Source organism: Calypte anna, chromosome 7, assembly GCF_003957555.1.
Source record: "Calypte anna isolate BGI_N300 chromosome 7, bCalAnn1_v1.p, whole genome shotgun sequence".
In the NCBI taxonomy this organism is placed as follows: domain Eukaryota; kingdom Metazoa; phylum Chordata; class Aves; order Apodiformes; family Trochilidae; genus Calypte; species Calypte anna.
The window spans coordinates 4,342,555-4,414,643 of NC_044253.1; the positions used below are offsets into that span (position 1 = coordinate 4,342,555).

Below are 72,089 nucleotides of genomic sequence, written 5' to 3' on the forward strand. Positions count from 1 at the left end.
AATAGGGAAAAACCATGTAAAACTGGTACTTACGTTGCAGTTTTATTCCAACAAAATACAATATAGCCTTCTTTTACCTTTTGGAAATAATTATTTGAATTTCTACATATGACTATAAAAGCAAGGAACTTCCAAGTTTATCTTCACAGCTAAACAAGAGAGTAGTTCAGAAAAGTTGAAGTGAGGTTTGGTGAAGTTAATTCAATCAAACTCTTCAAAGAGACCCCAAACGCTTCTGTAAAAGTCAATATTTTTATGTGCAGTGTTACTAAAAGACAAAATATTATTAAGCAGTTATCAGTAGTCTGTTATCTTTTGAATCCTGGGCTGTATAGGAACCAATAAGTACTTTACCTGCTCTACTAGGATCACTTTCCTCACCCAGAGACACAAGGAATGGTTTTCACAGTTCCTGAATTTAATGCAGAGGGCAAACTGTGAGCTCAAAATTCACCATTTCTCTCTCTGTAACTCCCAAAAGGGCACCTCCAAGCCTGATGTCTCTGTGCTATTTGGTAAGAGATTTTGCGGCTCTTACTCTTCCTGAGATTACCAAGGTCCAGCTGACATCAAAACAGAGTATTTTATAGTATGTCTTAGTGTCATACCTGGAATTATATGAAGCTTGACTGACTTTATAGGCAAAGGGAAGACACAAGTGCTTCAAAGGCACTGGCAGTGATAAAACCCTTTCTAACACTGTGGACCATCACAGTTTTATATTGTGTTTTTTTCATCAAGTCACTTTATGGAAAAGGGTCCTTTTCTGTGATGCTGTCACTTGACAGATGGAAGAAGCTGTGCTGCAGCTGCAAGTGTAAAAATAAAACTACAGCCACTGAAATACAGATGCCTGGGTCTGCAATACAGTGACACAGCCTCAGCTAAACCAAAGAGCAATGATGTCAACACAATCAAAGCCCCTTGACTGAGCCAGAGCTTTCCCACTGACTAGGACTCCTGTGCTATTCTTTATAACAATATTTTACTTTAAGAAGCTGTTCTTACTCTTCACAGGTGCTAAAAATTCCAGCAAATTCTTTCTTTGCATTTCATTCAGCTTTCCCCTACCCATTCAAAGCAATGAAATAGGTGTGGCTGCAGCAAGAATTTTAATACTACCTATTTTTTAGGAATTTTAGAGCACAGACAGAGAGTGAGTGGCCTTGGATTTCCCTGTGTAGCAGGAGATGTCCAGAGTGGGAAAATTCCAACCATTAAAGATGCCCTTGAGCCAAAATGGATTGTAGTCCTCAATTCTTCCTCCAAATCCTTTCTCACCCTTGAAATGGAACAAAAAGAAGCACTACAAGAAGATACTTTGTGTTTCATGCCAAAAATCAGACACAATGAGCATCATAACAGAGGAAATGTTACTTGCTTCTTTAAGAATTTTTTTGGCAGAAAGCTTCTGATTTAGGAATGAGTTCTCATTTATGCCAAAGAGCTATTTATGTCTTAAAACAACTACAGGTGAAGTGTTGGTTAAATTTAAGCAGTTTTTCTTCATTGCTTTTAGCTGGTCTAGTGCAAATCTCTGTTAAAATTTGGGCCAAACTCTAAGTTAAGAATGTGTTATTTGGTTGGGGTTTAAACAGTTCATTGTCCCTAATCCAAATTAAGCCTTGTTAAAACTGCACAAACTGAAAATTGTTCTCAGCTTTCTCAAGCATATCATGTCCAAGATGACTACCTAGAGAAAGATAAAGTTTTGGTTTAGCCAACTGTATCACACCAAAGAAAGTATCTACAATGTACATTCATTCTTCAATTAAACCATTAATTAAACTAGACTTTCAAAATGTTGGGCTCTTTGAAAAGTCCAGTATGCAGCAGTTAACAGTTTTAAACAACTAATTGTTCAACTTCTACTTTTCAAGTACACCATGTACTTTAAATAGAATTGATAAATTAAAAATGTAAATTGGACTGTATCTTTTAACTGTTGGTGATTTGTCTATTTTCCACTTTTTATTATGCATCATTTTTATAATAAAGAAGGGATTTTTTTCCCATTCCTGGTCTAGTTGATAGCAATTCTTCCATGCTTCTCAAAGTTAATGTAATAAAACTACATAAAATGTTTAAGAAAAGCCCCATTAAAACATACAAAGCATACTAATTCATGAAGTCAAAGTCAAAGCAGAGTGGAAATATGAGCTTTAATAAAACTATGTCTGTTGTAAATAACTATTCAAGCACAGTCATTTTTTTGCAAATTGCATGAGATATAGCTCAGTCTACTCAAAGCAAAGAATCGCTCAGCAGGATAAATGCATCTTAGTCAGAAATAGATTAAAAGATACAGCTGAGCCATCAATAAGAACCAGATAGCACAGCATTGTTTGCTGTTTGTTTTGAAGATGTAATTGCAGATCCCAGGATTTCAATAAATCTGTGCACATCATGGAAAGAATTGTAGAGAGGAACTGGGGCAATGCGAAGAGAGTTTGGTTCTCGCATGTCACACTGCAAAAGAGAAAGGGAGTGCTTAGGAAATTCAGGTCACTTCACATTTATCTGTCAGGCTGTATTTTAAATGTCATCCTTGTCTTCAAGGGTGAATGACTGGGCTGACAAGGAGACACATGTGAAAACTTTGGGACTCCCAAAAAACTACTGTGAGGAGCACTATTGTGAAGAATATAGCAAGAAGAGAAGCGTGGACCTAAAAAAGGCTGCAAGGCTCAGGATGGGCAGGACTTTGAGGTGCTCTAAACCAGCTATGTAACCCCAAAATTCACCTTAGTGCCTCTAGCAACCCACAGCTGAATAGGCAGACAGGTGATATAAAAACCACCATAAAACAGAAACATGCCAGTATGATACAGTGTCTTCTACTACAGGTACAAGTACTGTTACAGGGCTTGCACTGTATTTCTCTCTCTCCTCTCTGACTTCGAACAATTTGCTGACTATTATAATCTCTTAGATTTGAAGCATATTAATGTCTGGAAGGCAAGCCAGCACTTTAAGGCCCTGTGCTCTCTTAAAAGCAACAGTTCGTGGAATTCCCTGGCAGCACCAAACCAGGAGTGTTTTCAGCCTAGAAGAGCTGCTCTTTGGGGACACATGTCACCACCAGAAATAAAACCCATATATCATTTATATAGCATTACACTATCAGCTTCACCTCCCAGCACTTCTACATCACCAAATGTATAGCCTTAAATTTACCTTTATTCCTTCTTAGCTGTGCTAACCAGTAATTGTGCCCCTTTTACTGGAGCATGTGTCCACCTTGACATCTTGCAAAGGGTTTGGGCATTTGAGGATCAGGGAAAGGGCTGGTAGAGTTTCAGAGCTCCATGGCACCCTTGGGCTGTGGCATTGGTGTCTGCCAACCCCCCTGGGTTGGCACAGACCTCCTCTTGGTGGTCCCTGCCCTGATGCCTAGACCCACTGCAGGGGAGCAGCACAACACTGAAAAGGCAAAACATTGCCTTTTGGACAGTTCTGTTGCATTTCTGGTTTTGGAGTGATTTGTTGCTGTTTGTTATGTGTTTTCATCTTTTTTGCCTATCTTTCCTGTTCAGGCCCTCAGCCATATATAGCACCCAATATAGCAGCTCTAGGTCTTAGTAGTGACTACTGGGTGCTACTCACAGAATTACTGGAAATAAATCAAGAGAGAAAGGACAATCTACAGAATAACAAATGATTCAAAAAATAAAACTACTAATTAGATTTGTAAAATAACTCCACTTATTAGACTGAAGGTGGCTGGTAAGCAATTTTCACCATTCCCAGTCTTTTTTGACCTTAGATGAGCCTATGTTTGCACAAAAGCCAAATTCTTACTCTGTTATGGTATGAGTTCACAAAATAGAGCATAGAAAGATGAAGTTTGATTTACTTACAGCTACTCCTCTTTTCTCCAGCTCTTTAAACAAAGATTTGATTGAAAGGGAAAAAAATACAGTGAGTTGGCATCCTCTTTCCTCAATTCGAGATGGTGTGATTATTTTCACAAAGGGCTTCTCTGGATTTGATTTATCCTCACTGTAGTAATGTTTTATCAGGTATTCCAAGTAACCGGTGAGTAGAATGGATTTCCTCCTCAGTGCTTTCATTGTAGTTTGACCAAAAACCTGTAATGGTTTTCAGTCATTATACTGTTAACGTGCTGAAAATAAAAAGGAAGTAAAGAAGACAAAAAGGAGAGCAGATTTCTCTGTACATTACCACTGGAATCAAGTGGTAATGTCAGATAGACACAAATATGGCAGGATTGGGCTTTTGAAAACACAGGATAATGTAATTATTTCAGATACTGAAAGGCATTTCTCTCTACTGTTAAAGTTTTACATACATTGGTATCTGCATAACTGATTTGCACACAAAAAGAGTCTGCTAAGAGATCATTCATTTGCATATCTGAAAAGGATCCATAAATTCTCCACACACACAAGAGGGCTGCGTGAAATTCAAAATCACATTCTAGGGTTTTTTTGTAGGTACCTCAAGTAACAAAAGCCAAGAGTCAAGACTGAAACATCACAACTGATCTAAAATTCTTGTCTCTGAAAACATGAAGCTTGTACTAACATTTTTACTTGAATGTTCTAAGTCCTGGGCAGGCAGGTTTGCAGGCTCTGCCTCTGCTACTTCAAAATTAAAAATATTTACTTGATTCAGGTTTAAGAGCTCTATGCTTTTACACAGCTACAAGGAAGGATGAGCTGCAAAAACTCATGAAACATGCAAATGTGATGGCATGGGCTACCTTGCCATGTGGACAAGAACAAACAATGTTGGGTTTCCAGCAGCATCTGAAAATCACTCTTGTAGAATAGTCCATGCTGCTCTCACAACCAGTAGATGCTGCAGAAAACCAAAAGCATCTCGTGTTTCTTCTGCAAAACAGAATATGGCTGCTGCAAGCCAGCACAGAGCCAGTGCAGTCATAAAAATTAACCTGACAGGGACCAGAGCCACCAGCAGTCAGTACTTGTAGAGGTCCACAAAAATCTAGAGGTGCTTCCCTCCCTATAGAGGCAAGCAGAGGGTACACAGGACTATTGAGCACATTACTGGAGGGGAAAATGGAGCCCTGCCTCCTGTTCTGCTGGGCTGTGCAGCAGTATGAGGGATGGATCTCCTTAGGCTGCATGCAAAAATCTGTTTGCTCGAGCTATGTGCAAGGAATATTTGGTCTCCTGGGTGAAATTGTGGGAAAAGATCTTTTAAATGTGGCTGTCGAGCGCTCCCCTTTTTTCCATAAAAGGGAGCAGCCACCACCATAACAGTCACTTTAAGCATTATTGAGGAATAACATGCATTAACACTTGCAGTTTTCATTGTTTCCATTGGAAACACTGCCTTCTGCTTAATGTGTCCCAGTGAAGGTGGCATGCAATTTCACAAGCCATCTCTTGCCAGACATGAAAACTATTTTGTTTCCCACTGTATTAGAGCAATTAGCACTGGGAAATCCTGGCTGTGCCAAAAGGTAATGCAGGCACGGAAAGGGGAGGCGATGGAAACTGCTCAGCCCTCATTGTTCCAGGCTCCCTGCAGTGGGCTAAATGACAGCAACCCACACAAACTGAAGCACTGACAATCTGGGTCATAGCAGAATAGCTTTCAGCTTATCTCCAAGGTCACATAAAGTTTAAAAAAATATATTGGATGTTTAAGGACTCACTAAATAAATTGTCGGGCAGAACAAGAAGAATCGCCGTGCCCTTTGCAGTCCTTCAGCATTGCATGGAAGCTGGAGAGAGTACAACTGGCAATTTTCTTAATTTGTTTGCTTAAGATACTGTTTTTTCAGTAAATAAAGAAGAGGGACATACAGCTTATGGACACTGCTCTTTGTTCCAGCATCAGCCTTTACGCTGGCATTAACTGAATGCTAGCAGAAATAAAAGTCTCCCATTTATGCTGATGGCAAAACCTTGTTAACCAAGGCTGGCTTGAAAAGCAGCTTGGGAAAAAATGTAATGTAGTAGCATATGTAGCATATAGCAGGGAAATCTATGTAAACCCATCCCATTCAGCCAGCAAGAGTTGGGGTTCTGCATTTCAGGAATGAGCCATCCAACTGCGAAGTGTTGCTATTGCTCAATATGAAACACATGGTGTTTAGAGGGCAGCCACATGCCTTCAGATAGAGCTGAATTGTCCTCACTAAGGTGGACCAGAGGGCTTTCGGCACATGGGTTACCCCTGCCTGGCCAGAAAGGGATTAATTTTGGATGGAACAAATGCCCCTTTCACAGCAGCAATCTCAGGGATATAGAGGTGGGGCAGAGATGGAGCTTTGCTACATTGGCCACCAAAAATACTAAGGAAGAGATGAAGCAAAACCCATTCTGGAACTACTCCACACTCATTGATTCCCCTTTTAGGAAACATTCACAGACAGCTTCTGTCTTTTCTGTTTGTTACTGTTTTGCTTGTCTGAACTACAGCAAATGACAGGTTCCTTGAGCCACTACTTCAATGTAGACTCCAGAACACCAAGTGGCCACATCCATTGTCCTTCCTAAAGGAGCCAAGTCTGTTTTGCCCAGGGAAATATAAGTAGAAGCCACTCTGGATACAATTTTTTTGAGTTACATGATTCCTTCCTAGGAAGATCTGCAACAGCATCCTTTCCATGAGGCAACCCCTGAATGTCTCAATGGGGAAAACCACCCTTTGCCTGGAGCTCCTAAGAACCAGGACAAGCACAGTGCCAGCAGGAAGTGCAAACCTCAGCAAAGTTTGTGAGAATACTGAAGGGATGAGCATATTTATTAAAAGCTTTGGTCTCTCACGGGTGTGGGCTATTTTGTTTGTTTTTTATTCTCCCCCCCTTTCTTTGCTTTTAGCTATTCTGCAATTTATTTTTTAAAAGGGAGACAGCCATAATCTGCATAACATTCATTTAATATTTTTATACCCTTAAATTCTGTCTCAAAGTAAAGCAATTACTTACCTCTAAACTAGCTTGCAGAGCACAGACCAGTAAAATTGGAGGATTCGATAACCGAAATCCATTAATTCCTTCACTTAGCTGCAATTCTGGAAAATGAATAAGTCATATTAGTGTTTTTGATTTCTTCCTTTTAATGAATTGGACCTTATCTTGAAGCCTGTCCTCATGCCATAAAATATTTCCCTAATGCAGGAACCAGTCATTAAAAGGGAATAGTAATCTTTTCACAGCCAACACTTTTAACTTAGAGAGATGCCCAATTTTATCCCACGGACGACTTCATCAGCGGCTTCATGGGAACTAGAGAACTGCAATTAATTTGTTTAAATGGTGTGTGTTAAAACCACCTTTACACTTGAATCTCTTTTCACACTGGCACAAACCACAGAAATTCCAAGTCAGCAGAGCCACGCTCCTGCCGTGCTGCCAGGGAGCAGGGAATCATGTTCCTCAACTTTATTAAAGTGACGAGACACGTGGGAGGCCGTGGCCACAGCTGTAGCTGCAGGCCAGGCAGAGAAGCTGCCTTGACTTTAGGGCTGTGAAATTTCACAAAATCTGTTTAATAAGTCTGTATAGCCAGCCTGTAGGTTCCATGTCACCGTTTATATTTCATGCTCCAGCACCAGAGCAAGAGGAAATGCTCTTCACGCACTGGCTAATTTTCTAATGAGCATTGCCCAACTTCTACCCTATAAACCGCCCGTGGAAATGAACAAACAATATTTTCCTTCTTCAAACAGTATTTCAAGGTAATTTGTGTCTCCTGCTGGCTTTCCATAGTGCCACACTCTTGCACTTGGTCAGAAAACAAAGAGCAGACTGAGGCTATTAGGGAGGAGTTCTCCAGCCAAAGTCACATCGATAGGCGTTGCTGCAGAAAATTAAAAATATATTAAAACCAAAACAACCCCTCCAGCCAAAAACTCCTTTTCTCCTCCTCATTATATTCTCTCTGCCACACTAAAATGAAGCTGAACAGGCTGGCCAGGAGATCTGGAAAAGAGTCCTCCTTTCCTATTAGGACAATGTACATTTACTTCTTCAGCGCAGGTTTGCTTTTGTCTTAAAACCCATCCTAGTGCAAGGGATTTGGAGAAGCTGAAACATTAGTGGTATTTCATGACTTATGTCAGGTTACCTTACCTTTATTTATGTAATTTCTCACTAATACCACTGGAACTAATCCTAAAGGATGGTATTACCCAAGTGAATCATAGCAGATCCTCGCTCCTCAGAGACTTATTCACTGATTAATTCACTGAGTTACTTCAAAACCTTCATCCATATTCTACAGCTGCATTTTGAAGGCATTTCAGTAAAATATCTAGAAGCAGACAGTCAGACCCATATGCCCAGAGATGAATTCCCACATTTATTTCGTTCACTCCATTGCATTTTGGACAGGTTTAGCTTAATACCTTTAGCATAAGTGAGGAAATGCAAAGTTCTATCCCTTCTACTCAAACTACTATGAAAAGGGAAGCTGATTTTAGACAAAGATATCAAATGAGGCAAAATTGGAAGTGTAAAAGTACATACTGTTTTCCATCAAGAATCGTGTTTTGAAGTCGTGACCCCACCAGCCAATTAGCCTAAGATTTGTAAAGAAAATAAATTAATAGCAATCTTGGCATTACATATTTTAATTTAGGGGAGAGTAAAGAAATATATAAATTAGATTAAGAAATATGTACATTTCTAATAATAGAGTGTACTTCTAACAGTGACATAAAAATACAATAAATTGTATAAATAGCTATCACTAAAAACTTAATATCTCTATTTGGGTATTTCATTTTAACTATTAATGATAAAATGTGCCACATCTTTCAATTAGCTATTGATTTCTAACAACATCCATTTTGTCTGATTTCATTTCATGAAAAACAAAATAGAACAGAAATATTTTCACTGTTTTCTTTCAAGACATTAAAATCAACCTTAATTTAATGAGTACTGAAAGATAAACTGTGCTATAAAATCTGACTTAGTTTCACTAAGCAAAGGAGTTGGTTATGGGCAGAGAGATAAAAGGACCACAGAAAGATTGTGCAGGCATTTCCTTTTCCTTACTGTGGGAAAGCAGTGTTAATTCTCAGTAGCATTTTTGAACAGAGTTTATTATGATAAAATCTTTCTTTAAAGTAAAAGAAGAAAAGAACCAAAAGAAGAAAACAGTTTAATCCAAAAATCAGATTTTTTTAGATAATGTCCAGAAGAAAAAAAAAAATATTAATTACTCTGAAAATTATTTATCCAAGCTTTTAAATTGGATGACATTCCATGATTCACATTTGCATATTTGATGAAAAAATATACTCAAGGATAAAAAATATATACAATATACAATATAAACAATTTTACAGAGCAGCAGCCAACCTTCCAAAATCAAGGAGTCTCTTCCCACTTCCCTTAGGTTCCATGCTTCCTAACTCCATAGTTTGCATTATCAGTGACTAATAAGAGTAACTAATAATATAATTTAAGTACATTAAATTTCCTATGTGTCAATGCTACTACAATATTAATCAACACCTTAGAAGTCAGGAAGGACCCTGTGGGTTCCAAGACTGAATATGTTGGACATCACTTTTTCCAAGGCTTTGCTCAGTTGTCTGTGTGTTTGGTACCAGAGTTTTTAGTAGGGAAGCCTGGGAAGTATTGAAAATGTGTAATAGCAAGAAAAAAGCTCTAAGTAAAACTCATGATATATCTGCCTTCCTAAAAGTTAAAAAAAAAAAAAAGGAAAAAAAAATTATTGACCTTCTCTAAAGCAGGAACATTTCTTTGCAGTATGCTTAAAAAGAGCTTAGATCTGCAGAATTAAGACCACATTTGAGTTAAAGACTTGTTATATGAGTACCATTACACCATGGTGTAAAATAAGGTACTTCATATTCCTGTACAACAGCACAGGTTTTATGTTTACTTCTATGAAAGGCTCTAAGCTGCATCCAAACATGGTGTATATAGAAAAAAACTTTATTGCTGCTTGATGTTTTTATTATTCCAAGACCCATGAAAATCAATAGTGCAATATACATTCATTTCAAATGAGATATTGCATTGCCAAAATGAATACATCCCAAATAAAGTAAAATGCATCTTCTGCCCAAGTGACTCAGTTACTGATGCTTTGACTCATAAAATGTGTTGCAGCTATTCAATATGAACCTTATAATATATAGAGAATGTTTCACTGTAAACCCTGAGTATTTTATGTTACTACAACATACTACTAATGTCACTGGCACACAACAGTCTATGAATTTCATAAGTTTTAAACAGGGGAAAAAAAAAGGGGGAAATGGAACATTTGGACTATTACCCTGTAGCAAGGAGCAAACAAAACTGTCCTATTGGGACCACATCCTAAAGTCAAAGACAAAATAAACACAGCCAGAGTATTACCCACATAGAACCTAAAGAAAAGCACTCTGGTTGCATTTTGGAATGCTTAAAACTTGATAACTCTGAAGCTGGCTTAAAACCAGAGCTCTGCTGCAGCTCCACGTCTGCAACTTTGAAAAAGAAATTTCAAAACTTTTCCAAAAATGACAGAATGAAGGATTTTTTTTTTTTTTAAAGCCAGCTTTAGCTATCTCACCCTTTCCCACCATAACTTTGACAATTTGCTTTTTCTTTTTCTCTTTTTGGCTGTTCTAGAACTTCAGAGGTGTCACTACGGGATGTGCACTTTGAGGCAGCTCTGGTCCTTGCACTCCCATTGATCTAATGGTCCATATGGATGTCATATTATTTGACATTTAAGTTGACAGGCTTCAAAGTGTGGAAACTCACAAAATCTTTACAAATTAGCGATTTGCTGTTTACAATTTTCTGTGAAATTTCTGAAATGAAGGTTGCCACTGCTATGCCAAATTTCAACCTGTTATGATGGGAAATAGTGAAGGTGTTAAACCCCAGCCATAAGGCTTTATAAATGCTCTCTAAAAATAATAGGCAATAAAACTGCACATTAAAATACTGCAGTAAAATGCCTTATTAAAGAGTTGTTATTCTGCATGCACAATGAGGATTTTGAAATGAAGCCTCCATTTTGACTATTCCTGCTTCAAAAAACAAAGGCACCAAGATCTAAATTGATTCTGAATTCCAAACCATAACCTGTACAAAATGCATAATGTGGAAGTTGCCTGGAAAACCTTTGTGTTTAAAACCACCTAGAACTTGTTGGTATCTGGACACATGCTTTGCATCCTTTTCAGTCCAGATAAAAAACATTTTAGGAGGTGTGAAATATCAGTGTGTCTGAGGAAAAGAAGATCTGATTTCACAAACCCTCCTCTAGGAGCCTTGGAGAAAAGGCTTTACAGGTAACTGCCTTCTACATGTAAATGGACCCAAACTGAGCACTTGTCTTGTTTTAACACAACACTAATTAAAATGTTTGTCCAAGAGACAGCCAACTCATGGTCTGTGCCCAGGTGGCATTCAGCTGCCAGTCCCAAGCAACCCATGGCCACCTACAGCTAATGTCTCTTCATCCAGCACCAAAATGAACATTAAATGTATTATAGTGCATTTACTCTCCAAAAGAAGAGTAAATTAGTGTCAGATCAGCTGTGGCTTTTTCTGTGAGGGGTTCCCATTCTCAGCAAACCCACATCTATAATAAATTTTAGAATGGATAACACATTATCCTATTTCATCCCTCAAATTATACCCTTGTCCTTAGGTTTGTCAGCACTGAGACTCTCCCAGGGAATTCTGCAGTTGAAGCAAACTCTTACTAGGCCAGTTTCATGGAACAAGTGGGTTTATAATGCAATATTCCTGAAAGGTTTTCAAATTCCTTAGTTTTACACCAGAATGTTCTCTCATTTACAAATTAAGGAACAAAGACCTGCTGGGCTTGAAAATGACTCCAGAAAGTAGTGGCATCCTCTCGTTTAGTCAAACTCTCTTTAAGTGCATTTACACCAGGGAATGATCCCTTCAATAAGTATTTTTATTTAGCTCATTTTCCTCCTTCACATCTATCTGCATTAGACTGAAGTGCTGGTTGTTCCCAACTTGAACTGTACCGTTTGTAGTTGCATTAATGATGCAGGAGTGAAGAATATAATGATCATGATGTATGTGCAGTGTAAACATCAAAGAAGATCCAGTTAAAGAACACAGAAAAAAGGACCAAAAAAAAAAAAAAAATTGCCTTGACCTTTGCTTCGAAGTTACAGATGATCATGCGACTCATTTATAATTTACAGCCTGAAGCAACATGGGTCTCATTTCCCTGCTCAGCAAGGAAAAAAAAAAAAAAAAGAAGAAGAAGAAAAGAAGACACTCTAAGCAGTGATAGAGAAAGCAGGGAAATATTATTAATGTGACTCAACTTTAGCAATCCAGGGCAATGGGCTGGAAGTATCCTGTCACTGCATTGTGTGAGAAATCATCTCACATCGGTGAGGAAGAATGTTGAAAAGCTACAACAGGAATGCACTCTGAGATTAAGAGTATGTTATATCCCATTTGCCCACTTCACTGGGCATGGGACAGTTTTTGTCCCCTCTTTTATCAGGTCAGAAAGCTATTGAGACATTTCATATTCATTACTTAGATTATTTCTATCAGGAGCATATATCAGCAAAGCACTCTATAGTTATGAAACCATGGAGAAAGCTAAATCAGATGCAGGCAGTTTTGGGACAGAATGTGTCCACAAAGCAGCTGATGTCACTCAGCTCTTCGTTCACACATTGCTTTTTTCTTGCAAAAAATCTTCCAGGTGTTGGCAAAGATTCATTTGAGTTTTTATGCTCCTCTTTTAGCTATGAGTAAGAATCGGTTCTGAGGAGTTAATGAGACATCTCCCTGTTCCCCAAGTTTATTACACAGAACTCCAGCAGATGTTGTGTGGTGCCTGCAAAGGCAACCTCATGCAGGAAAAGGAATGAAATGGAATTAAATGGAGCACAGCCCTCACACATCCATGGCCTGTGCTTAAGTCTCACAGCAACTTTAAGACCTATGACAGATGACCAGGAGTTTGACAGAGGCTCAGAACAGAGGTTAACTGTGTCTCCAATTAGAAGAAAATGTGTTAAACAAACAACCCATCAAGTCTTAAAAATGAGACTTTAGGAGAACACAAAGCCTGGATGCTGGACCCAGCCTGAAGCTCAGACAAAACTCCATCTCACCTCAGCCCCAGTGATTTGCCTGTGAGTGACCATCATCCTGCTGCCTAGGAGAATGTGGTGATAACAAACCTCACCACTGCTGCCACAGCCAGAATCCACCTCTGCCCAGCTTTCATATCTCAAAAAGCAAGTTAAAAAGCTTAATGGTGCAGCCAGCTTCTAAAGACCAAAAAGTATTCCTTAACACACCATATGGGAATCTGCAGTTCAACTGAAAGTTCCAGACCTTGAAGAACATTCCTCCAGTGCCCTGGACTGTACATAACACAAGACAGATGGAAAAAGCAACCAGGACTCAGACCCTGAGGAGGAACATCTCCTAATACTGTTACATTCAGAAAAAAAGTCAATCCCAGAAGCCAAACTCATATCAACAGTTGTTTCAGCCCATCTAAGCCACCTTTCTCTGACCTGGGTTTACCAACCACTCCCCCTGAGACCAGACCTGATCCCCAGGCTCAACACCTGGGGCACACACAATCTTTGCATTCTACTCTGCATTAATTTCATTGCAGTTTTCTAATTGTCTTTTTTTATATGTTTTCATTTCATTTTTTTATTGCACCAATTTTTATTGCAACCAGACGAGCATTATTGTGCTTCTTCAATGCCAAATTCAGAACAAAGAGCAAGAATTTCCCCAGCCACCCTCCCCAAAGAAAGCAGAAAAAAACTGCTCATGGCTTCAAATGGCAATTTTTTTGCCTCGTTGACTAGAGGAGTTTGAGGAATTTCAATTTTCTTTGCCATCACCAACTTGTCTGATCCTGGATGAGTCACTCAGTCTTTCCATGCCTCAAGCCCTTGGCTCTGCAAATGCTGTTCAGTACTGCCTTAGCTCTCTGGTGAATGGCAAGAATATATTGGTTAGAATGTTTTAGTGCTGAGGACCATGTAAAAATAGAGAAAAAGTTTTTCTTGGATTATCTTGTACTGGATTTTGTGAAATGCAGATAAAGAAAGGGGATTTGAAGATAGTGGCTGGTGCCACTAGGGTTTTTTCCTTCCTATCAGTCAAATTACACTCTGAGGTTCAAAAGTTGTTTCCAATGTCAGGTTGCTGGTTACTTCAGAATTTAATATTTTGTCACCTAGCTGGCACTTATGTCAAGAAAAAAAATAAAATAATAAAAAAAACAATTTCTATTGCTTAATTCCACACTTTTTTGCAGCTGTGCTGAAACAAAACTGGGGATGGACAATGTTAGTACACTGAAACTCTATCCTCTCCTTACAGGGCACCAATGCAAAGTCCTGCTCTGCCCCATGGCTCCCCTGCTGACAGTTTGTGAGAGGCAGAAAAATATTTTAAATAATATATGGTGTAGCAATGAGGGGTCTTTTTACTCAAAGCAAAGAATAAGTGAAAAGCAACTCCTAGTTTGATCACTGAATTGTAGAACTGAAACATTTTAACCCTCGTGTAGGTGAAATTCTTCATATACTGTGAGGCTGTCGGTTATGGTCTGTACTTCACAGGAATATATTTATATTTATATTTGTATTTATATATATATATATTTGTATATATATGGGCTGGGATTTGCATGGGAGATTAAGGGAGTTAGCAACTAGTCCCTGTTAAAATCTAGCAATATTGGAAATCTAACTCTGGCTGTCTCCTTCAGAAAACCTTGCTGAGATTGCCAGAAGCTATATTTAAAGCCTCTTTTTGTTTTGTTTTGTTTTTCTCCTTTCTATCTATTTAAGCATCCTTTATCCCAAATGGTAAGACTGATCTCCTTTCATTATTCTGCTCCATGCTATGCCTGTTGCTAATTTTAAGTAAGACCTGTTGTCAGAATTTGAAAAGCTTTTGAAGCCCAGGTAATTATTAGCCTCAGACTTCTGTAGTCTTGGACTTACACATACTCTGAGGGCTTTCCTTACCCTCTCAAACTCATTACAAATGTTTCCTAATTATTAAGCATATGAGACTTGAGAGCAATGCCATCCATTATTAATGGATCAGTCTCTTAGAACTCAGTGGAAATAAAAAATATCAAAACTCTTTATGAAAACTTTTTACTCTGAAAGTAGCAACTCTTCATATTTAATATCAATGAGACTTTACGTTGTCAAAAGACCAAAGTAATATGATTGTATTAGAGGCTAATAACATGACATTTTCCTTCTGCTAAGGCACTTGCATTTTCAGTACCATCTAAAGTGAGACAATTTCTCTCCTCTATTTTGAGTCATCTTGGTGGAAAAATTGCTAAATTCACTTTCTGCCTAGCAGTAAATTCTAACAGCAAAGACCAAAATCCTGAAAAACAGTTTCATAAGTTAAACAATGACCATTACTTACCATGCAACTGCAGTGGGTGAAATTCAGAAAACTCTAGATTTGAGTAATAATCACTTTTCCAAAAGTAGCTGGGCAGCTCTCAGCTCCCTGAGCTCTGCTGTTCTCTAAGGCAGGGGAATTAAATGCAACTCTTGCCACAATTAGAGAGACTCTTGGGTGAAAATCGTGGCTGTTTGGTCAATCAAGTGCAAGGTGATTTACAGCTGACAAGTACTTGGAGACAGAGGATACACACACTCTCTTCTTGCATTGATTTTGGTCCTTGTGAGTCTTTTAGACTCCACACAATTGGGAACACACCAATATCAACGTGTCCCTCCACATTACCCCTCCAGCTCCAAACAAAAGGAGACTGAGTAGCAGGAACCAAGTTTCTGTGATCAGGGCAGGAGAAAGAGAAATTTCTGATTGAAACCCTGTGAATCCAATCAGGGCCCCTTGGAGTGGTGCAGGGCTCTCTGCCAACCCTCTAAGGCTTGTAATGAGGGATGGTAATTTCCTGCCTCATGATCAGGCAAGAGAAAGGTATGAGCAAGATGCAGACAAAATTGGAGCCTAAATTAAATCCCAGGACAAGATCTCACAAAAATAATAATAAAAAAACAAAACTAAAAAGAAACAAAAAAAACCCCCAACCCCTCTAAAGCTAATGAAGTTGAATTAAAAACTGTTAAATCAGCTGAGGTACAACTATTATCACAAAGTGCTCATATATCACTTCCACTAGCCAAATATCAGATATATGAAAAGGGGGAATAATGCCAAGAGTATGTTAGCACATTTAGTAAGGGGAAAGGAAATATTCTGCCTAAGACCAGAAATTAAAAATCAAGCAGGGAGCCAATTTACTCATAGAGATATTAATAAAGTTCTCAGTGATTTTTATAAAGTATTGAATAATTCCCAATTATAGTAGGGTGATAAAAAAGAACATAGTGCATTCTTTGAGAATTTGGTAATTTTTCCTAGGCTGTTTCAAGTAGATTAAATTAAAAAAGAAGCAAAAGCAACAATCCCTCCTAGAGGTACTTTTAAATGTGAATTCTGACTTAAAGGAGACTTGGATGGTTTTGATTACTATGATGCGTTTACTGAACTACACAGTCTCCTCAATCCCTTCAATGACTCTTTGAGGGGATGATATCCAGATATATTTCTAAATAATACATTTATCTTACTGAACTATAATATAAAAATTTTAAGATCTAGGGAGTTGTGCTTCGTAAAGTCTTTGTTGTTTTTGAGTACAGCAATCACAATATTAATGCAAGACCTTTCTCATGCTAGAATCCTTATTAGCTGAAGTGTAAGAGTTATCACCTCTGCTCTTTGCCTGAAACAAGAAGTAATCCACATGAGCTGAGAATTTTTAATATTTTTTTTTTAATGTCAGTGGCTGGAACTAATTGAATTCAAAGTGTCAGCAGAATTGTCAGAGAATCCAGTAGTTGTAGTCCAAAGCAGTTACTAATGCAGAGTGACACTCAAGGAAGAAAGAGCTTAAGTTTAAGACATGAAATCATTGTGGGAGAACAGAAATGGGCATTTTTCAGTTGTTATAAAGAGTCCATCCTCAAATGAAATGTCATCCATCACTAGAAAACATGTGAGAAACGTGTCTTGGGGGCCTTGCTATAGGGGACTGTAGTTGCCCTAATTTTCAGTGGCACATAAACCACCAGTGTTGGGGGCCTTAAAATAGGTTTGTCAGGAGGTCAAAGATTCAACATGAGGTCACATGGATGTAGTGGATTCTCCATCCCTGGACATATTTAAAAAGAGACTGGATGTGGCACTCAGTGCCATGGTCTAGCAGCCGCAACAGTGGTTCAAGGGTTGGACTTGATGATCTCTGAGGTCCCTTCCAACCCAGCCAATTCTATGATTCTATGATTCTATGTACATCAAATGTTTGACAGAAGATCCAACACTGGTTTCAGGACCTCCCCCCCCCCCCCCCAAGCTCTTCTCCACTGCAAAAGCAGGTGAGAAGCCACCCAATAAGGACACTTAATGTCCTTTTGCCAAACTACCTGTACCTGCAGCCCTGACCACCAGCACACCCTAATCAAATCTCTTCACTTGCTTGCCTGAAGTGGTTGCTAGAACATCAAGTCAGAAAACTGGCAATAAAACCAGAGGGATGTTGAAAAACTAGATCAGGTTAGGAAATTATTGGATTTTTGTTTAATAAACTGCCAACAACTACAGAGAGTAACAAATAATCCTTCATTCTGAGGAGCTGCTTTTCATGCCATGGGACAAGAAGACTCTACAAGTTTCCCACAAAAGTTGTACTGGCGTGGTGACCTCCCTAATTTTAAGCCATGCTGAGTAAGAAATTAGGAGAAGGAAGGGGATAAGAGAGGAACACAAGTGTCCTTGACTGGAAACTGCTCTTCACAGGTGGGCACTGATCTCTGGGTCCCATACAGAAACTCTTGCTGTAGCTGTCCTACAATTTCCACTTCAGTGGGAAGTGAGGAGCAGTGGCTGTGACAGCAAGAACTTCTCACCAGCAGCAACCAGCTGTGAAAATAAATATTTCATAAAAGGAAAGTGAGAGGAAGGATGGCTTAAAGCAAGGGAGCAAGAAGGAACAATATATGTCATGGAGGTCTCTAAGAAGCTCCTGACTCAAAGAAGTGTGGAGGGGAGCAAGAAGGACACAGACTGTGGGCTGACTTTGCTGAACGTACAAGGAAAGGACCTGGGATCAAAAGAATTGATCTAGTCAATTGATTGTAGTGTTTAAGATAAAATAGGTTTGATTAAGGGAGCCCAAGGAAAAATATGAAGTTTTATGTCCTGAGGAGACCATCTTCTGGCTGAGAACTAGAGAAATGAAGGTTCCAGCCAGGAGAAAGGCATGAGGAACAGAAAGCAAGTGGAAACAAGTGAACACAAGAGGTAAATCAAGGCAAAAAGAAAACCCCTACAAAATTCCCCCAGTGCATACACATAAAAGGCTCTGGGAAACAGGCAGATCCACCTGAAGTGGTGACTGACAGTGACAGGGATATACTCCAGGGGACTGATATGGAAAAGAAAAAAAAAGTTACCTGTATTCATGGTAGAAAAGCCAAAATTGCTGCTACTTTCAATTTATTGAACTATTTCAAGGCACACCATGCTCTGACAGCATATTCAGTATGGAAAACAAGAAACAGTTGCTCTCTGTGGGCTAAAGAACTAATACACAGGCATGAACAAATCTCATTTTTAAAGAACATGTGGAGACTACAGCTTTAATAGGGAATTTTAGGAGAAAAACTTCACAGAAAGTACCAAGAGTGGGAATATGAAATAGAAAAAGTGAAAAATTACCAAAAAACTGAAAGTGAGTGAACATCTGGTAGGAAATCCCAAATGCAAAATTGCATTGGTTCTGGCACATTTCTGCACAGAGGTAAATGAGATCAGAGGAAAACAGCAGAATATTTGATTTTTTTGTTGTTGTTGTTGTTGAAAATAAACTTTTGCCTCCCTGGGAGACAAAGGATCTGTGAGATGGATACAGAAAGGTATGGATTGCTATTAGAGGGGGCAAAATATCTCTGTGACTAATTAAAAAGGCAGGTGAAGAAGGTTTTCTTTCCATTTTGTTACAGGTGTGTGACACCAGCTTAAGCATTACATCTGGGGAAGTTCACTCAGCTTTCTCTTAGTGGGAAAAATCAAGACACAGCCAAGTGCTTTCAAAACTACCTGTCTCAAAGCAGAGAACTGAGGCACAAAGAGCAAGCAGCTAACAACATAAGTCCTTTGAAGCAAAAGGAAAAAAAAAATAAATCACAGCAACCATTCAGACTCCAAGGAGAGCCCCAGGACCTCTTTCTTTCGAGTTAATGGGAATGCAAGAGCTGCCCCCAGGCTACACTCACCTTGCCATCAGGCTGAGCCTGTTGGGTTCCTTTCAAGTGTTGAAGCAGTTGAGTCTTCCACCATCTGATGAGAGAAGCTAGAGGAGGGAGGTGGGAAAGCAGAACCACAAGGAACAAGGCCACATCCCTCTTGTTTGCAAGGCTGGGAGTGGGAAAGGGTCATGGCAGAGCAGACTAAGGGGTGTGTGTCCCATCAGAGTGGTCCAGGAGAGATGCAGGAGGAATCAATCTGCTCTGATCTAACATGTAAGCTCACCAGTTTAGTGAGTGACTGCTGAAGACCTGTTGCATGTACCATGTTATATATATGTTCTTGTAAGAATCTTACCAACCTTAGAATAAAAATTCTTTTCAAAAATGCTGTGACAATCTTCATGCTTTAGATGAGATTTCTTCATATTGTTGGTAGAGTTTTAGATAAAAGAAAGGGCCAGTTGTCAAGAAAAGATTGAAATTTATATAAAGTCTCCAAATCTGCACCCAAAAATCTCTGCAGATGTCTGCAGCCCAATGCACCTATGTTGTTAACACTGTTTTGGAAAATATGTGACTCCTATAAGCTAAGTACTTTTGATTACTTTTTTATCTCCTCTTATCCTAGCATTTTGAAGCCTTGATAACAGGCATGAAAAGCATGAATCAGGCCACCACCATGCTTTTAATAAAACTACTGTAAATATTTAAGAAATTTGACAGGAACCATGGCTCTAATTTTCCACATGCTCCATTTTAAGGTTCAAGATGTCAAAATTTAGAGTGTCTAATTGGAATGGGGGTACACACAGGGAATGTAAACAACTCATAATCATTCCAGCTACCCTACAGGTGAGGTAGATTTGATGTACAGCACATTTACTCACATGTTTTCCTAGGAGTTTGCAAGGACACACACAGCTCCTCTCTCAAACAACTTAAAATCTAACCAGGGCAAAGATGACAAAATATAGGGAAGACCTTCAGAGAGGAGAGAATGAGATTATTTATAATGAGAAAAGAAACTGATAGCTTGAAGATACAGCTTAATTACAGGGAGGATTTGAAGAAAGATGGAGAAAAAAAGCTTGACAGAGAACAAGGAAACAATCATGGGAGCCACATAAAAAGATGCACAGGGCTGAAGAAATGAGAACGGGAAGAGATGATGTGAATACACATTAACCTCTCTCTTTTCTTCTCCCAGAGACTCACTTCAAAGTTTAAAAATGCTCTTGGATATTTGCCATGCACTTGGTGAATCAGAGAACACACCCCTGCAGGCCCATCATGGGTCTAGATTGGCCTAATAAATCACTGATCCCAAGACAATGCAATTAAGCCTAATTAGTCGATGCCTTTATTCCTAAACAGTCTCTTCCCAAGGGAGACTTTAACTTTTGGTTTCTAAATTAGCTCAAGGAGCTAAATTGTTCTCATCTCCTTGGCAAAGAAGCAGCTCATGTCTACCTTAGTACAAGATACTTTCTGCACTTGGGGGAACACGTGCTGCCCTCCACAAGTAGGTTATCCAGATATTAATCCAAAATCTGAGTCCACCAGGACCAGTGACAATCCCTTCTGCAAACCCCAGCACACAGTTTCCATCTGTTCACCACTGATTTCTCATCTTGCTGCCCTGGAAGGCTCCACATTGCTCCTCCAGATCCTCTCCTTGTTCTACCTGGGTGCCCTGTTCTGCTAAAACTTCCAGTGGTGCTGAGATGCTCAGAGGGGAAAAGGCTCCAAGGGTCAGTGAGAACTGACCCAGCTTAGCTCATTGTCCCTAAAAGCATTTTAAAGGAGAGCAACTTGTGTTCTTTCTGATACAATAGATGTAAAACAACCTTCCCAACCTTTTGAGTGTCCTTTGTTCTCAACTCATTTCTCCCAAGCTATGTTTTTTTTCATCTGTTTCACATAAGCTTCAGGTGTTTCATTTGGGGATTATGTGGCCCTAATTAAAAGATAAATAAATAAATCAAAAGGAATAATGTGGTATCTCCTCAGGGATCAAGAAAACAGCTAAAGAAAAACTCAGCTGAAGCTACCAAGCCCTGCAAGGTGCTGAGCAGCAAAAGGATCTTAAAAGTGGAAACTCCCACACCTCTGCCTATGAAGAAATTGTCTGAAGATCCCTTGTGTTACTCAAAGCTATTGTGAAACAGTTACCTCTTTCTTCTTTTTTTCTTCTTTTTTTTCTTTTTTTTTTTTCACTTTTTTAATCTTTTCTTTTTTTTCTGTTTCTTTTTTGGGTTATCCCAGAACCCAGGCTGACAGGCTCTCTGGGCATCAGCTGCTTCCTGCACTTGCAGCATTTCTGCACATCACACAAACTTCTTTTTAAACTCCACCTTCTACTAGTCTGTGCTCAAGTTAAGCCAAGAGAAATCCTTTCATTTTAAACAGTAGACCATGCACAATTTTCATTTAATCCTCTGCCAAGGCTTATCTATTATTCTCCTGACTGCTTTACATACATTGAGCTCCCTTTCATCTTTTTAAGTTGTGCCTTACTTTTTTCTTATAGAGATTTGGCTTGGACATTTTTTTCTTCTTGTATCTCAGGACTCTGAGTCTGTCCCCTTTTGTCCCCTGTGCTAGCTGGTGGCAGATCTGAACTCACTGTAGATTTATAGCTGCAGATATTCTGCTGCAAACACCTGACTTCTGCTTGTACCTTCCTTCCCAGGTCCTCATTTCATTATGGCTAAACTTGCCTGGTAGATTTCAGTATCCTGCTTTTCATGTGAATAAAGTGATAAAAAGGAGAAATATAAAAAAAATAAATTAAAAAGTGAGAAAAATGAAACATTTCTGGAGCCCAAAATATTGTTCAAGCAAAAGTTCTGTTTTAGTAGATCACCTCAGTGCTCTACATGCCCAGGAAACCTCCTCTCTCCCCAACATAACTGCATTTATGTGGGAACTTGGTGGCACAGGACCAATCTGCACTGACCAAACAGTTTCAGAAGTGTTTCACAGCTCTGCTCTGTCCAGGCTTTTTTTTTATCCGAAACCTTTGCATAGAGAAAATACTCCAGAACAATTAGAAAAAAAAACAATTACATTGTGATATATAGAGAAGGTATTAAAAAAGTTATTGGTGTATTTAAAGAGACTTCAAAGGAGGTGAGATCATGAGAAAACAGGGATATATTGGACCCATATATGTCACATTGATAGCCCTGAGAAGAAAGATAGGGGACTAGCAGAGGAGTACCCAGCGTACTTGGGTAGAGGTGTTAATTAGGATGGTTACAGGATGTAACCTAATGTAGGTTACAGGATGTAATTAGGATGTAACTATCAGACCCGTGGCCCTTGTAGTGAATTAAAGACCTGTGCCTGGCTAAGCCAGAGAGTTTAGGGCAGATTTTACAGTGGCAAAAATAGAAGGGGACAGAGAAATCCATTGTGCCCCAAGCCTTTACCTGCCAGCAGGATCAAACCTTGCTCTTGGACATAAAGCTTTTTCCAAGTTAGTGAATTACCAGCTCTAAAAACTCTTGTGGTAAGCTTGCAGGAGCATAAAGGAGTGGGATTAGAGTTACCTTTTTTTTTTTTTTTTTTTTTTTTTTTTTTTTTTTTTTTTTCTGGGGCATGACATACTGGAGATCACTGGGTTTGGGTTGCTTTGGCTTCCAGTTCAGCTGCCACAACCTTGGTCTGCAGAGCCAAAGCCCAGAGTGGTTTCAGCATGGCTCCTGCTATTAAATCAATTAATAACTCCTTCTCCAATTGCAATTTAGAAGCAAGCAGCAGGAAATAAGGGCATTTTTATTCAGGGGCCAAGTTCTGGATGGAGCAGCACCAATGGGGAGGAGCTGAAATTAGGAGAAGTTAAAACAAAATGCCTTTGGTGATGGGCAGAAGATTCTCTTGGGGTCTAAAATTAAAATTTTGCTTTGAGCTGTTTAATTTTCAGAGTGTTTATGTCCTTTTTGCCCCAGGTTCAGTCAGAATCAGGCAAAGGCTCTTGGCAAACCTTCTGGTCAGAAGATACATTTTTACATTAAAACACAATTCATTATTTCCATGTACAAAATAACTACCTAGTCGATAGCTTGCAGAAAATTTGAAGAATGAGACAAATTAAAGAAATCTATATAGGTGGGTAAAGTGACTCACATAATATTGGCCTTGAGCTAAAAGCAATATTTCAGGCAGTTTAAATGACAAAAAGAATATCAGGTGGATTGTAATTTAATTACTCTCTGGTGTGGGGGCTGAGATACAAAGAACCAGAGGTGTTTGGTGCTTCTGTCTGGGAGGGAAGTTGTGTGGCCACTGGGTGTCATCCTTGGCTCAGCTGACAGCCCAAAGCTTTCCAGCTAAAAAATAAAACCTGCAACTTCCCAGGCAGTTGAATTCCACTCTGTTTGATTGTACAGCAGACAGCAAATAGCTCTGCATTTAAATCAGCTATAAAATTGAATACTTTGACATAGATAAATTCTCCTTTGTCTCATTGCCTCCTTTGGAGGCCTGGGATGTGGAAAAGAAAGAAAAGGAATGCAACCTGAGCAGATTAACTGCAAAGAGTTTGATGAGCAATTATCAAATCTCAAGAAATCTGAAATAAGTGTGATTGAATAATGCAAGGGGTCTATGCTCAAAGCTTGGAATTATATCCTTAATTAGGCCCCAGGCTGAAAAAAGTAATTTCATATAGGTAATTTTTTAAAAAACATTCAGTATCCAGATTTAGCACACAGGATATGTATGAAGAAACTCAGGAAAAACTAATCTAAGCTTTTACTTACACTACCAAGCTAATGCCCTCACAGAAGTTTCAAAATTTCATCAAGCAAGCAAAAAAGGCCATAAGAGCAATTCCAGGAAAAAAAAAGAAAAAAAAAAAAAAAGAAGGAAAAAAAAAAAAAAAAAAAAAAAAAAAAAAGAAAAAGAAAAAAAAGGGAGAAAAAGAAGGAAAAAAAAGAAGGAAAAAAAAAGGACAAAAAATAAAGAAGGAAAAAAAAAGAAGGAAAAAACCCACAAAAAAAAAGAAAAAAAAAAAAAAAAAAGAAAAAGAAAAAAACCAAAACAAAACCCACAGAGAGTTTTCGAGAAGAAATATCCAGATATTTGGAATATTTTCTCTGTGTTCACATGTGAGGATGGAATCAGCTCACAACAGATCATATGTCATCCTAATGAGTTTTCTGTTATGGGTGACTGAGAAGAACTTATCAGTGTTATTTTGTTATCTCCTGGGAGTCTAGACAGTCTGAAACCAGCACATAGTGCAGTGAAGCTGCTTATTATAATGTTATTTCTCTCGGAAACCTGATTTATCTTTCCTCCTTTAAGTTAAAATAAAAGCAAGTGCCAGCAGTTCCTCCAAGCATTATAGCCAGAAGGAAATGTTTACATTTGTCTCTGCATCAAAAGTATTAATTCTGCTGCTCTTACAATACATACATAAAGCACAGTCATACAACATTTTAAATACTGGGTATTTTGGATTTTTTAATGCAACTAACCTTGGTTGATAGAACAGCTTTTCATGGATTATACAGTCTTAGAGAACACAGATCTTCGTGTAATACATCCTAACTTTACCAGGGGATATAATTTTAATGAAAACATGGCAGAATTAAATAGCTATTAGACAGAGAGCTGAAATTGTCTTTCATTTTGTTCATGAACAAAAGACTGCAATTGTTAAAAAAATCCATTTCTAAAGGAAGATGTTAAATATTCTCTTTATATTAAGCAGTCTCATAAGCATGATTTAGGTTACTTGCTTTTAATATTATAAGCAGTCTCTTTTGTTATCATGTTTTGTGTAGAACTGATAGCAGATTTCAAGCAGGAAATACATTGAAGATTAACAAAGTCTGATAGCCAGATTATTTATATCTGTAGTACCCTTTCCATCAATGCAAGAAGACAAATATTAACAAATATTAACTCAATGAGGGGGTTTTTTGGAACAAAGATGTTCTTCTGCATCTATACAGAAGTGTGAACACATCTGGACAAGTCCACAGTCCATGACTAGGAGTCTATACACTTCCTCACTTTCAGATCTCAACCCAAAGGGAAGATTTTTTCTCACTTAAACTTCACAGCACCTTTTCTTTGGATATAAACCCCTAAACTTACGTTGGTTTAATACTCTGGGAATGCTTCTCATGGATGTAGGCAGCAGCCAGGCCTCCTGCTCCAGAATTCAAATACTGGGAAGAATAAATCAACATGTACACGTCATGCTCATTAAGTGTAAAGTATGGCTTGCCTTCCCTCACCCCTCTCTATTTAACACACTAATTTTAATATTTCTAGTGGTTTCTAACTGGAGATATAAGCATTTGGCTTAAAGTGCTGATGTAGGCAAAAGCTGATATATTTTTTTCAAATTAGTTCTGCAAATATCATTCTTGGCTTAAATGTGATATTTGAAGTTTAACAGACAAAAAGCTAGAAAATTGAGGTATGGCTGAAACAGCCTCATGCCAGAATACATACAGCAGAGTCATCAAACAATGCAGCAGATTATATCTGTTGATACTTAATCTGAAGAGAAGTCAAAGGAACTAAAGTTACCTTTTTCTGTCATTAGCTATTATTTAAGTTCAGGAAAAAAAATTCTCTTATTTAGAGGCTGCTTAAGAAAATCCCAGAGCCACACAAATTTCTCAGTGTGAGAAAAAGAGCCTCCAAAACTGACCACAGAGCAGGATGTTCTTCAGAGCAGATGTTTAACCACCATGAGCTTCTATCTCATCCCCACAAGACCTTACAGGTCACTGATATTATTATCTTTTGGAGCTTCTTGTACCAAAGCCACCTCTAAAGTCAGTGTCCATCTCTTCCTTGTGGCTGGTTCAAAGATTCAGCCAAGACTTAATCAGCAGTTCAGGTGTAGTTCTTATTTGTCTGACCTGTTCAGTGACCCTTTGCATATCTGACATTATAGAAAATAGTCTCAAGAAACAAATTTATTTTACCTTGTAGGAGCACCAGCAGGCAAAATCTACTCCCCAGTCATGCAAATGAAGCTCCACATTCCCAACTGCATGAGCCAGGTCAAATCCAACAAAGCAACCCTGCAGGAAAGAGACAATTAATGAAATAGTTACAAAGATAATCATCAATATAAATTCCTTTTGAAAAGAAATCCTTAGGGTTTTACCTGCTGTCTATATATTCTATCAAATCCCAGCTGGTTTGAGTTATTACTAGAAACCTATTTTCTATACCACAGGTACATGCAGAAATAATTAAATTTATCTTGAGGTTGCCTTCAAGGATGCTTAGATATGGTTTAGATTTCTAAGTTGCTCCTCATGCAGTGAAGTGGAATCATAATAATAATTATACTACTTAATTAATCATAATAATATAATTATATTCCACTATATAACTGGGCACCTCAGTTCAAGAAGGACAAGGAATTGCTTGAGGGAGCCACAATGATGGTTAAGGGAGTGGAGAAAAACTCCAAGTTAAAAAGCAGAAGCTGCGTTGAGGTGAAGAACTTGGCTTCTGGCAAAAGGTCCAGTCCAGCCCAGTCCAGCCCAGTCCAAGCAGCCAGAGGAAAGGCTGATAGACAGGGGTCTCTTTAGCTTGGAGGACTGAGAGGTAACTTCATTCCTGGTTACAAAAATGCAAAGGGTGAGCATCAGGAGGCTGGAGCCAGGCTCTTCTCAGTGATGAGCAGTGGTAAGACAAGGGGTGATGGATACAAGTTGGAGCATGTGAGGTTATGTGTAAACATGAGGAAAAGCTTTTTCACTGTGATCATGACAAAACATTGGCCCAGGCTGCCCAGGGAGGTTGTGGAGTCTCCTCTGAAGACATTCAAAGCCTACCTGGACATGTTCCTATGTCACCTACACTGGGTGATCCTGCTCTGGAAGAGGGGTTGGACTCACTGACTTATTGAGGTCCCTTCCAACCCCTAACACTCTGTGATTTCTGTGACTTTCCTAAGGTCTCCCTGATGTTTAAACTATGAGGATTCTGTTCTTTGGGAATCCAGCTGCCTAACACAGCAACCTAGGCAATCCCTGAATCTTTAAAGACTTTTGTACTCGTCCCTTGAAAGCCACAGCAGCTCTGTGAAAAGTGTTGTGTTTGTCACAGCCACAATTTGCACAGGGCACTGGGAAATAAAGTCATACAAGGATTACAGCTGTATAGATCAAAAAGTAGAAGTTACACACAAAAAAACCACTGGATGGCAGTATTCTTAAACTAAAAAGTTACTCCAAGCTTTGCTGGGGTTTTTTTAGGCACGGAGAAATAAAGCTGCCTTTTTTGCCTGGACTACACATTTCATGCTATTTTGTACTTTGCTTTTAAAACACAAGGAGCTTGCTTACAAGCAGCACGGTAGGAAGAAGTCTCACTGAAGCACAGGCTTCAGAAAAATCAACATCCAATAATAAAACAAAAGATTCTTCTGGAGAGTCTCTTGTGTTTCGTGCAGGAAGGGATCCTTAGCTAAATTATTTAAACGGTCCTTTGGTATATTTAATCTTCTCTATAAGCTAGATAACAATGTGAATGAAGCAGCCTTTTAAGATGGGACACACTAATTCTAATGGAGGCTTCAGCTGAATTATCAGCTTGAAAAATCACTCCAAAAATGATGGGAAGAAAACTCACCCCCATAGCATTTGCATGGTCTGAACATTTGCTCTTAACCGGAGCCCAAGTTCCAATAAATAATTTGGCCTTCACACCCCCAGTAGCTTATCTTCCCTGGGATACTCAGAAGTGTGTTACAAGAAACCAGATGAAATGGTGAATTTCTTGCAGAGAAACTGAAGCACACGGAATGCCCATGGGAACACCTTCATCCAGAGAGAGAACGGCCTCAGCTCAGAGAAATAACTACAGCAAACTAAAGCAAAGCTGCTACCAAATGAGAAGGTTTTCAGAGGGTTGCCTTAAAGCCAGGCATTAACTTCAAAACTTCAGTTGACTGGATATAAACATGTACAGGTAAACCCTTTGAACATACATCTCACACAAACCCTTTTGAAGAAGTTCTGTGAGAGGCTCACTGGCTGAAATGCAAAGCAGGAATGATGTCACATTCCAAGTCTTGCCAAAAGTATGTTTGGCAGTACACTAACAAGCTAAAAGAGAGAAAAAAGTGGTGTCTGCTTAAAAAAAAAAAAAAATGCCTGTAAGAAACTTAATTCTATGGCAAGTCTTGTGCTAAAAATCAGTTGTCCTTTCTCTGCTGGTAAGTGACAAAGTCTATATAAAAAAAAATACATTCAAGCATGAGATGACAAATCACAAAAAGACAGCAGATGGAAGGTAGGACAAGAATCCTTAGGACACCAGCAGGTTGGATGTTCTCACAGTCATGAGGCTCCCTAGCTCAACACACACAAACTTCCTTAGGAACTGATCCTGGTTGGAAACACTCAGCTTGCACTCACCCCATGGGCTTGTACCCACAAACAGGACAGAGGCCAACGTGCCACCCATGGGTGATCTTCCTGAGCTGCTTCCCAAACACTTCGAAAATGATTGGTAAATCTTCTTGTGTTCACTATTTAACTTAGTGCTTAATGAGGCACAGCCTGAAAACAGGGGGCCAGGGCTGGCAGGTTTCCTGTAGCATCTCTGCAACACCCACTCCTACCATTTTGCTCGAGTTGTCATCTGCAGGAGGGGTGGTGAGGGTTTTGCTGTGCCGGGGGAGGCGTCTGGCGCTCGAGTCACACAAACAGCAAATGTTTAACCACACAGATTGCAGGAAGGGGGGAAAAAATAAAAAAGAAAGTAAAACAAACTGAAACAGCTCTCCCTGAACAAGGACTGCATGGGAACGTCGCTTCCCCAGACTAAGGGGAAAACAGTTCTCCATCTGCTCTGGGCAAAGAAGAGGACATGTGCTCTCCCCTGCCTCTCCCGTTTTCTTCTAACATCTAAAAGTCATTTCTGCAAAGTGTCTGGGTAGCTGCTGATAACCAGTAGGTAACAACTCAGCATGGACAATGACATTTGGAAAGAGGGAGAGAAATGACAGCTTCACACCAGCAAAGCTGGGACATTTAGAGAAAGAGACAGGAAAAGAAATTAAGATGAAGGATCTTAAAGCTCTTCCTACTGGGACTCAGGAGATTAAAATACTTTACATACAGTACAAATTCAGTGGAAAGTACAATATAACTTATGAAATGAAAATTGTATTTGAAAGATAGAGGCTCCTGAAAGTCAGCCATTTCTTCACTCATAGAAGGATTAGACTCAAGCCCCTCCACCCTCCAGAGCAACCCAAAAAAGTATGAAATAAGGAAAACTGTTACATCCTCTCCAGCCTGCTGATGAGTCTCTTGCACAATACGTAGTAATTTTGATTTATCTGAGAGACCTAAGATGGAAAAATAGCCTGAGGTAATTTTTCAAGCTTAATTTAGTTCATTTAATATTTAATGACTTAATGAAGCTGTCTATGTGCAGAGCTTTTGCTCTGGGAGGAATCTTAACATACGTGGAGAACTTAGGAAATTGGCTTAAAAAATGTAAAAGGAAATCAGTAGCCTAATGCATAAATGATTGACCTCAAGAATCCTAGGACATTCTCCAGACCTCCTGAGGTTGCAGCTCGAATCTCTAGCCAAGCCCTGATAGGACACAGCACTGCAGGATTTTATTTCACTTGTACATTAAAAGAATTATTAAGAACATCTGTTTAGGACTTTAATCTCTACTATACTAGCTGACAAGTGATTCCCCCCCTGCTTCTTAAATTATATTTCCACCTTAAATTTTCCCCATTTAACTTCCTTTCTTCTCAGCTGTCCCCAACCCATTTTCTGTCCAGGAGCATGGGGTCATTCACCACCCTTCCTCACCAAGAAGGAGAGCCTTGTACTTTTCCATGAACATGACTTGTTGGGCTTATCCTCTTTAATATAGATGCTAAAGGACTTGTAGCCTTTCTGAAATAATATCTTATATAGAAGACAATTCTGGTATCATCAGGAGCAGAAACTCATGAAGGAGATATGGTCTTTAAGTCCACACACTGACTGTCCTGAAAACTGGGGACAGGGACTGGTTGGATGAGACCAAACAGAAATTAAGCCCATACACATGAAATAGGTGCTAACACCTGGATGAGTGGTTGTTTTCTTCTCCTCTAACCCAACAGTAGCTCCTAACATCAACTCTGACCTGAGAACACAGGAGAGGAGTCAATTCCTTTTGGAGATCCAACATTTTGGGCTTTTTGGTAGCCAGAAACCCTGAGACCAAGAGAAGCAGCAGGATACAGGATTACCTCTTGCCATTATTGAGCTAACAAACTCTTCAGTCTCTGGTTTCATAGATGCTCAAGTTAAGTATTTGCCATATGCAGATGTTTAAGAGTGGTGTAACAGAATGCTACGTAGTGGTTTTGTATAAGCATATAAACTGCACTTAACCCAGGGGTGGAATCAATAAGAACATTGAGCTGAGTCTATCTGACAGCAGGGAAATAAAACCAGGGCTGGCTCATGCTTTTCCAGCCTTATGGGTACTCAAACAAATTGTAAGGCTATAAAACATTTTCTTTTAAAATACACCAACAGTATTTGAGGCCATGAATTTAGCAGGGTTTAACCTGCTCTCACCACCAGAAGAGGTTCACTTCTATGTTCGGGCATTTCTAACAGGCATGCAGGTGGAAATTGGCCTTTGACATCTATCAGTGCCTGCTGGAGTACTGAACTGCTGTCAGAAATTGCTCTCCTCCTCAGTAACACTACTGAAGTCTCTGCAAAAGTGTGCAGTATTTCTGTGTGTATCCACCACGTGGAAGCACAGGCACCTGAGTTAATATCATTATTATTATTATTATTTGTTGCTTTGTCTTATAGAAATTTCCAGCTCTCTCCCATCTCCTCAGATAATATAAACACCAAATCAATTTTCTCTCCACACAATGAGCTATCAGTGGCTGCTTTTCCCCAGCACGCAGGTTCTCAGCCACTTTGGGCTAGTTTAAAGCTTTCAGCAAAAATGCATCACTTCCACTCGTCCAAGCATGTGTCCCACAGCCCAGAGAGCACCTGCAGAGAGATGGTAAAGTGATGGGCTTTGCCCAGGGTGTTCATATTTACAGGAGAGAAAATAGATTCTTCTCTCAGACACCTTTCAGGCACACCATGGAGCAGATTTTGGGGAAGCAGCACTGCTGGCACGTAGGCGCTGGCAGCTGAACAAAAGCTCTGCTGCCACCAGGAGTGAGAGGGAGCAGAGCAGTGGGTGGCATCACCCTATTAATAACCCATCTTCCCTCCCAAACATTTCAGCATTGCCTTTTCATTATTTGTGGGCAGCAAAGTGCTGGAAGAGCCTCAAGGAAGGCACCATGAAGGCATTGCTTTCAGAGCTCTATGGAGCTTATACCCAGATCCATTTCCCCCTGCAGCTGATTCCCCCCTCTGCTTCTTTCTTCCTTGCCTTTCTGCATCCATGTCAGAAGCCATTCTTGTTTTGTACTGGTTTTTTTAGGACCAATTTTGAAGCCAGGTGCTGCTCTGTGAGAACATTCTCTCTTTAGATCCCACGGGCCCTGCACTACCTCTCACACCTGCTGTGCTCTTCCCAGGAGAGACTTTACCATCACTTTCCAGCAACATAACATACTCCCTGACCTCCAGAAAAAAAAAATTTCCACTGCCAAACCTACAGCAACAAAAGATGAATAGCCTGATGTGAGCCAGGAATCTCTCTGGAACGCTAAAACATCGAATATAAATAGTTAGCTGGTTTGCCAAAATCCAGTGATAAGTTTATCTTTGAGTAGTTTAATCTTGCATGAGATAAGGTACACCCAGTAAAAGACTGTCCCTATGGAAAGGCTGGTGACCTCTTGTTCATGAGATGACTTAATTAAAAACTCTTTTTGCCTGGATTCCTGAGATGGTTAAAGAAGTTTTACAGCTCTGTCCACTGTGCATCCTGCCTGCAAGCTCCAAAGGCTGAATCATCACAAAAACAGAATCCTCCTGTGATTTTGACATGCTCCACGTTCAGCCTGTCTCCAAAACACTGATCAGCTGAGTCTGAAAACTGCTGGCTCTGTGGGAACCTCAGCTCCCTGCTCACTGGGGGTAAAAACTGCCACAGCATGGCTGCAGGGAAGGAGGAAAACCATGAAAGTCTGCCAAAACCCAGGAATCTAACCCAAACTAACTTTTAAAGAGAGAATGGAACCGTGATTTCCTCCTCCTCCTCTGAACCTCTTGAAAAAAAAAGCCCTATAGAAGTTAATAGTCATGAATTATCTCTCCATAGAGTTGAAGTCACACCTACAAGATTGCTCTGGCAGGGCAAAGAGCTCAGCACACTTTTTGCTTTTTATCAGAGCCATTTATCAGAGCCACAGGTTTCCATTTGTGCTCTGGTTTGCTGCACACACACACGGAGGAAAAAAAAATTAAAAAGTAAAAATACCTCACAAGGAAACTTGATCTGAAATGGGTGTTAAAAGGACAGGCCTGGAGCAACCCTACCTTTTTTTGGCCAGCCTTTGTTATTCTAGGGATGTCAAAGAGCTGTCCTGTGTAGTACTGCACCCCACTGAACAGAATGACAGCAATAGAGTCCCCTTCCTTCTCAATTACAGCAAGGATGTCTTCAGTCCTCAAGGTCTCCTCTCCCTAAAACAAAGTTAAGGCACAGATTTTACATTGACTGTGGCAGTAATGAAACTGTCATTTCTTATTTCATAAACTATATTTTACCATGAGCTGCACTGCTTCCATAAGGAGATCAAAAGCAAATCCTAAGCATGGTAATGACATACAAAGGTAATGCTATGGAGTAGCTTATGAGTAAGTTACCTCAAAAAACCCCACCCTAAATCATTAGCAAAGTTATCTTGAAGGTGCCAGTTATAAAGAGGCTATTCACTTCATATTCTAGCATGCTATGCTTCATACTCTTGAATATTTCAGACAGTTTTAATTTACAGTTGAAAAAAAATTCCTGGTGCAAAGAGCATGTATAATGATTTTCATGTGGCATCTGAAATTTGTGACACCCACAAGACTTGAAAAGTTGTCTACCATTTTCACTCTATACTTTTCTGATAAACTTTGGATCCCACAGGAAGCTATTATAAACCTGCCCTATCTCAAAAACAATAAGTCTCATATCGTCAAAAGTACAAAAATTCCCAAACCTGGGGTCATTAAATATAGAGGAATTTCAACCAAACACCCCCCTCCCCACTCCACATCCTTGCTTCTTTATAGGAAAATTACTGCTTCATCCTCCTCCTATCTTCCTAGCAAAAGATCATGTAACACCACCTAGGGATCAATTAGGCAGTGAAAACCCAGAATTAAATTAGCCTTGTTACTGTAAAGAGCCTGGGCAAGATTGTTGAATTGCAAGTAACTGTTATTATCTCAACAATCTTTGCAAATCTATCAAGTGTTCAGGAGTGGGCTCTTTACTCACAAGATGACTCAGATTTCAGAAGCAAAAGGTCACAGTTTGTAGTTTGGTGGCAAAGTTCTTAATATGGCAAAAGTGAAGCAAGGCAGCCTTTCAAATTAATCTGAATAGCATTTTGCTCCAAGCAGACCTTTCCCTTCCTCTGCTGACACACAGGTTGCTGTTGTTTGTGCTATGGCAATCCTTTTGCCTCAGGACATTAGGAGGACATTGGGGTTTCTCAATGAAGTACTATATTTTGCACTTCTCTCAGGATGCTGTCAGGTTTGGCAAACAGGAGAAATAGGGAGAGCAATATTTTTTTGCACTAGTTGAACCATACAATTATAGAAGGGGTTCTAATGCCAAAAAATATACAACAAAAAAAGAACACACAACTCATAAATTTAACTAAGAACTATTAGCATAATAGATTTAAATTCTGCAAGCAGACACAAGAGTATTTGAGAAGGTATGACTGTCCTCTCTGATGAAATCCACTTCTTCTCCTAGGAATGGTGGGAAGATCTCCCATATTTCTCACCCACCTCCCGTGGCTGCACCAGGACCATGCATTTCTCCACATCAAGTCCATGGAGCTGAAGTTGGGACTCAACAGCATACTGGAAGAGATTTCCATGCAGAACTTGTTAGCACAACTACATGACAAAGCAACTAAGAAAAAAACACATCAGGACTTCAGGAAAAGGATTCAGAAGCCTGCCTTTCACTAAAAATCACCCTTGAAAGCCTAATCCAACTCCAGTGAAAAGTTTTTAGGTTTCCTTTGGTTTGAAAAAGTTCAGACTTGAATGCAGACCATCAGACAGTGAGGATAAATGCAAAACCCACTTCCAAGAGGATAAATTCATGGAGCAGAATGAGGGTGAAAATGTGGTAGAGAAAGAGCTGTACCAGATTGCAGCCAAAAAAGCCTGATCTGAGGATGGCCAGGCCAGGAGCCCTGGGTACCCAACCTGCTGCATCCCAGGATGTCACACAGCCACTGCTGGGAAGGCAAAGGAGGTTTGGCCAGGATGTCCATGCTGTCCCACACAATTCTCATGGCATGGGAGCTCTAAAACTCTCAGATTCTTTGCACAGCTGGGAGGAAATAAGAGCTCTCAACTCTCAGGCTATTTTGAAAGTCCTTTTTATTCTATTATTAAATAATGGTCAAATATATTATTAAATAATGGTTCTGAGAAAGCATAAAAGTCATCAAATAATACTATAATGTCCTTTAAAATTACCTGACATGAACCAAAGGGATGGTGGTTGCACAGGTTATTGCTAACGTGCTGTAGAATTCTAAGATGGAGTCCAAATCTATGAGCATGTCTGGAACAAGCTTGGGATTAGTCTGAACATTACTTAGGATAAAGCCAATTTGAGGTTTACACAAACCTGTGCCACCATCTTCATTACAAATAAACCTCTTAGTAGCTTGAATTATTTTTATTGCACCTTGGAGATCAAATGTGTTATCACTTTCCATGAGTTTATGGAGTTGATGATAAAGTAGCAGTGGGTCACAAAACCCAAAGATTAATTTCTTCTAAGCTGTGGTGCACGAGCTACAGTCCTCAATTTTATAGGAGACAAATTATGTTTGAACTGGTAATCTAAAGTGCTAAGAACAAACATTTCCATTTCTGTCTGGGGATATATAAGTGTTAATGTTGTGAGTTTGTATTGATTTGGTTTCATAAAGTAAAACAGCAACATGAATTAATAAAACATTTACAACTGCAGTTGATTTAGGCCAGTGGTTTGCTCAATGTCTTAAAAAAGGCTAATAAATCAATGTACCCATTCAATCTTTTCCTCTTGTAACATTTTTATTTGAACAAAAGGAGTAAAGTTACAATCTGTAAAATGTGCTGAACTCAAAAGCTTCTGACAGATTTTTTTTTACTATAATGTTACTTGAACAAGATGAGCTAATAAATATTCAAATCAGGCTAGTGATATTCTTTAGAAAAATATGATTAATAATACAAATATGGTAAAATATTAATTTCTTACATGGTCAGAGGGAAAGGCTTTGGCTTCTAGAAGAATTTTATAGCGTCTTGGAGTAGGCTTAAAGAAAGATAGCTGTTAAGAAAGAAAAAAATACAAAAAGATATGTTGAGATGTATCTAAGCAGAGAGGGGAGGGATGCTCCCAGTATATAACTTAATAAAGACTGCTTTGCTTTCATGCAGACTGCAGAGAATCCCCCAGAAATTACAACTATTTCTTTGTCCATATAACATTTATCAAAGTGGGAAAGTGTTCTGATCGTGTATTTCATACACCCATAGCAAAGGCCACAAAATTCCAGCAGTGAAAACTTGTACTTGCAGGATTGCTGGCAAAGCTTTGACTGCAGCCATCAAAGCTGGGATTTCACCCTGCTCCATCCCACGAGCAAAAGCAGCAGTTTAAGAGGAGCAAACAGAGCAAAGGAACTGGACTTCCATCCCTTCCTTAAAACATCAGTTACTGAATCACTCCCTTCCCTGAAACAACCTGACCAAAGGAATAAGTCTTCTGCAAAGACCTCAGCACCTTTAGGTGCATGGCCTTTCCTTCTCAGCTCTTCACATGGAGGCAAGTTGGGCTTGGTAGCATGCTGAGAAGATTAGGAGTAGACTTACAAGCCCTCCTACTCATGGCAGCAAGTAATTACTCAGAGCTCAGCATGGGCTGGGTACCCAAGGAGTCTGGCTTAAGGATGGGTGCATTAAGGAAACCACATCAATGGTTGCTGTGTCATAAAAATCACAGTCTAATGCTTTAACACGTTTTAGGGTTATAGAAAACAGGGTAACTCAAAATTCCATCCCTTGTATGCAACTGCATTTTAAGTTTGACTGAAATTACAGCTTCCTCTCCCTCACAGTTGTGCTCTTGTTTCTTAAACTGTGAAATTTGGTGTGAAATTCAAACTTTAAGTTATTTGGCAATGTTTCTTAAATAAGATCTTCTCTCTGAGGGCTGACATGCAGCACATGAGAGAAGAGCTCAAACTTTCCCTACAGAGTCCTTGAAAATATTTCTCTGTCCAGCTTTTCTGCTTAATATTGAGTGGAGCCAGGTCTTGCACAAGCCAAAACATCATTCAAGATACAATTCTCAAGGCTTAAGAACAGTTAGGCTATCATCCAAGTGAGGTGCACAGGAAATATTTTGCTGCCATCAAAACAGAAAAGAAAAAAATACTTGTCAACACATTAAATAAACATCATAAAGACCTACCATCTGGAGGTGCAAGTTAACAGTTAGCCCATTCATTAAGGCTACTTCATGTCTTTGGGCTCCTGAAATAATAAAAAACAAACAAACAAAAAAACCCACCACTGGTTAGGAGTTTTCTTTATCATTTCAGAGAAATCTAATACACTCTTGAGAAAGCAAAAGCCTGTTTGCAGCCCTTGTCCTGCTAAACGCTGGGAAGTAAACAGACTTCTGAGGTGTCATCACAGTGAAGTAAAAAGATTTCTTGTCTGACTCACCACACCACACTGGCAGGAAAATATTTATTTTTTCAGGTCAGGCACAGAAAACAAAACAAAACAAAAAAACAACCCATGAAGTATTTCTATTTCCCAGCAACACATTGGTGGATTTATTACCATTAATACCTCAGACAAAAATCAGGTCAGAAGACTACATAAAATAAGACTTGCTGGCTTTTTGGGGGGATAAGTTTATACAGTAAAACAAGTCAGAAAACATATTGAGGCAATCATCTGTTGCAAGTGGTTACTGTAAGGTCAAGCTAAATCTCAGCCCTTAAAAAAAAAAAAAAAAACAAACCAGGACAACAAAACACAAGCAAAATTTGCCTATTACATATAACAGCCCATCATTAATGCAGCAACTGAGCAAGAAGCAGCCATACCCCCATAGCTCCAAGGAGGCTAATAACAGCTAATCACAAGCAGAGTTAATGGAGTAACAACTAATTGTTATTGCAAAGTATTTAGCAACAAGCTGTCGAGCCCTTATCAACCACTGGTGAAAGGTTTTTAGGCAGGACAAGGGACTGCACGCTGGGCAGGGCACCACTGAGATGTGGAGAAAATCAATTCCTGCTCCTTTCCCTTTTGCCTGATGTCTGTTGTCAAAAAGCAGCAATTCAGCCAGCGCACAAATCAGTGCTTTGAGGGGCTTCTTCAGCTGGAAGATGGGCTCATGGTCATCCTGATCATCTCCCCAGAAGTGGAAGTGACTGAAGGAGCAAAGAGGTTGCAGACAGAAGGGAGGAAGCAGGCAGAGAGGGTAATATCTTGAGATGGATAAGAGGAAGAGAAAACTTGATGGTGAGGTAAAAAGCATAAGGAGAGCCACAAGAAATAGAGAGGCAAATCCTGGATTTCCTCTCTCCCTGCCTTGGAGGGGAAACAAGGTCCCAGCCAACAAAGGAGAAAGGCAACAAGAGCACAGAGATGTTCCTACCGCACCCCTGGGTTCAGGGAATTATTACCATGCCAGCCTAGGAAAAATGCATTACCAGGAGTTGTACTCAATACAAGCAAACATAGCCAAAGAATATGGAAATCTGTAATTAGGAAAAGTTTCTTCATAAATCCTTGACAAGCAGGCATTGGATTCTAGAACCTCAGGAAAAGTAAGAAGTAAAGAGGCAAATCCTGGATTTCCTCTGTCACTGCCTTGGGGGGGAAAGAAGGTCCCAACCAACATAGGAGAAAGGCAGCAAGAGCACAGAGACGTTCCCACCACACCCCACAGAGTTTGGGTTCAGGGAATTATTACCCTGCTAGTCTAGGAAAAATGCATAACCAGGAGCTGAGCTCAATATAAGGAAGCATAGCCAAAGAATATGGAAATCTGTAATTAGAAAAAGTTTATTCATAAATCCTTGCCAAGCAGGCCTCGGGTTCTGGAACCTCAGGAAAAGCCAAAAACCACACAAATTGAGCTATTCACCAGCCTTGCTTTGTGTTGCTGAAATCTCTAAGTATTGGACAGTAAGATCTGTCAACAGCTGTCAGTGACTTTGGAGAACCTGTCCAGGGGATGAGCCAGGAGGAAAAAGAGATGTAATAAATAACTTCCCTCCTCCAAACCCCGGTAACATCATCAAGTTTGTGGGAATATAAGTGGACCTAGTTCTTTATCAAGAAAAAAACCAGCTCTTTTCCTCACATAAACTGTTCTTTGCTTTTTCTTCCCTCTGCTAGCATTATATCTGCAGGCTCCATGCAGGTAGAAGAGGTCACCTTGTGGCTGTTCTATTGCAGATACAAAAGACAGCTAAGAGAGAGAGATTGCAGCTCAAAACAGCCTTATTTGAGGTCTTAATATTTCTATGGAACTCCTGAGGCTGAAAAAAAAGGGTAGCCTCAAGGAATGGTATCGTTCTTATAACTCCCTCTGCTCCTTCCATGAAATCTGTGGCTTTCACAGATTTCACTCTGCATGAGCAACCCTCTGCCTGCTGTACTGTTTCCCTATAAACCAAATGGTTAATCTGTAGATCACTTTTAGCTGCACGCTAGCATCCCAAATTAAATATGACACTACATTTGTCATGTAAGTCTGGGTCTTCCGTAAATTATATATTTATTAAAAGCTTTCCATTATTGAATTTCATGCCCACGAAACAAACCTCATCCGTGTCATTGGGAAACTGTTATCCTTTATAACCCACACTGTGTTTCAGAAAACAACCTTTCTGTGATCCAATTAACCTATTACAATATTAAAAAAAACCCGGCACACGGGAGGCAAAATGATGTTTGCTTGCTTTATTTCCCAACTTTATACCCTATCTCCGAGACAGGCTAAATCCTGCATGTTCTGCTTGATAAATCACCTCTTTAATAAAAGGAAGCAGCATTTGCAAAGTACAAGTTCAGAGACAATTATGATTGTGTTAGGCAGACACTGCCATCCTTCTCCTCTCTCACTGCAGAGAGAGCCTGAGCCTCACCAAGAGTAGGTTAAAGGATTTTGTGAAATGATTGGGGGTGGTAGGAGAAAAAAAAAAAAAAGGCTAAAGACCCCAATTCTGAAAATAGTTTGGTTATTTCAAATAATCCTTATCACTCAAAGTCACTATGAATCTGCCTGGCACTCAGTCTTCCCTCAACAGAGACCTGGCTGAGCACATTGTGTGGCAGCAACTGGAGAATTAATCTTGTTCCATCAGAAGGTGATCCTGCCAAGGTTGTAATGTTTTAATAAACTCAGGTAGGAGAAGCTGAGATTACTGTCCCCCCGTTATACCACTCGGGGTAAGCACAGGGAAAAAAAAAAAAAAAAAGCTTTGGCCTCCACTGACCTTGACTCTGCATTTCACTGTGTATTTACTACTGTAACTTTCACTGAACAAGAAAATGTGACTGCATGTAATAAGCAAGGTGCTGTAGCACTGTAAACCATTAAACAGACAGGTATTTTACAATCTGTAGTCCATTCCTGAATAAATCCCAGCAAATAATTTTTATTTACTACCACTGCTTAAAGTGAGCCGTGACAATGCCTCCTCCTCTTCCAATACATGTTGAGTCACAATAGGGTGAAATTCTGTTTATGTTCTTCCATTAAATTCACTAAAAAGAGAAATTCAGAATTTATTCAACTCACACATAAACTCAGAATTGCACCTTGATGGAAAGCAGCATTTTGTCACAAACACCACTTTGGAAGAGACTGTTTAACATAAAACTGTTCCAGCATTTATTCTCTTAGCCTCTTTCCTATTATGAATAATCTTAAAAATCAGATTTTATTACTGTGCATCCATTTTTTTGAAAATATTAATTTATTTACATGCTTAGAATCACTCTTGTAAGTCCTGAATAAAATTATGAGGATATTAATATAAACAAAACCCTGCTGGCATGTGAATCTGAAGGCCAGATTAGAGCTCAGACCACATCTTACAGTTCAATCAAAATCCCAAAAATCCAGAGAACAAAATCCAAATTGATGATGCTGATGTACCTTTTATAGCTTAGGAAAACAGCAGGACTATGAAACCCTTCCCAAGAACTAATTTTAAAAACAAAAGTAGGTAAGTGGTAGGGTGATCTCAGTCATAATATTGTTTAATAGAAGAATTTAAGATATGTATTTAAATTGAAAATAATAATAATAAAAAGTTGTAATAAGTTCAGTGCATTCCAGTCAATGTGATAAAAAGACAGTGTATTGAGTTTGGAAAAGAAAAGTAGAGAGACTGGTAAGAAATTAGATGAAGTTTAAAGCAAAGCTCTCATTGCCCTCCCCTTACACCCAGAAAAATATCAGTTAAACAAGTATTAAGATGCACACTGAGCTGGCAGCCTCTGAAAGACAGATGGTTAAGGAAAACAAAAAATAAAATCCCAGCCTGACTCCTTAGTTTCTGAAGTGACTCTTAACCTAAAGCTGAAGTCAAACTGATCCTGGCACCAGGGATGGGAGCTGGGGGCACATCCTGGGGGTCCACATTTTGCAGACAGAGCAGTGGCAGAGGTTCACAGGTGATGGAGAGAAGGATGAAAATGTAGGTGTTATGAGCAGCCCTACAGGGGGATTCTTGGCTCTCTCTCTTGCTTATGAGAAGAGTACTGGTAGTTTATACCTTATTACTTCACTAATTTAAGGGCTTGGAAGTAGGTGGTGTGATTAATCTCCCACTCTCATAAGATATAAGATAAATTCTCCATCCTCCAGTTAAACAAGTTCAAGGTTTCCAATTTAAAAGCTCTGACTCTGCATCAGGTCAGTTTTGTTACAAGGCCACATTTCCCCACCTGCCCACAGCATCCCAGTTAAACCCAACCAGAACAAGAACCTCCACTTGCTAGGAGAGATCAGTCAGACAAGAGACATCCCTAAATCAGCCATGTTCAGCATTTCAGCACCCTCCATCCCTTTTACATCCTCACATTTTTATGTTCTGTGATAGCTAACAGACGTACTGAGCTTGACCTTGGAAGTGATGAGAGCAAGAAAAGTAATTTCTTAAACCTCCTGAGCAATACCAGGTACAAGAGGAGCAGCTTCCCAAATCAGAACAACCAATCTGTATTTTGGTTTTGATTTCATGCTGCAGATGGGGTCATTCTGCATAGCCCAGGGGTGCCCATGTAACCACAGTGATGTCTGTGTTGCCTTAGTGGTTACATCATGGATGGACACCTATAACAATATCTTCTTATATTTGCTCAGCACCAATAGCAATGTCTAAATGATTAAAATGGCATTTTAACTATTTGGAAACTTCATGAAGAAGAAATTAGGACTTGCACTTCTTTATAAATATATAAGTAAACCTGTCATGAAACATTCCTTAGTGTCTCTGCTTCCACAGTTGTTTAGACCCTACTTGCTTCTCCTAATGGAAAAAAAAAACCATAACTTTCTCATTGAACACTTGTCTGCTGCTTGAGGAGGAATTATGAGATGGTATCTAGCTGACAGCAGGTCAGCTCCACTGTAATATTTTTTTCCTTAGTGAAGGCACAAATGAATACATGATAATTCAGTCCAGATAGGCAGTATTGACATTTGCCTTCAATAAGTACATTGAAATACTCGGAAAATCTCACTAAAATCTACTAACCTAGCCTTGACAACTGCTGTAGGGGCTGGGGAGAAAAAAGGGTTTCTGAGGGACCCAGACAAGACTATTTCTTCCCCCTTCTGACACAACCCTATGGGAATTTTCAGTCAAAGATTATTTCAGCAACAATACCCAGGTTAGAGTAAGGGGCAACAGAGGAAATTTGCATTCAGACCCATAAAACTGTTTCCCTGACTGGCAAACTCAGCAGGAGAAGTCTCCAGGGTTCCTTCTCACTCTCTAGAAGAAGTAGATGCATTTCCTTCCCGGGTCCTGCAGCACTGCTGACTCCTCAAGAGGTTCAGAGAGGTGATGGGAACTTAGAAATAGCAGGTCCTGCCCCAATTATCTGCTTCATTGACATAAGCAGTTCTCAAATATGAATCTGGATTTAGCAGTGGGGAAAGGAGGAAAAAGCAGAAGGTGTCCAGATAGAAATCATTTTTCAAAGGGGAAAGTTCATTGGTTTACTTTTAGGAGACAGACTGAAAATCTGAAATGCCAAATGCCCTTTAAAAGGGTTTCATGTGTTAGCCCAAGTGGTTTATGATGCTCCAACAAACCCTTTGCTGCAATTAGTTTCCTGATATGCATATGCTCATATATTATTGCACACATTCATCTCTTAAATCACAGCCTTAAAATAAAGTGTTAGTCCCGGCACAAGGCACTCAGAAAAAAAAAATACTTTAAAACAGAAGAATGTAATTCTCATTACATCGTTTCAGGATTTCAATCTTAAAAGACAAAAAAAAAAAAAAATAAATAAAAAAAATTCCACTTCTAGAGAAAGTTATTCCTGCAGTTCACACCTACCAACCAGCTTGGTCATTAGGTCCAGGATGCACTCGTCTGCCAAAACCCACGGGCGCTGACCACTGAAATGGCCATGAACACCTCTGAAAGGAAGAGACAAACAATGAAAACATATTTGCATCAGTCCAAAGAAGCATCCCCGCCTTTGGAGGAGGAAAGAGGAGACTTGTGCTGAGCGCAGCACTTGTATTGTGCCTTTAAGCTCATAGCAAATGCAATTAATTCACTGGTTTCTGAGAGGTTTCCAATTGTGAAAAACTACTCATTTTGGCCTCCTCTAGAAATCCTTCAAAATTAGGGATGGGAGCTCTTCCACAAGCCCTCTGGAAGTGGCTGTGTGGTAAGGGAAGCCTCCAGGATGCAGGTGCAAGAAGGCACCTAGCTAACCCCAGCTCATATCAGCTACCCAGAAAGCAGAGATCACCCACAGCATTTCCAGCTGAACGCTGTACAGTGCAGAGGAAGGTAGCCCTGAATACCTCCTCTACTCCAAGACCAAAATAATTCTTGTCAGAAACAATTTCTATCCCCCTGAGTCTCCTGTCTGACCTCACCCTTCTGCATAAACCACCAGGTACTTAATGTATATGCAGCAAAACACCAGCCTGAACACATCCTCTTGCTAACTTTGATTGCTTTTCTTCTCCCTGCTAAGTTGTTCTTGATCTCAGAGTGCAGGAAGCTTTTTGGGTTGACAGAGGATATTTTAAAATTTTATTTTGCAAACTGTTCCTGTCCACGGTGGATCATTTGGGCACCTTTACACCACAACACATCACTACTCCAGAGTGACAGATCCCTACGTTCAGTTCTGGATTAAGTGCTCTGAACTGCTTTATGCTTCAGATGTGACAGAGAAGTAAACTCCTGAGGTAGCCCCCATGCATATATAAATAAAAGTTCCCAAGTTCCTTAAACATGCAGTATATGTAGTGCACAGATTTAAATGCAAATGAAGGCAGATTGAGGAAAGTAATAATGGTGCTAATCCAGGGGAACATTGCTCTGGGCTTCCATCTCACACTGGATGATTTTCATATTTGCTGAGCACCACGGGGTGCTTGTGGAGTCAGAAATGCCAGGCTGCACGCAGCTGAGGCAAACCAAGTATAAAGCTATTTCAAAACAGGGACAGAACCAGGAGGAAACTGGGTAGACAGCAGAAAAAAAGAGACCTAAAAGCTGTGATGAGAGACAGAGGGGAAAAAAAAATTAAAATAGATCAAGTAGTAAACCTTTGAAAGAAGAACGTTCCCATAATGTTCACTTGAAATCATGAGATGATGTCTGGAAGATTAAGACATTAGAAAGGAGGGCAGATGAGACACCACCAGCTAGTCCTTTTAAATGCTTAAGGCTATTTAAAAGATTGATTTTCCTTACCCACCTCCCACTTTTCATTCTCAAGTAGAATTTTGTTCTGTCTCCCACACAAATTACCTGGGTGGTTTACAGTCAGACCCTTTCTGATTGACTTGGGTCTAATTCTCTCCTCATAGGGCTATTTCCAAAAGAACCACCATCCTAAGGAAAAGAACTGCTGCAAAAATCTCAGTTGGTATTAACCATTTCATGCTCTTACCCTGGCAAAATAACATTTGTTTAGGTCAACAGCTGAAGGAGAAAACAGGGATACAACTGCATATCTCTCATAGATAAAATAAGCTCCCTAGATTCAGCAAATCCAACCCCACACAGATGATAAGAAGGACCCTGATCCCTAATTTGGAGAAGGTCACAGCAGAATAAGTGGCTATTTTGCTCTGGTTTAGGACTGCTCTCTGGTGAGACAAGCAGGCAGTCTGAAATCACTCTCATTTGCAAGGAAGTTTCAGAGAGGGATAAAGGCAGTAGGTGGATAGGAGGAAAAAAAATAAAATTAAAAAAAAAGCAGTAAGGGGCAGGATTAGTGCTAAAAGTTCCTCCCTTCTTTCAGACCATAACACAGCTGCATTCCCTGAAGACAGTGGTGTGTGTTTCACAAACAGCGAGACATTTATTGCTAATTTCCCTTCTTATTCTTAACTGTAATATAGTGATCAAGGGACTTGGGGTAATACAGACTGTTAAAATTAAAAACACAAAAGATTTTCAGTAGTTCCCAGCCCAAGGGAATCTATTTCTGAAAGAGGATAGTGAACATAATAAGATGGGAAAAAGAAGCCCTAACTACCTATGGGATTCTCTTTCATTAGCTTTCTTTGATTTGATAGCCATTAGTGTCCTTCTAATGGGAATTTACTCATGAAAGTTCTCTCCACCAGCATGCAGCACTAACAAAATTTCAGCATAAATCTTCAAGCCATCATGAAAGCAGATATAACATTGTGGGCATGAGAATATTTTATTTTGAGGGGAAAAAAAAAAAGACAGAAACATAAGAATACTGAAAAATAAGAGACACAGCATTAATTATTATTCATATTATTATTATGGCACAGCTTACAGCATGTCTCCTTCTTGATGGCCAATATAAATGCCAAGAGACAAAAAATATTACAGCTAAAATGGTAGTTAAAGACATATTCTTAGACCTGCTTTTTTATTTTAATCACATGAAACTCTGTAGCCTTTGCTGATGGCACAATACATCCTATTACACTTAGGTTGTAAAATTCTACACTCTCTTTCAGAGATTTATCTCTCTTTATATTAGGCCACCCCCCTCTCAGCTCTGGTAGGCACTGGGGGTAATAATCTTTAAGGACACAACTCCAGTGGTTCTGGCATTCCCCTCAGACACAAATACACTGAATCTCATTCAGTTCCAACTGCACCCTAGTTAGCAACAGAGATTTAAATCAAGGTACCCAAATTAATGAACACAAAATGTGGCCCACTGAATTGTAAAGCATCATACAAATATTTCTTAAACTATTTCTTAAACTACTCTGAGTGCCACGTTGTGCAAATTAATTCAGTTGGTTAGCATTTTATTTTCAATTTGGCAAGCAATCTCAGTGCCACATTTTATTCACAAATCTGGTTGATTTACAGCTTGCTAGGGGAGCTAGAAACACATTTACTGATATGATCCCATGGTTTCAAAGATGGTAACAAAAGGGATTTAAATTAATTGCCAGCTTCGGGAATCTTCTGTGCCCATCCAAATCTTGTTCAAATGGAAATTTCTTTCTTGCTTCTTTGCCAAAAGTGATGCAAGTATTTAATGAGCCAATACAGACTTTTAAGTTTGATGATGGTTTCAAGCAAAGAACTTTCCAAAAGAGAGGAAGACATTTCCAAATAAAAAGAACTGCATGGAGCAGTAGATTGAAGGCAAAACTAAAAATCCCAGGGCATTAAACCAGGCATTTATAGCTCTAACATACAACCTGCTGAAAGGCACAATGCAGAACTAACTCCTCCAGGAGAAGTGGGTCTGTCAAACAGAATATAACCCACCCCTCCACGCTGCTCTGCTGCTTGCAGGACTCTTACCTCTTGCAGGATTGGTTCAGCACATAGAACCAAAGATACTTTTGACTCACTGAAAACAGTCCTTGCCTATCAGAGCCTTGGATTTCTTTGCCTGCTATATTCATATCAGCAGCTTGTTGCCAGACTACTTCAATGCTCAGTAGAATAAATACAGATTTAGCTTCTAGCCACAATTTATTAGTACCTAGTTTACATTTACTGTGCCAACATGTCATTTCACCAAAGTGGCTCCTTTTTTCCTTTCTGTTTACCCCTTGGCACATTCATGGGGAACAATCATTTTCCTTTCAGGCTTCATTTTGCCCAGCTAAGCAGCTTTAATCCTCCAGACCTCCATTCCACAGGTTCCCCACTCCCCAGTCACCCCAGCAGCCCTTCACAAGAACCTAACAGCTGGCCATGGCAGACTCCCTCCTGTTTTAATTGTTCCACTTTAATGAGGATGTGAGAGACAGGGCTGCATGGGATAATGATTCTGTGAAACAGATTAATTGCTCAGACTGTTGTGGTGAGCAAAAAGGGAAGCAAGACACTGCAAAGCTTTCATCCAACCCAAATGAGTCACATCAACTTTGGGCTTTGAAACTCAAAAACCAGGAGTATTGGCTACTCTAGCACTGGACAGCCAACTCTTCTTCCCTCTTTGCCCCCCATTCAATAAATCTTGGATTTAGCTGAAATCAAAACAGACAGACAAAATCTCAAAGGCTCTTTTTTTAATCCATAACAAGAGCACCAGTGGCTTGAATCTGCAGTCTGTATACATAAGCATTAAAAAAAAATAAAAGAAAAAATAAAGAGGACTGAGGAAGGTGGAAACAAAGATTACAAAGCCAGAATAGGTATATAGGAGGCAGATGTCAGAGCAGAAATCCATACCCCATGGGTGCCAGGGGGGTGGGAAGGGACAGGGATGTTGTAAGAAGGAACACAACAAGAAGGAAATGTGTGAAAAGGCCTCTTTCTCTCCAGGCCTTACTGCAAGGAGTTTCCATCACTGCACAGAGCTAAAGCTACCAGCTCCACTGCCCTTGACAACAGCTCCCAAGTAATCTTCCTTTTCACTCTTGCCCTCAGCTATAAGCAGTGAAAACCATTTAAAGAGAGGAGTAGCTATTTGAGATGAGTCCCAAGACACAACAAACAGAAAACACAATAAACCAATTTATAAGAGAGTCAGAATCTTTATCATTACTGACTTGAAGGACATGACCAATTTACATGCTATGCCTTAGGTTCTTGCTGTTTATTTATTTAAGCCACAGCCACTAAATTCCGAGCTGTCACCTCACAAGCCACTGAACAGGCTTTGGTCACTGGAACCAGTCTTGGACTGGATTTTGCCAAGCTGCCTGGAACCAAAGCATCCATTTGTGCATTTCCAATCACCTCTTCCTTTGCAGCCCCCAGCAGCCCATTCTGCCCATCAGTTTCTTTAAGCACACATTGCTCTCTTCAATCTAAACCAGCCCTGAGTCTCTCATCTGCCTCAGGTGCATCTGCAGCTAGCAGGATTTTGGGTTGGATTTTTGTTGGGTTTAGTTGGTGTTTGTTTTGTTGGTTTGGGGTCTTTATTTTTTTGCTTGTTACTTTCTGAAAATTCCAAGTAAGGTGTTTGTGTTTCTAGCAAACAGCCTTTCTAGGTTTGTTCCCTCTCTCCTGATGGCTCAGAATCACATCCAACCATGTTTCCCCTTTAAATACAGCTCCTGAATTCACTCTTGATATTCTGGAAAAATATTCTGCTTACCCTTCTCTTTCATGTTTCTATAATGATTGAGAGAAAAATATATAAAAAATTAAAATCCTTCACTGTAGCAAAGACAAACAAAAGAATGGAAATGAACCAATGAAAAGGTACAATGAAGGAGCTGAAAAATGTTTGTGCTCCCAGTACATCACTCCAGCAGATAAGAGTGCTATCTGACTTCCACCTTTTGAAAGAGCTCAGCTGTTTCCCTGATAAAGTTTGATAATCATACAGAAATGGGCAGAGTTGCAGTTTTTTCAAATGACTGCAGAAGCTGTGCTGAATGGATAACCAGGAGGAATGAGAGCTTCCCAAAATTCAGTCATTTCCAACCTTCTTCCTGCTTCTACCAGTCATAAATAGAAAACAGTAAACGAGTTTTAGCTTACCCACAGCATTCATATATTAACAAGTAACACAGATTTCACATTTGTGTCATGAAGCCTCCATCTCAACTGTTTCTTGAAGCCTCCATCTCAACTGTTTCTACTGAAAAAAGGCTGTCCTCTTAGCAGAATTAGTTTCCTCCCCTGCCTCCCCATAGTTTCCTCTCATCATGAAACCATATCTGCTCCTCTCATATCCCACTCCCTATGGAAGCTCTCATCTCCCAGCTCACTTACTCATCTGGATGTTATTTTCCTTTCCCACCTTCAGCTCCCTGGTTTTTACTTATCTTTTTCCTTACTCCTTCCAACTCAGACAGCTGCTGAACATCTGAGAGTACAGATTCTCCCATTGAAGCTAATATTTTAAAGATTAAAAAAAAAGCTTTTTTACCACTTTTTAAATTTTAAATATTTAAAATTTTCCTATCTGCTCTGATGACAATACCTTTTCCCTGCCACGTGTCCCTCTTTTGCCCACCCTTTTCTCCTACATCATCTTCATTCAGCACAGCTCCTTGCAATCCACCCTCAGCTCTTCTCTGAGATGCTCCAAAGGAAGACAGGAATGAGTCTTTCTAAATGAAAATGAACTTGACAGGCAAAAATCTATTTAAGAGGAGCCAAAACCCTGCCAGTCCTGGTAGCAACACCAGCTGGTCTGGGTTCAATTCAAGGGCAACTGCTCCCTGCAAGGTCTGCAGGGGGAATCACATAGGGTCAAAACCACTGATTAGGACAACACTAGATCATCTTCCCCAGCAAGCAGCAGTAACCAAATGAGTTTGTGTGTATAAACACATATAGTTGTTGAATGGGGATGGCTGAGCTGTGCAGGTCCCTCCAGATGAACCAAAGGAGAGCCACAGGTTGTCACAGATGCAAGTTTCTCTTTGCCTATTTAACTGCTCATCCCTTTGAAGAAGGTATAAATAGTGCTAGGGAAACACCAAACATCTTCTACTCCTGGCTTGTAGTGATTTTCACAAACTGTTCTCCTCTTTAAGCATTTCCAAGGCAGATTCCAAAATAAAAAGTTAATCTGAAGGAGAGGTTGGCATCTCACAAACCTCGCTGTGTACTCACATTCGAGCCCACTTGTCTAGTTCTTCATCCAAGTAAGTTTTAACCTTTTTTGGCTGGAGCCCCAGGGAATTCCCAGCAAAATAGAGGCAGGTCTCCTCTCCATCAACCAGGCTCAGATCAGCTGTGGAGGGGAAGCACAGAAACAACATGCACATGGGAGTGAGCAGAGGAGGGCCAGCACACAGATGTGTCACCACCACCCAGAACTCTTCCTACCCTGAGTGTCCCCAGGACACCATGTTCCACATGTGCAAATGGAGATGTTGCACCTTGACATTCCTCCTAGGACACCTTGGAGATCCTAGTACACCATGGAGGTGACTGCAAAGGGATTCAAGGAGAAGGGCAGCCAGGCAACCTGTGCTTCACCTTGTCCTCCTGCAATTTCTGGCTGAGTCCAACCAGAGATGTTCTGGAGCTCATGTGAGTTCAGGTAGCATGAAATCCCCAGGACTCTAGGGCTGTGTGGGATTTAGTCACTGGCACTGATTTTGCCATAACTAACGATGAGTAAATAAGGAGCATTTTCCTGACCTATCTACTTTTATCTACTTTTCTTTAACTACTTTTATCTACTTTTATCTTTAAAGTTTATCTACTTTTCTTCCATTATCAAAATATTCCTACACCCAGTCATGACACCACTTGCATTGTGCATTTAATAAAAGTTAAGACTCAGTAAATATGTGTCTTCCACATAAGTTCCCCCTGCTTGTTTAAATTGCTACCTAGAAATAGTAGTTGTTACACAGAGTACGCTGAGGCAATCTCAGAAGTTCTTGTCCTGTCAGCATATATTGTGGGCTGCACTTCACATCCCCATCTGAGGGGAAGGAGGAAATCTATGCTGACAAATCCTTTCAATGATTAGGGGAAAGGCAAGGCGGTAGAAATTTATAAATAATAACTCTACTGAGGTTCTGAACAATCTAATTACCCCATGTCATCATCTATCAATCCAAACATTGCCTTTTTCTATTATTCCTCATGCTGGAGGAATTCTTGGAGGGACAAGTGATGGTGACCTTCTAGAAGCAGTAATTTGCATTCATCTATACAATGTGCTTACAAGACCCTGAAAGATAACATTGCATTATTTTTGGTAAATATAGTCAATATGTGTCAGAAAAAAAGATCAAATGAAAGCATTTGTTAAAATACATGCTAGAAATGATGGATAAGATTGCATTTCTGCCTGAAAATTTTATGTTAGGGCTGCAGAAAAATAGATTAGGTGCCTGGAAAAGGTCTTTTCACTACTTTTTTGCACTAACAATTCCCAACTTCAATGAACTCACCAGAAGTACATTTTTCACAAGTATAGACAATGTGGGTAATTTCTTAATTAAAGTTTTAGAAGCTTTTAAAAAGCACAAGTCAGACAGCAATTTCATCCTAATCTGTTTTACTGATACTACATCTGTTTTTCATCTCTGCTCTAATATGAATGAAAACAGAGAGGCATAAATATTATCTGTGCTCCTAAATTGGTTCTATTAACTGTTCTTTTCCTATCAAGAAACACAATAATATTGTCTCAGTGGGAATAGAGAAAGGATCTTTGCTCAAGAATTTGGAGCTCAGTCTCACTCATGCTCTTTATACTCCAGTCAAGCATCCAGGTAAGGAGTTATAAGCAAGTTAACTTTTCTTTCTAAATAAAAATGCCTCTTGGGTGACTGTCAGAGAGAGAGATGGCATTTCTATTTTGGCAAAGTCTATTTTTCCTACCTTTAATCCCTTTCCTTTGGATATTCATTATTTGGCCCATTCTCAGCTCTGTACTGGGATGTGTGCTTTCCCATTTCAAAGAAGCTTCTTACTCCCCCCTCTCTGCCACCATTAACAGACCCATTCTGGACACTGCTGCTTCTTTTTTTGCAGCATCTTCCTCATTTTACAGCTTCTGAACAGAACACCTCTGTGCTCCAACACTTCTTCTGCCACTGTGTTATTCTTCACAGTAACATATTTGTTTTCTAAAGACTAGCACTTGTCTTTCCCCAAATTACTCTGCCCTCCTTTCTCATCATATTGGCTCTTTTAATTTCTGGAGGAGCTGTGGTTGATATGGAACATACATTGAAATAATCCAGTTGGAAATAGGAACACTGATGAACTGAAGACTGGTGCAAAAAAAGCCAAGATAATTATTGAAATGTGTCCCTTGAGTAACCTGAGCAAAAAATATCACATGACCAATAATTAACATTAATTATATATATTATAAATTGTTCTCAAAGCTACTCAGAGTCATGCCAACCAGTAAGATCTGGTAACATTCATTATTTTGCATACTAAATATACCCATTTGTCTACATTCAAGGTGCATTTCTTTACCTTTTATATCTCCAAGAACAAGAAAATTTAGTGTCAGTAATATTCAGAGAAAAAAAATAGTGGGTTTTTTTGTCTAGACAGGAAGGACTAAATCTGTTCCTACATTATCTGATTCTGACCCCTTGTTGCAAGATAAAAGATCACCTCCTTCACACCTTCCTATACTTCCCTCTCAAGCCCTTCAAACAAAAAGCCAGATTTATAAGATTAACCACTACTTTTACTCACCTCTTCAAGGGGATACAGCTCAACACTTTCACCCTGGGACACCTTTTTATTCCCAAGAAACCCAAATGATGCTCTATTCTTTTACAAGATGACAAAACACAAGCCCACAGCCCTACTCAGATTAGTGATTTGGCACCTGATTGCCATCTGCATGAAAAAGTCTGCAAGAGACGTTTTGTTGTCAGCTCAGAGCAGAGCAAGGGGATCCAAACACTTCTTTAAATCTTCTGCTGTCATTTTTTCCTATTTGCTCACCTGAGCCTCGTCCCTCACCCTTGCACAGAAAATCCTAAAGATTTGCCAGGGAGTTAATCTGCCAGTGGTTTCCACTTGATGGATACAGCAAACAAAGAGCTGTGACAGCTTAGAAGGTGATAACTAAACTAAACTATTATAATGACTGAATTAAACTATTATAATGGCTTTCTAAATATTTTTCTGTATGTCATCTTATAATTGCCTCCTATGGATGTCCTCATCTGCTGCATGCACAGCTTCATTTTAAAACCTCATTGTAATGTTTTATGTAAATATATAAAGAATATTTGATGTCTAATACCTGTAATGACATTTATCTTCAGAAGCATGTTATCTAGGATCCGTTCCTGTGCTCAGATAAATGTCATGGGAGATCTCCATTGTATAGACACTCAATATAAATATATATATATATGTATTTACACACCCCCTGCTGTTTTTCAGCAGTTCTTGATGACAGCTGAAGCACTGAAAAGAGAGACAGGGGAAAAAGAAGAGGAAAAACCCCTCAATTTGGGTACATGAGAATGATGGGTTCTCTGTGCTGTTCAACTAGTAATGCTATGTAGGCGGCTTATCTTCAGAAAAACACATCTATCCACAGTCTCAGGGGCTAACTGTTACAGTAACTGGGGTAAAAAAAACCAAAAAACAGGTATTTAGACCTAAATATGATGGTAATTGATAAGGAATGATGGAGACTGGAAAGGCAGCACTGCAAACTGACACAGGGGTATCAAAACCTCTACATACCTTTCAGAAGATTTTTTTTCTGAAGCTGCCAAGACACTACAATGAAAAATTACCTTTTTTATTCTTGTGAGACCTTTGGCATGCTGCAAAGACTCATCTTTGTGTCTTTCAGGTGTTCTTCTTGAAATGGATTGCAAAGGCACAGCTAGATTTGGGGCAAGAGTGCAATGGCCTCCCAGCATCTCTCCAGCTTCAGAAGGATGTGGTGCATCTCCTGCACCTCTGCTGCACTGGAGGCTGTGCCCAGTGTGCCATGGTGGCAGCTGAAGTGACTTTGAGTACAGAATAGTCATACCCAAAGAAACAGATGTGGTTTAGGAAACCTTCTTCAGCAGCCAGAGGGATAGATTTTAAAAAAAAAAACAAAACACAACTTCTTGGCAAACAGGCTGGGAAAACCTCCTCCAGGAGGAGGATGCACTTAGTTTAAATTTTTGTAAAGTGTCCAGTTCTGCTCTGAATAATGTAAATAACAACATTCAAGGACTTAAATGTGGGGAAAGATAAGCTGATACCACCAGCAGATAAAGAACTAAGATTTACCATCTTCACATCCCAAGGACAGGAGCAGACTTGTATTCCCAACACTCATCATCTCTAGGCAGCAAGATACTGAAGTCAGAGCGTTTCAAAACATGTCCAGGAATTCAGACAACTGATATAATTTTCTATCATATATCTTTACTGGCTATGATATGGTGAAAGCACCTGTAATTTCTCACATACCATTGGTACTGTTCTTTTCAGAAAGGAATAAGATCTGCAGAAAACTGTATCTGCTTTTATTAGAAATTGAAAATACTTTGCAAGAAAGGTCTATGATAATTTTTCCTTTCAGTTTTAATGGATGCTTTCTGCCAAGGCAGAAAAGGAGGGGAATGACTGTGCCTACGTGTGTTGGTCATCTAAAGAAATAATATTCCATTTCTTCAGCTCTCACCAGGTCCTCTCTTAACAAACCCAGGTATGCCACAGGCTCTTCAAAACAATCTACAGACCAAGAACAAAGCAGAAAAATTTTAAGAACCTTTTTGCATTGCTAAGTTGAAGCTATGTGCAGGTCTCTATTTATAGGCAATTCACCACGAAAGTGGGAAAGATCTTCAGATAAAAGGTTTCATTATGACTTACTTGCTCAGATCAATTATTTGTTCTAAGGCACAGGCTTCCTATATTTGGCCTGAGGAAGAAAATCTCTCCTGCTAGCAATAGGCATAAATGTTAATATAAATATAATATATGTAATGTAATAGATGTAACACCTCTTTCTTAAATTAAAATAATTGCAACAGGATAGATAATCCCAAGCTCTATTATACCAAGGAAGTAACTACTCTGAGCCATTGTAAGCTGCATTTCTGGTTCAAAGCATTAGATAGAAATGTTTCTGCCTATAATTTTCAATCAGGCACTACATTGTTCCAAGCAGCTGACTGACAGCATAAGCACCATTTAAGTACTGTATCCCTGCATCTGATTCAGTATGGGAAGGAGAGCATAAAGCTTTTCTGGTGCTGGAATAAGATGATGGATTGATTTAGCAAAGTCAGGGACATGCTGTGCTGGGACATGACTGCAGTTGTTCAATTAGCTCAGAAGTGACAATGATTTCCAACGATCTGTGATAAACACACTCAGAAGATGTGAACCATCACCCTTTCTCCAACCCACCCACACCCCCCTCTTTCCACTATAATTATAATTCTCACTTGGAGGCAGATCCTTGACTTTTGGGATGAAGAAACATTCACGAAGGTGCTTTAACTCATCTGTTTCATCCAAGTGAAGAGCAAGTTTCTTGTCTGTGGGACTGCAGCCTAAGAGCAAGGCAGTTTGCTCAAAAATGTTCGCTGGTAACACAGGAGAAGATGGATCCATCTTCAGGTCATTCAATTTCACCTTAAAATGGAAAATGCAACAGTTTAGCATCTGCAGGATGCATATTCACGAGCAGCTGATAAGCAGCTACTAAAGCTGCATCCTTCAAGACCCAAACTTGCTTGATTTACAGCTTTTAAAATGTATTTGAACAGAATGGTAAAACTGATCAACTCAAATATTTCCAAGGCAACACACTCCTGTAAACCCCAAAGGCTTGTGTTCCCCCTCTGTAGATACAATGCTCTTCCCCTTTTAAGCTCTATCAGCAGCTTCTAAGTTCTCCCACCAGACCCAAATCAGTTACAAACAGTGAAGTGTCAGTCTCAATTCTGAGAACCCAAAACCAGGGGCAGTATTATTGCTTCTGCAGCCTGGGCTCCTAAAAATAGCAGGTGCACAGCTACACCAAAGTTTTTTCCTGGGCTGAGCAACATTTTATCTTCTTTCAGCTTTTCTTCCTTAAAAATAGGTGGGGGTTGTTTGTGCACATCCCTGCTCATGTACCAGGGCAGAGCAGGCAGGATACAGATGGCAAAGGCATCCTTAGAGATGTAGCTTTCAAGACCAGGAGCTTGAATTATTATTTCTTTCTAGCTACAATGAATATCCTGGTGTTACAGCTCCCTTCGTCCCAGGGAATGAGAGCAGCCCAAGTCAAGCTGCAAACACGAGGTTTTTCTAACAGAATATCCAGAAAATTTTAACTGCAAAATTTACAAGCTCATTGATCTTTACAAGAAGAATAGTTCTGTAACTGTGCTGCTCAGACACACCGTTGTGTTCAAGGGAGGATTTATGCACCTGGCTTTACAGATCTATTGGCAAAGAAAATTTATGACACAGACTCTCTACTTTAGGGCAAAACTTCACCAGTGTTGCCTGTTGGGTTCTGCTGCAGAAAGTGGTCAAGAGGCTCATTGAGGTGCTTGATGGTTTCCCCAGTTCAGACACCTGTACAGTCAGGCCACACAATATTCTCTGCCTTTTTAAACATCCCCATGAGTTATGGTGCAACAAAAATACTCTAGGGGATAGGCAGAAATAGGACAAGATTAGCACACAATGTGCAGCAGAGCTGCCAGAGAATGTAGCTTTTTCTCCTCTGTTTGAGAAAGAAAACTCTTTAAATACATATCTTCCATGAGTACCAGCTCTCTTTTCTTAAAGCCAATAGTATCTTACAGACAGCTATCTAGAAACAAGCTGTGGAGAGAACAATAACTGATTATGGGTTGTAGCCAGCTGAGCACTACACTCATTGTCTCTTAACCCAGCTCAGGCTTTTGTGGAAAAGGAATTCTGAAAGTTAGTGCAATGATATGTTCCATGTCACAGAAATTTTTTAAATTGAATCCCTTATGACAGGTTTCTCTTTATTCTTTTTTGGTACAAATACAGAAATGCAGATTAGGGATTTTATCAAATTTTTATGCCAATCCCTGAAGACAATCCAAAAGAACTTCAGACACACAGAGGAAGGCCAACAGTTAATATTTGAATGATAAACCCTAAATTGCACAGCCCCATTAGTGCCAATTAATCCAAACCTGTTTAAAGTCTAACCAAAATGGCCAGCATGCTGCTAGTTACCTGTTTTAATTTGCTATCATTTAGTTTCTGATGAGAATATTGTCTTTTCCCTTCCAAACTTGTTATCTTACACAGTAGCAATTGTTCCCCTCCCACCAGCATGTAGAGTTGGGGGAAAAAAAAAATAAAAATGCCAGTGGAGCTCTTCTTTAGAGACAGCACTTTTCATTTAGCTAATGTTCACCCTCTCCTGGGAGGTACTGGAGGTAGCCTATTTTTGTCCTGTCTCCACTCAGGTTGTTCACACCTCCTCATTGTCATCAAATTTACCATTCCCACTCATTCATCCTAATCCTCCCCTAGCTGGTGAAAAGGAAAATAAAATGGTCTAAAATGGGAAAAAAAAAAAAAAAAGAAGATATGTTAACATCTTCATTCTCAGAGTCCTTTCAAGGCTTCTAGAAGGGCTGCACCTAGACAAGGAGTTGAGTGATGCACAGGCTCAGCTGGCTGGAATCAGTGCACTCAACAGAAGAGGTTTCCATCCATCTGAAAGCCCTGCAGAAGGTGTGACCAGGCTCCCTATTACTCATAAAACCATTTCTCAGTTCCTCACACAGCTGAACAACAGAGCCAACACCTTGGAGAGCCTCAGCACTTCTGTTGTGGTATGGGTAATGGCATCAGTGCCCTTCTGAAAGTCAGATTAGTATTGTCCTGCTGGACCTCATTGGGCAGTCATCAAGGAGGATGGTTTGGAAATCTTTATTTTCTCCAGGAGATGCTGTGGTACAGCTAGAGAAGCAGGCTGGGTTGGCAGACACTGCCCATCCCTAAATACAGGCACCTGGTTATCATCTAAAGACACCATAGGGTAAGTAAAGTTTCACTTCTACAAATTTCAAGATTGGGATTTCAAGAACCCATAGGCTTAATCAGTACATCAAGGTTTACTTTTAATCAATATTGGGATCAGCACTTGAAAAGTGAAACTTTCTTTGTTTTCAAAGGCTGATTTCTTTGATATACAACACTACTATGTTGTCCTGATCCCACAGTCATTACCAAACCATGTCTAGGACTCACTCATATAATCAAGGTATAGTCCTCTATTTTTAATAATGGGTATTTAATGCAAATTATGGAAACAGTCTTTGAAGGGGGGGGGGGGTGGAAATCAGGTCTCCCTGCCTATTTCCTTCCACCCAGTAGTCTGTATAATCTTTCCTATGCTGTCAGTCTCTTTTCACTCAAGTTAATGCCTGGTTTCTTTTTTTTTTCTCCCCAGTAACACACCTCCTGTAGTAAGAGAAGCAGCTTTTTAATCTCTCTAAACAGATGACTCACTTGTGTTGGAGATATTTGTTCAGTGATGCTCAGCTCACCCCATCACTGGGAGGGGGACCATGCAGCATTTTGGCATCACTGTCACCTCTGTCCCCTCCTGCACACAGCCCATAAGGAAGGTTTAGGAACCTCCAGCATTTATTTCCTGTGGCCCACACAGGCAGTGCCAGCTATTTCCCCTATAATTAATAATAAGGGAATGGATGATAAGGGTGTTTGAAAGACAGTTTGGGTTTTACACACCAGATCCCTCACTCTGCAGTTTCTCTGCTCTACACCACGTGAGCACACCACAGCATCCCACCACTTGTCTTACCAGGAGCCATTGCTCAGTAAGGACACATCATGATTGCAATAAATTAATGACTGTCACAGTCCAGGTCATCTGCTGACCTGTCTGGCAAGCACAGATGGGTTTTGGTTTCATTTGAGGCCTGACCCAGGGCCCACTGAAGCCAATAGGTGTCTTTATTACAGACAAAGATTTCTGGATCAGGCTTTTGGTTCCCTGTCATTGCCATGGTTGGCTGCATCTGATCAATGATTTACTTTGATTGTGATTCTTATTTATGTTAAATTTTGAAAGCAAATATAATATTAAATACATATTACTATAAGCATATAATAAATAGATATTAAATATCTAGAAGCTGAAAATTATTAAGTGCTCAGAGATATCTCATTTAATACAAATGTTGTGAAATTAGATACCACTATTAAAATAAAAATCAACCAAAAACCTATTGAGGATCCTATTGAGGAATCCTATTGACTCCCAGAGATCCAGTCCTGAGATCAGAATAAGAAAGTACTTTTTTCCTTCAAATGGAGGTAGGTTTCATAGAGAGGGAATCCCAGACTCGCTTGAGTTTTTTTCCTTTTTTTATATATACTGTGACTGCCATTATTGCATTTTATAATTGCTGCAGAATAGAGTCCCATGGAATTATTTTACAACAGTTTGAGTCTTCTGGTTTTTACATGGAAATATATTTTTATAAAAACTGCATGCCTTTACTCCACCCAATTATCTTCATTTAACTGTAAACCATTACCTGTGTACTCTACAAATCAAAATTCAGATCCAGCAGAGCAAAACAAAATTCCTACCTTCTTAAACATTGATCTTTAATCAGGATTCTTTTCATACAACTTCGAGTGAAAATATCAAAATGTTAAGAGAAACAACTTGCCTCCACCACCTACACTGCAAAAAGCTTTCAGGTGTTTCCTTAAAACTTTTTTACACTTTTTCACTGAATAGATAAAGATGCCATGAAGTCAGCATATTTTTTTTCCCTCTTTCTTTGCTCTTTTGACTCTTCTACAAAACTTGCCAGTACTGCATACTGATTCAATTTAAAGAACACACCAATGATCACTGGAAGTATTTCATTTTCAAGAAGAGCATATGGAACTTCAATTAATAAAACAGCCTTTACTGCATATTTTGTCAGCACAGATATCAGCCCTGATACTTTTCCTCCCACTTTAAAACTATAAAAGACAATGGATAAGAATTAGTCAGATGCAAGTGATGCAAATGTCTGGGTGATTATTTCTGTTTTGTCCTTTATGCATAATTTACTGACTAAATAGAAAAAACATGTGACTATTAGCAAGTCATCTTAGCAGACTTACACAGGAAGGCCCATTAGACTTAATTATAAAAATGATAATTTGACAGTTTAGAGGAGGAAAAATTAAAAAAAAAAATCATCTTTCTGTCTACTGTGGTATCTTGATATTTTCATTTAAAAATACAACAACAAACTGAAAAGTCCCCTCACACCCCTTAAATATTTATTTTGAATATTCTAAGACGTTACTCACAGTCTTGCTACCCAGCACAGCTCTGACAGGCACACAATGATTCCCTACTTTAAGAAGCTGTGTCAAGATCCTCAGAGAAAGAGACTTCCTCATGGAAATAGCTTGTCCTGAACTTTCTGCCCTGCAATAGCTGTTTACCAGCTTGCTCAACCCACAGACCTTTGGCATTTTCAGGCTGGCATCCAACTGAACTCTTTGGAAGGGAAACTGGAGGTGTACACAGGTGTAAGCATGCAAGTTTGTAGTTTAAGTCCACGCTGTCAAAATACTCCCACTGAAGGCACCAACAGCACCGTGGGTTGGTCTTCCTTGAAAAACACATGAAGAAAAATGACAGAGAGCCACAGTGTGTAAGGGCTGATTCTCCTTCCCATCTTACCCCAACCAAACTCACTTTTGCAAACAGTTTTGGAGAAGGAAGTTCCTAAAAAAAAACAGAGCCCCAAGCACTGCTCATCCCAGCCGACTTCAGGTTAAATACACTCCAGTGAATTTGTTTAAATCACAGAGCTGCAGGAGAAAGAAACCCCTAAATATTCACAGCGTACCCCACAGCAGAGGCACAGCAGCAACCACAGCTGTAATTAAATAAGTTACCCAGCCCAGTGTCACAGCTGCAGCAAGGGAATCTGACAGAGAGGAATTATAATAAACTCAGTTATTTCGAGCAAATTAGGCCCATATTGACCTTCATGTCAAGAAGTGTTTTGGTGTTAAAAGTAATTTTACTTCCAAACCTCATCTTTTTCCCCTCCACAGCAAAACTACGTTACCCTCCAGCTGCTCTGGAGAGAGGGTGATGAAATTCTTGTGCAAATATTCAGTGTTGCATGAAAAAACAGCCCCAGCCACATGCCAGCTCCTCCAGACTCTGACCCCCCAAACACGTGACCTCCAAGAGTTAACCAAAAACCAGGTGTGTATATAGGTATTATTATTATTAGGTATTATTATTTTATTCCTTTGGTAGAAGTTAAAGCTCTGATTAAATTAAGAAGGCTCCTTTCTCCCACACAGGCACAAAGCTACACTCATGATTAGAACAAAAATGGGTTTTAAAGCAAACTCTTTCATCTAATGCAGGGGCAGATTGATAACAGAAGCAGCAGAAGTCCCCAGAACCTTCAAGCACATGGCAAGGAGTGTTGGGGGGATTTACAGAGAGCATGCATTTGCCAGAGCAAAATATAGATGAAAAATTAGAGGTGAAATTAGAGAAGACAGAAGCTGATACCTCTCTTTACTCCTTATAAATATTGTCTCCAGCCACGTGTTAGCCCAGTCCCCTCCATCCGAGCTTGAATGACATCCATTGCTATACACAGCTAGAGCACAGTCATCTGAAAGCAACAAAAAGAGTCTCTCTCTCTCTGTTCAGCCTCTGAAGTTTCAGGAGGGGGCAAAAAAAAAAAATAGGGACAACATACAATTACAAAAAAACAAAAAAAAATCACCAAAGAGTGAGGAGAGATATAGGAGAAAAGGGGTCCAAGTTGTGGACTAACAAAGTAATTTAGAGATACAGCTCTGCTTGCACAGACCCCTGCAGTCAGCACCAATGGATTTGACACTCTTGAACTGTAACATTTCATCTTCTTTGCTAGGAAATGAGCAACAAAACAACCACACAAAGCAATTATTATTAACCCAGGATAGAGCTAACATCTATCCACCAGTTCTTGTTATATCATTACCCTGGACTACGCTGTCAAATGACTTTTTTGGACTTCCCATTAACTTGTCTTATTTACTCTACCAGAAAAAGAACTGGATTGATGCTCAAAAACCTTTGTACCACCAGGAATTTGGGCTGAGAAGCAAGAGATTGAGGCACTTTGATGACAAAAAGCAAGAAAGGTCCAGTGTCAACCTCACCCCAAAGGGGCATTAGCTTCTTGTTTCCTTGGCCATTTAGGTCAAACCAAGCTGAACTACACTGCAAGTTTTCATTTTGCCCTTGGAAATAAACTACACAAACAGCAGAGGGAAATTTTTTCCAATGCATTATCCTTTGAAAAAGCACCTTGAGTTTTACCCTTGATTGCCCATGGTAGCAGGAAAGCAGCTATGCTGGCAGAGGCCATATTCTTGCAGACTTTGATAGGAATATTGACCCCCTACTTCCCAGCTATTCTTCTCACCCCTTTGGATGGAATAAAAAGAAAAACGACAGAAAAGTTTGCCCTTAAATTCAAGGCTCAAAAATCAGCAACCGTGTCTCCTTGATACTTTTTTTTTTAGCTGCAGAACTAATCTATTGCTCTGTTTATTTATTTTTTTTCCCCTTGACACTGTGAAGTAACCAGAGGGCAGGAAAAGAAGGAGCCACTGGAATCTACAGTGGGACCAACATGAAAAGGAGCAAGGAAGGCCACATGAGATGGGCAAAGTGATGTCACAGCGGTGGCAGAAGAAGACAAAGGAGGACAGCCTGGCCACCACTTACTCAGAGGAGCTGCCAGGAGAATGATGGAAAGCCCATGGCAGACAGTTTAGAGAAGGAAAAAAGGGGAAAAAAAATAAAGAAAAATAAAAGGATTTGCAAGCTTGTGGGAAGATGAGTTCTACATGTCCGTAACAGAGAGTACTTTGGGGTATAGGGTGTGGAGAAGGAATCAAAGGGTGGAGAGCAAACCCAATTCTCATACCAACAACCTCCCCAGCTCATTCAGAGGTGCTTGGCCACATGAAGCCATGTGCTCCAGACACAGCTGGGAATGTGCTGGAATTGTTTCATCTCCTCCTCCACCCTAACCCTTTGCACACCCATCTGCCACCCATCCCTGCCAGCCCCAGTCTCACCAGAGCATGTTCCAGCCCTTGTCACAGGAGCTTTGTCCCTTGACTGAAAGAAACCATGGGAGCTTTTACACAGGAACTTGGAATAAAACTTGGAATAAAAGTCACCTTCTCAATACGTGTGACAACAAGAAATGAGCAAGGGTGCCCTGAAGCACACCCACCCCATGCCAAATGGGGTGCCAGGACATTTGGTTCACCAGGTCATAAAGGTTTTGCCTGGGCACTGCTAAACCCACAGCTCTCTTGCTATCAGATTTTGTCAGCCCACAAAGAAGGATTCTCTTTAAGAGAAAAAGGCAGGTCTCACCCAGGGTGAGATGGCTTGGAAGAGCCTCAGGCATGAAAGCAGTGTGGTTTCTAGAGCCTGAGAAGGAGCAGCACAAAGCAATGAGGAGTCCAAGCACACACACACTGTACCTTCAGCACAGAGCTCTGCTCAGTGCACAGCTGCTTGGAAAAAAAAACTAAAGCTGCAAAAAAAACCCAAAAAACCAACAAAACTAAGGCTCTGGATTTACAAGGCAAGCCCCCCAGCTATTTTTTAAAGCATCCCATCTGCACCATGTGAAGCCAGGATACATTTCACCTCAGGCCTCACAGCAATGACTTGGTAAACAACAGCCTCAAATCTTTGGTCTTCTTTCTGCTGAGCTTGCTACAACCAACTTTCTCAATACTTTTGTTTTCTCTCCTACTCATCAGCTCGGCCTCAAAAGCTCATCTTTCCCATCACGCCCCATTTAAACCCTATATCTGCTCTCACATATCTTGTTCTCCTCCCTCCCAGCCCCCAAGGAGTTGTATTTTGCTTCTGAAGGGGTTTGAAGGGAATGTGCCTTCAAATTTGGGCTGTTTGCAGCAGGAGATCATTCTGGTTGTGTGATTTTTCTGGTTAAGACCAAAAAAACCCTCATTTAAACCATTTAGCTTTACCTCACACAGCTTTAGCTCTCTGTAATTATGAACCACTTTTTTTTTTTTTTTTAGATTTGGGAGCAGTTGTTAGTAGCACCTGCTAAACCATGGGCTGCTTTCTGTGTAGCCAAAATGAGCTTCCAAAATATTCTTGTTTGTCTGAAGCACTTTTCCCTATTTTCTTTTCAGCCAGACTGGTAGGCACACCTCCCTAAATACATATAGATTTTTCCCTGTTTTGTGACCTGCTCCTAAAACTGTTTTCCTTCACGCTTTGTACCTGTTATCAATCTCATTTCTTTCTGAGTCTTTAATCATAGCAGTTGTCCTTTAAAACCTGTTCTTTAAGTACAGTCTCCATAGAGGTGGAAAAAAAATATAGGACAATATTTACTTTTCTGCAGTAACATTTAAGGAGAAATATTCCACCACTGCACTAATAATAGCAATACCCAGAGAGGGACAATAAGAGAATCAGAGTCAAATCATTTCCATGTAAAGAAAAAACAGAATAGTAACTCCCCCCAGCTTTGATAACTCCACAGCAGCAGCAACAGCAAAAGAACATATTTTGAATAGGTGAAACTTCCCTGTATCTCTCCAAGTTGGCTGCTACTAATGAAAACCAACCATATTTCTGATGCCTTCATCCACATTGCCAAGTGGAGTGCAAACACACTTATGTTTTAAAATCCTTTTGCTGTAAGGAATGGTTTATCTCTTTTGTCTATCCTGATATTTTGCAAAGGATAAGAACTTCCCCCTGCCTCAGTCAAATATTCAGTCTTAATGTTTGCTTTGGACAGCAAGCAGTTTTCAGGCTCTCTTGACCAAGAGACAGGAGGAGGGATGTGCCTGTTCTTTCTCAAAAAGCAGGGGCCTGACAGCCAAGGGGGTATTTGGGAGACTGAAAGCAAATAGGGCACCTGACACCACTTTTCCTCATGGCACCTGCTTGGTACTACTTGCATAACCCTCTTAAAAATAAGCAGGAGTTTGGGGATGGATTTCTGGTAAATCTCCCAAATATTCTTTCCCCAAGGTCTTCTCAAAGGTACCTGTATATCAGAAACAGCTTCTTTACACACAGACACTCTTTCACCTGCAGGTCTTCACCCCTCAAATGACCACTGTGTGCCCTGACTCTCACCCTCCAGGACAGCTGCCAACTTCTTCCTCTCCTTGTAGCAGATTTCCTGCCTGTGCTCAAAGAGTTTCTGAGAAAGGGGAAATCAGCAATCAGCTATTGGCCAGATGCAATGGGATAGTAACAACAAGACCTTACTGAGAGGCTTCCCATAATACCAAAGTTCTCTTTTTTTTTTCTTAAACAGTTGTGTATCATGTCTTTTATGATTCATTTCATACAGCTGAGGACATGAGGACATTAACTGACCTGGGGTGAACAAACAATACAGATGCACTTTCCCTCCTCTTCTGCTCTCTCTTTGCATCTCCATAAAAGCAAATGCACTTCACACTTTGATTTTTGTTTTCCAGATACCATCTGGAGAAAGACTCAGAGAGGGAAGAAGGAAGAAAAGACAGGTCAGAAAGTAACAAACTGAGCTGTTTCATTAAATAAATAAGTAAACAAACAATATTAAGAGTGCTAAGCAGAAGAAAGTACTGACTAATGAGGAACAGTAAGCAGATCCAGAGCTGGGTTATTTTTGATTTAAACAGCACAGTACTGTTCTGAATGACCCTAAAGCAGCAGAGGAATCAGTAGTACACAAAGGATCATTACAGGCAGTAAAGAGATGCGTGACACACAGGGGAGGCCACCATAAAGAACCAGCAGTGGCTTAGGAAGGGGATATTTTCATCCAGACTCTGTGATAAGGGACTCATTGTATACCTTCCTGTCAGAGGGTGTTTAACAGCACAGATTTCCAAGCTGAAATATCTGGAAAATGTTATCATGCCAAATAACACAACTAAACATGCACACAAAAGAAAAATATCTATCCAGCACTAAGGCCAATGGGGCATAGCATCACTCTTACAACAGGACAGAAATGAGGGAAAAAACCCTGTCCCTTTCTGCACAACCCCAGCCGAAGAAGGGGTGAAAGGTGTGCACCAAACTCTTTCTAGAACAAAAATGTGGGTTCTTGTACCTCTCAGAGGAGCCTTTTGACAGCCACAACCTCTGTCATTCCCTCCCTGGCCCTGGATTTGAACCTCCCAGCCCTCCTTAACTGGAGATTTGATCTTTCTTTGATTGGCTTAATAAACTGATTATGCAGCACATCAGACTGCAAACTGGCCAAAGTCTAAATGAAGCTTTTGCTAATACCCAACTTCCACTGATATTTATAACCCTCAAACAAGCCTCTGCTTCAGCCTCCAGTCTCAGACAGTGACTCAGCAGTCACAGGGCTCCTATCAGTATTCACAGAGCATTTCCAGAGCCTCTTAAACTGGCTGTCTCACTTGTGCTGTGATCAGACCTATCAGTTTGTGGGGAATTGCTCTGAGGAAGGTTACAGTTCTCCATAGGGACTGCACATGATCTTTTGCAAAGTGCATTCCCCTCTAGCAAGTCATAAATGCTCAGGAGAGTTGCTAAAGATGACTCAAAATGTATTATTGAATACTTTGATGCTCTACTCTCGTGCTGTGTTATCATATACTTAAAGTACATTAAAAGGTTCCATAAATACCAAGTGCATTTGCTAGGAATAGATTTGTGTTTTCCAAAGCCAGAAGAAAATAGCTTTGTATTGTTACAGGATATGGAACACTTTTTCTGCAGTTCTGCAGAATGGATTCTCAGCATTTGACAGTGGTTTGGGGTTGTTTTTTTGTTGTTGCTCTGCTTGGTTTTGTTTTGTTTTTTCCCTTAGCACCAGTGACTGCTGTGATAGACTTTGGTTAACTTCTTTGAATTGTTTTTTTCCATGCTAATGGTCCATGGTCAAAATGAAAAATAAGAACCTTCTGGATCCTGTCTTGATAAGGTCAGATTGTAGAATTTTTCTTTCCAGCAATTTAGCCAAGCTTTCTCCTTCCAGAATACATTTACTCAGTAATAAACATCTCCAGACAGCCAGGCTGTACAGCCTGGAAACAATTAAACCAAAATAGAGGAAAGCAGCACATGAATAAGCATTTCACTTTAATGAAATCAGTCTGAAAAATTCAGTAGCAGAGGAAGTAAAAGCATTTCCAAATTGCATTAATTAGACATATTTGTAAAAGTCTGCTCGTGCAAGTACCTTATGCCTTTTTTATATCAAACTGCCCAGAAAATGTGCTGGGTAATTCCAAGCCTTTGGTGTTGTAATGCTGTGGTCAAGCACCAGGCACACACCAACCTTTGGGTCACATAATTTCACACCTAGTAGGAAAAACAAAGTTTAACCAATTTTCTTCAAGCCATGTAAAGAGAAGTCTGCCAAGCAACAGGTTAAAAGGGTTTGTCTTACTGACATAGAATAAAGCTAAAAAAACCTTGTTTATTCCAGAAACAAGTTAACTTCTGCTCTCAAGAAGCCTCTTCTCTCAGCTAGGTAAGCAATTAAGTAAATATCTTTATCCCTCCTGGCTTGTTAAAGATCCAAGTAAAATCCCTCTGCAACAACCCAGAGTTTTTCTATGATCACAAACACTTCACCAGATCCTAATTTCTATAGTTTTCCAATTTTGCATAAATGCATTCACCACTTAGACATCACACACTTAATTGCAAATCCATCACCTGTTTACTTACAGTAAGAGAACAAAAAGCACCTGGGCCATTATTTTTAATTAGGTTATCCTCCTACACATGTTCTGTCCAACATCTTCAAATAGTCTATAAATACTAAAATAATTCAGATTTGAATAATTACACATCATGTTTCTGACATCTCTTGGTGAGGTTTTCTCAAGAGAGTCAAAACTGGTACAAAACTAAACTTGGTTTTCTAAAGCATTGTTTCATTTTGGAGAGTTCAAAGCATTTTCAAGAGGAATTAATGATTGTTGTTAATAGCTGGATCTGAGTAATAAGGCATTAGGAGGACACAGTCATGAGGGGAGGCAATATATAACCTTTAGATGGGACAATTAGAGATCAATTATTAGAGCTAGAGAACAGCATTCAAAAGCAGCTTCTTCATTAATCACAGATTATCCCAAATTAGAATGTTTAATTATTTGTCAAGGTTCTTCATATATTCTTCTGCATCAGAAAAAAAAAAAAAAAAAAAAAAAAGCTTTTTTGGAAAACTGCAAGTTTTTTACAAATTTCATTTTAACATGGTTTTATGGCTAAAATACCAAATATTTTAAAGAACAGGTAACACAGTAAAAGTGGCATAACTTGGAAAATGACATCAAAGATGTCACAGCTGCTGGTTCTTAATATACTCTGCTGTTTTTTTAATATACTAAGACTGGTGGTGCATTGTTAACTATTTAGATGTCCAGCTAATGGAAAAAAATATTTCAATAGAAATAGCAGGAGAGGAAAATATGTGAATACCCAATGCACTGTGATGATCTAGAGCAGGATACCAGGATCTGATGTGAGATTGAACTCAAACTTGTAGGCATCTGAGTTTTAGGTTCCCAAACAATATCCAAAATCTGGAGTGGGAGGCATCATCAGGAAGAAGCAGAGAAAGGGTGATTAGACCAGCTGGTGGGTAGAAAATGCTAGGCACCAGCATCTGCTCCCCTGCCACCACAGACTCCCCATCTCCTCAAAATCTGAGCTCCAAAACATGCTGGGGTTTTGCTCAACATGACCTTGCCTGGGCTAGGAGCCATCACTGCCCAAATCCCTGTGTATATTTGTATATTCTGACAGTTTTGATGATAGCTGGGAGGAGATACACCTGGATTGTTGGAAAGGCCTTTGGTAAACAGGAGTATTTGAGGAATGCAGGGGGAGGAGAGCTTTGCTGAGATCCCTTGGCAGTTTTGGCAAGTGCAAAGCAGGGTGGCTCAGGAGGAGCCATAACTCCTACTCAGCCTTGCAGAAGCTGAAGTGCCTGGGCAGGTCCTCTCTAAAATGGCCCCAAAAGCTACAAGATTTAGGGAGTGCATCTTCAGCCATGACACCAGGGACAGGAGCAGGAGTGGCCAAGCTGTCCTGTGAGGGCATCCTGTCCCCCCCAGGGACAGTTCTCACTCCCCCAGGGAAATGCCAGCTGCTGGTTGTCTGTGGTGTCAAATCTGTGCAACTCAGTCATCTCCAGTGATGTCTGGTGGGCACAACCCGAGCTGTCCATGGGGCTGTGGGCACCTGAGGACCTGCTCATAGATCTTCTTGTGAAGGGTGTCCCAGTGCTGTCCCTGAGCAGTTATTTTTCATTGGCAGACAGACACAGATGCAGTTTGGGGAACAAGCTGTTCCCACTGTGGGGTGGGACTTCTGACACAACTACATCTTCTCTGATGGCCAAGCTTATGTTCAAGCCACAATAAAACTCTCCTGTCTTTATTCTGGGTGTATCTAGAAAGTGAATGCAGACTTGCTTCTCATGGATGACCACCCCTTGCAAAGTGCCATCCTTTGTAAGCTGGGTCAGGGTGATCCCAGGTGTGTTCAGTCACTTGAAATAAACTTTTGCACATTTTGCAAGCACAAATCTTTCTGGAATAACTCTGCTTTTAACAGTAACATCTCCTGAGCTCATTCAGTACAGAATAACTAACCCTGGGATACTCTGATTAAAACCAGACACTCTTTGTGAGAAACTATACTAGCAAACAGAGACAACCAAAAGTCTCTCCCCAGGCAGGTCATTATTTTTCCTGTTGTTAAAATGTTGACTTGTCCAATATGCACACTTCAGTGTAGTCTCCACACAGTGACCCTAAAAGAACATGATAGAGATACCTGTGGCACACAACAGCTCCTGTGGCTGCAGTATTCCCTGTGTAGTACCCATGGGATGAGCTGTGGATTCAGGAGATGCAGAAGGATTTCTTGCAGAGCACTAACCACAGAATCAAAGAGTTGTTCCTCCATGGACACCATAGGAGAAAGTTGTAGAGTGGATACCCTGCTGATAAAAGGAAGAGATTAATGCAAATAAAAATGAAATAAAAGAGATAGAAAAGTCCACACAATAATATTCAATGGTCTAGAACTTCTATATGTGGAGACCAGAGCTTAGGAGTCTGCAACATCTTTTGACAGTGTCACCAGACTAAAGCAAAATATATGACCTTCTACTAAGTTTTTGACCTTCTACTAAATATAAGACAAAACAGTAGGTAGCTAGATATGTTGCATGCTAGTTGCTGCAATTTAAGTCAGTTCTTGAAACTACTTAGTCTGGGTTTTTTTTTTTTCTTAAGCTCCAGGGAAAAATGTAATTTTAATCCTTCCCAGTTTTCTTAAATGCTGTAATTCTTCCTGGTTTAAGAACCTAATAGAATAAAGTCCTATTTACAATTCCTCAAAAGTTAAGCTAATAATAGCACATAACATAATTCCATACAATTAACATTATAGGGAGATGATCAGAGAGGCTGTACCCAAAACAACTGCCTATGGGAATAGCACACACAGACATTTGCACATTCAACATAATAAGCAGAATGTAACTTCATTTTTTCCTATCTTCTGCAGCAGGAAAAGCACCCCGGGCTGAGGAGACAGGACCATGGCTGTGGTGTGTCTTACACCACATCAATTCCTCTCTGCTTTCTCTGCCCTTCAAATCAGCCACAAATTGCCTGAGTGTGAGCAGCTTTCAGGATGCTGGAGGTCAGGGACACTCAACCCAGCTGTGCCACACTCCTCTCCATTTGTTAATTATTTATTCCCCTTCCTAGCAGAAGTCTCACACACTGTGGTGCTCTCTATTTCACTCACCATTCCATAAAACTTTACAGGTAAAAATGCATCTCTCAGGTTGAAAAATGGGGCCAAAAGATTGCAGTTCCACAATTACTTCACATTGGTGCAAGCCTTGGCTATTGCTGACAGGTTTGATCTGCCCTATCCCTGTGTTAATTCCCTTGCCCCCTCCTTTTTTTTTTTTTCTAGCACTTCTATAACCAAATCATGCCCTGCAGTTACATATATATGTATATATTGAATTGCTGGATTAATTTTCAACCATATATCTGCATGGGGTGCTAGAAAACACATATGAAAATAGCAAGAATTAGTTAGTCCAACAAAGGGTCATCCATCCACCCCTGAACCCTGGAAAGGTGGCTGCTGCATTATGTATCTCCATTTCTTGAATGTACAGAGTTTAGCACTGGGCCACTGAGGCAGATGTAAGCATCTGGGCCAGTAAAGAGCAATAAAACCACAGTGGGATGCTCCTATTTTTGAAAACTGTTAAACAACTTCATTTTTTCAAGTACTAAATCCATGTAACTAATCAAGTACTAAATCCAAGCCCAAGTTCCTCCATGGGTTGGTTCAGGGCTCTAGCGACTCAGCAGAAGGAGCCCCAAGGGATGGGTCACAGAATCACAGAATCATCCAGGTTGGAAAGGTCCTCTGAGGAGAACAAGTTCAATCCTTAATCCACTGCCACTCTGGTTCCCAGCCCATGACACTGAGTGCCACATTCAGTCTCTTCTTCAAAAACCTCCAGGGAGGGAGAATCCACCCACTCCTTGGGCAGCCCATTCCAATGTCTGATCACCCTCTTTGTAAAGAATTTCTTCCTAATATCCAACCTGAACCTTCCCTGGCAGAGATTAAGCCCATGCCCTCTTGTCTTGCTGATGTCTGCCTGGGAGCAGAGCCCGACCCCCCCCCCCTGGCTCCAACCTCCTTTCAGGGTGTTGTAGAGATTGATGAAGTCTCCCCTAAGCCTCCTCTTCTCCAGCCTCAACACCCCCAGCTCCTCAGCCCTTCCTCACAGGACTTGTGCTGGATCCCTTCACCACCCAATTACCCTCCTTTGGACCTGCTCCAGGACCTCAAGCTCCTTCCTGAGCTGAGGGGCCCAGAACTGGACACAGGACTCAAGCTGTGGCCTCACCAGAGCTGAGCACAGGGGCAGAATCCCTTCCTTGGACCTGCTGGCCACGCTGTTCCTGATCCAGGCCAGGATGCCATTGGCCTTCTTGGCCACCTGGGCACACTGCTGGCTCATGTTCAGCTTCCTGTCACTCCAAACTCCTAGGTCCCTTTCTGTCTGGCTGCTCTCAGCCACTCTGTCCCCAGCCTGGAGCTCCCCATGGGGTTGTTGTGGCCAAAGTGCAGGACCCGGCGCTTGGCCTTGTTGAACCTCATCCTGTTGGAATCAGCCCAACTCTCCAGTCTGTCCAGGTCCCTCTGCAGAGCCCTCCTGCCTTCCAGCTGATCCACACTCCCCCCCAACTTAGTGTCATCTGTGAATTTGCTAATTGTGGACTCAATCCCCTCATCTAAATCATTGATGAAGATAATAAACAGAACTGGGCCCAGCACTGATCCCTGGGGGACACCAACTGGATGCTCAGATATGAGACCTCTGTGTTTTCTACAGGCAAACTGTACATTGCTTCTTAGGGTGCTGGATCTTGTAAAAAAAAA

At 40.1% G+C, this 72,089-nt stretch overlaps 1 protein-coding gene across 2 annotated transcripts; it reads right to left on the minus strand.

Annotated features, from left to right (window-relative positions):
* Nucleotides 1-2,143: 2,143 nt before the first annotated feature.
* KYNU (kynureninase) lies at nucleotides 2,144-60,115 on the minus strand. Of its 2 annotated transcripts, none has more exons than XM_030454350.1 (14): nucleotides 60,044-60,115; nucleotides 55,003-55,192; nucleotides 49,715-49,835; nucleotides 43,052-43,134; nucleotides 36,913-36,974; nucleotides 35,695-35,766; nucleotides 34,215-34,289; nucleotides 32,739-32,885; nucleotides 26,217-26,315; nucleotides 25,372-25,445; nucleotides 8,468-8,520; nucleotides 6,926-7,011; nucleotides 3,861-4,091; nucleotides 2,144-2,469 (listed from the first exon to the last, which is right to left on the minus strand). In XM_030454350.1, exons 1-14 carry the CDS (start codon nucleotides 60,050-60,052, stop codon nucleotides 2,317-2,319), a joined length of 1,455 nt encoding a protein of 484 aa, XP_030310210.1. In that variant the 5' UTR covers nucleotides 60,053-60,115; the 3' UTR covers nucleotides 2,144-2,316. The 2 variants fall into 2 exon arrangements, with proteins under 2 accessions (XP_030310210.1, XP_008492580.2); XM_008494358.2 differs by lacking the exon at nucleotides 60,044-60,115 and adding an exon at nucleotides 59,885-59,961.
* Nucleotides 60,116-72,089: the final 11,974 nt, after the last annotated feature.

What these genes read in the sequence shown, in the direction of transcription:
- KYNU (XM_030454350.1), bottom strand. An exon ending in TTAACTTGCACCTCCAGATG is followed by an intron (nt 35,767 to 36,912) that starts GTAGGTCTTTAT and finishes CTTTCTTAACAG; the next exon opens with CTATCTTTCTTTAAGCCTAC. An exon ending in TGGAGAAAAGAGGAGTAGCT is followed by an intron (nt 2,470 to 3,860) that starts GTAAGTAAATCA and finishes TCTCTTTTGCAG; the next exon opens with TGTGACATGCGAGAACCAAA.